This window comes from Salvelinus namaycush, chromosome 2 (assembly GCF_016432855.1).
Source record: "Salvelinus namaycush isolate Seneca chromosome 2, SaNama_1.0, whole genome shotgun sequence".
Taxonomy (NCBI): domain Eukaryota; kingdom Metazoa; phylum Chordata; class Actinopteri; order Salmoniformes; family Salmonidae; genus Salvelinus; species Salvelinus namaycush.
The window spans coordinates 44,939,044-45,011,132 of NC_052308.1; the positions used below are offsets into that span (position 1 = coordinate 44,939,044).

Below are 72,089 nucleotides of genomic sequence, written 5' to 3' on the forward strand. Positions count from 1 at the left end.
GGAGAAGAGCCTTGGTCAGGGAGGTGACCAAGAATCAGATGGTCACTGATGGAGCTCCAGAGTTCCTCTGGGGAGATGGGAGAACCTTCTAGAAGGACAACCATCTCTGCAGTACTCCACCAGACGGAAGCCACTCCTCAGTAAAAGGCACATGACAGCCATCTTGAAGTTTGCCAAAAGGCACCTAATGACTCTCAGACCATGAGAAACAAGATCCTCTGTTCTGATGAAACCAAGATTGAACTCTTTGGCCTGAATATAATGTGTCACATCTAGAGAACCTGCCAACATCCCTGCTGTGAAGCATGGTGGTGGCAGCATCATGGTGTGAGGATGTTTTTCAGTGGCAGGGACTGGGAGACTAATCAGGGTCGAGGGAAAGATGAACGGAGCAAAGTACAGAGAGATCCTTGATGAAAACCTCTTCCAGAGCACTCAGGACCTCAGACTGGGGCGAAAGTTCACCTTCCAACAAGACAACGACCCTAAGCACACAGCCAAGATAACGCAAGAGTGGCTTCGAGACAAGTCTGTGAATGTCCTTGAGTGGCCCAGCCAGAGCCCGGACTTGAACCCAATTGAACATATCTGGATCTTCAGAGAAGAATGGGTGAAACTCCCCAAATAGAGGTGTGCCAAGCTTGTAGCGTCATACCCAAGAAAACTCGAGGCTGTAATCGCTGCCGAAGGTGCTTCAACAAAGTACTGAGTTAAATCTCTGACCACTTCTGTAAATGTAATGTTTCAGGTTATATTTTTTATATATTTGCAAAAATGTCCTTATCTGGCAGAACCAATGGCATAGTCCCGAAAGTGCAAACTCCGGCCACTGTGCACAGTTACAAAAAACTAAATTGGAACTTCACCTTAGTTTAGACTAGCTTAAATGTCTTAATATTTAAATTAATTTCTTTTGACCTTTAATAAAGACACAGAGTCTATAAATCATTAGGAACACCTGGCGAATATTGAGTTGTACCCCCTTTATCCCTCAGAACAGCCTCAATTCGTCAGGGCATGGACTCTACAAGGTGTCGAAAGCGTTCCACAGGGATGCTGGCCCACGTTTACTCCAATGCTTCTCACAGTTGGCTGGATGTCCTTTGGTTGGTAAACCATTCTTGATACACACAGGAATCTGTTGAGTGTGAAAAACCCAGCAGCTTTGCACTCAAACCGGTGCGGCTGGCACTTACTACCATACCCTGTTCAAAGGCACTTAAATATTTTGTCTTTCCCATTCACCCTCTGAGTGGCACACATACACAATCCATTTCTCCATTGTCTCAAGAAGGTTTAAAAATCCTTCTTTAATCTGTCTCCTCCCCTTTATCTACACTGATTGAACTGGATTTAACAAGTGACAATATGGGATCCTACCTTTCACCTGTAAAGTTTGTGTTCCTAATGTTTTGTACACTCAGTGTATGTATAGTGTGCAACGTATGTACAAACTTTGTACTACTGCAACAAATGTAGGTAAAAACACAAAGCAGGTACAGGGCTTAAAGGTATTGAGAGGCTGTAAAATATTTGTCCTTTATCTTCCTCAGCCAAATGACAGAAGACCACCGGAGACATCAAAGCTGCCAATCTACTATAATTGACCAGTTTGCTTCAATTATATGAGAAAAGGAATATTATAATTTCAATAGAGCTTTGCTTGGTCTTGTGAAACAGCTGTTTATCCATACATGTGTCACACTTCCATACCTCATCCTCTAGATGGCAGTGTCTATGTAATGTGAAGAAACAACCACTCATCACCTCTTCACACACAGCTATGCATTCACACACACACCTCATAGTTAGGGCCCTGTCTTTTGGTTAATCACATCACATGACCTGAATTGTAACCATTTATATTTAATTGTATTTAACTAGACAAGTCAGTTAAGAACAACATCTTATTTACAATGATGGCCTACCAAAAGGCCTCCTGCAGGGGCTGTAGTGTGCCGCTATTCTGTAGTGTGCCGCTGTTGTGTTGGGTCCCCACCAGACCAGGGCAGAAAATAATTGTGTTTTGTAGTTTATTTGAAAATACTAACTTTTCAAATACTCAAGGTAGTGGAATATAGCTTATATAGAGTGTTACGCACGCCTCTGAGAAGGAGGAACGCAACACCCTGCTGCAACTCAACTCCCCGTGAAGCAAAAGAGGTATGAACTGTAGGTGCGAGAAAGGACGACAAAGGCAGAATTTACCATTTACTAGGATTTATTTCCTACACGGTAATGTGGGGAAAAGGGGCTGGATGGAACCAAAGCAAAGAAAGTATATATCAAAGCCCCCCCCCTCTCCTATTTAATCTGCCTACTCACTTAACTTACCTATCTTAACTCCACCTGGTGCCCTAACCAAAATACAGGGGGTGGTCCGCCCAGGTCTTACCTAGTGTGCCTAGACATTGAATATACTACGGGTATATGTATGCCTGCGGGCCTCTTGCCTAAGCACTCCCAAAGTGCCTTCTCCTTCCCCCCTGGGAACAAATGAAACAGAACAACAAACAATTTCAATAATCAAAACAGTGCGTCCTATAACACATAACAGACATAACCAATCAGCTCCCTCAGCAACAACTTACATAGTACATACCAAAATTCTTTTTGAGAAACAACCAACACTTTATCACAATCAAATTCTCCAGAAAAAATCTCTCTCTCTCTAATCTCTCCAAAATATTCAATCTTCTCTCCTCCTGAACAGAACACTGGCTTTTATATAGCTTCAGGAGTCTAATTGGATACAGCTGCATCTTGACGAGGGGGCGGGGTCAGCTCTCTAATCATCCATTAGCCATTGAGTCGACCAATCAGCTGGTTGGGGAGGCTTCCAGGAAGCCATCTCCTGAAACACACACAGTCAAATACAACACAGAACCTGGGGAACGTAACATAGAGTTTCAACTAAAAGGCAACTATTTTCTTTGATATTCAAATACAGGTCTCAGAAAAACAAATAATATTTGAAAGTATTTAAAATACTTCTCAGAAAACCAAATTATATTAAGGCATTTATTATTTTCTTTGTAGAAATGTAAAAAAAAAAATGTTTTATTCACACCAGATACAAACATACAGTTGAAGTCGGAAGTTTATATACACTTAGATTGGAGTCATTAAAACACGTTTTTCAACCACTCCACAAATTTCTTGTTAACAAACTATAGTTTTGGCAAGGTTAGGACATCTACTTTGTGCGTGACACAAGTCATTTTTCCAACAATTGTTTACAGACAGATTATTTCACTTATAATTCACTGTATCACAATTCCAGTGGGTCAGAAGTTTACATACACTAAATTGACTGTGCCTTTAAACAGCTTGGAAAATTCCAGAAAATGATGTCATGGCTTTAGAAGCTTCTGATAGGCTAATTGACATAATTGAGTCAATTGGAGGTGTACTTGTGGATGTATTTCAAGGCCTACCTTCAAACTCAGTGCCTCTTTGCTTGACATCAAGGGAAAATCAAAAGAAATCAGAAAAAAATTGAAGACCTCCACAAGTCTGGTTCATCCTTGGGAGCAATTTCCAAACGCCTAAAGGTACCAAGTTCATCTATACAAACAATAGTACGCAAGTATAAACACCATGGGACCATGCAATCGTCATACCGCTCAGGAAGGAGACACGTTCTGTCTCCTAGAGATGAACGTACTTTGGTGCGAAAAGTGTAAATCAATCCCAGAACAACAGCAAAGGACCTTGTGAAGATGCTGGAGGAAACGGGTACAAAAGTATCTATATCCACAGTAAATCGAGTCCTACATCGACATAACCTGACAGGCCACTCAGCAAGGAAGAAGCCACTGCTCCAAAACCGTCATAAAAAAGCCAGACTACGGTTTGCAACTGCACATGGGGACAAAGATCATACTTTTTGGAAAAATGTCCTCTGGTCTGATGAAACAAAAATAGAACTGTTAGGCCATAATGACCATCGTTATGTTTGAAGGAAAAAGGGGGAGGCTTGCAAGCCGAAGAACACCATCCCAACCATGAAGCACGGGGGTGGCAGCATCATGTTGTGGGGGTGCTTTGCTGCAGGAGGGACTAGCGTACTTCACAAAATAGATGGCATCATGAGGGAGGAAAATGATGTGGATATATTGAAGCAACATCTCAAAACATCAGTCGGGAAGTTAAAGCTTGGTCGCAAATGGGTCTTCCAAATGGACAATGACTTCAAGCATACTTACAAAGTTGTGGCAAAATGGCTTAAGGACAACAAAGTCAAGGTATTGGAGTGGCCATCACAAAGCCCTGACCACAATCCCATAGAAAATTTGTGGGCAGAAAGCGTGTGCGAGCAAGGAGGCCTACAAACCTGACTCAGTTTCACCGGCTCTGTCAGGAGGAATAGGCCAAAATTCACCCAACTTATTGTGGGAAGATTGTGGAAGGTGACCCAAAACATTTGACCCAAGTTAATACATCTTAAAGGCAATGCTACCAAATACTAATTGAGTGTATGTAAGCTTCTGACCCACTGGGAATGTGATGAAAGAAATAAAAGCTGAAATAAATCACTCTCTCTGCTATTATTCTGACACTTCACATTCTTAAAATAAAGTGGTGATCCTAACTGACCTAAAACAGGGAATTTTTACTACGATTAAATGTCAGGAATATACATTTACTGAGTTTAAATGTATTTGGCTAAGGTGTATGTAAACTTCTGAATTCAACTGTATGTTAACATTGCCAAAGCAAGTGGAATAAACAATCCCAAATTAAGTTAACTCTCTCCCTCTCTCGACAATCCTCACAGTTCACTCACAGATGGTATGTACAGTTGATGGCACCTGCAGGCCTGTTTGAGGGACAACCGGACAGAATATATCAGAATTCTTGGACTTCAGTTGAGACCTTCCTCTCCTTCCCCATCCTTCAAGGAAAGCCTCATCTTTATACTTCCTGTTAGGCATGATGCTCACAAGTTGTGTCTCTCCATTTCTCTCATGGCGTGTAGTATGATCTCGCTCTCGCTTTCTCTCCAGCATACATTAGGGGAAGTTGTTATGCTGTTGGTCAACTACTTTATCCCCTTCATACTGAATTTTGCTCACACTTGTTCAACTGCCCTTTGATTAAATCGGTTTAATTCAATGTTTACATTGGCTTCAAGTGTGGTTTTTACTGAAAGTTGACAGATTGGACTTGTATGGAGGGATGTGGGTGTGTGGGGAGAGAGAGAGTGGATAGATGGGTGTAGATGGGTTTGGTTGAAGAAACTTCCTCTCCCCCTGCCTCCCTCTCTTCTCTTGATAAGTAATGAAAGTGACTGTGACCATCCACTTCAGCTAGCATTTCCTGTTTTAAGGCTTGTTTACATTTTTTAAGGTAAAGCTTTGGATGAGGTGTCAAAAATGTGACACAGGCTGCATGCTTATGTATGTGTTGGTACTGTCTGTTCAATAAGGTATTGAATATTCTTAAATATGACATGGGTTGAAGTTACCAATATTAATCCTGCGGCAAGTCTCATATGGCTGAATTGTAGTGTATTTACAGAATAACCCGTGTTGTACGATTTTCTATCCACTAGATTGTACCAATGTGCTGTCACCTTCAAAGAGGTCTAATGTGAGTTTTTCTATTCACCCTTCAAGTACTGAGCAAATGTGCAAATGAATGAAATTCCCTGAACGTTGCATTTATGGATACTAGATATGACTGGTTGTGATCCAGTCACATGTGACATGCAAAGTTCAAGTGTCATACAAAGTGGATCATGTTGAGACCCCAACTCCTGTCTGTCACTCACACCATTTAATAGCTTAAACATATACAGTTGAAGGTGTGGCCCACTAACAAATGACCAACCAGGACACCACACACACCTGCATTACACTCCTCACCCCGCCCCTACTTACTTGCACGCATACAATTCAAGGACAATCTAAGTCTGTATTCACAAAGTGTCTCAGGGTAGCATTGCTGAGCAGTTGCAGCTACTGTTTCAGCACTGAGGACCGGACCCCTGATCAACTTCCCATTCTAGGAAAAGTCACATCTAATAAGTCATTGTGGAGATGACACAATTGTCTTAATATTGAATTGTGTCTTGATTACATTTTATTATAGGGAATATCATTCTGATTCGGACTCCTCGCACCTGTTTCTTGTGCCACAGTGTACAAAATGATTCATGCCTATGCAGAACTAAAAGTCATCAGCATTGACAACCAAAGGAATGTGTGCTTTCATGTATATAAATAAAGAGTTTTGGCATTCTTTTCAACATTTCAGAAAAATACTGATTTATTAAAGCTAAATTGCATGTATTAGCAAGGAGTTAATCCTGGAGTCCATTTGAGACTTCAATGTAGAACCTTGAAATGACAGATGACAAGTGTATTAAACACAAACATGCCGCATTAAAAACAGAGGCAGTTAGACTTTTGTATCACCATTTTTTACATTGCTTGAAAAAGATGATCAGAAAACAGTGTATTATATAAATATTAAATGGTACAGCTTGTTTGATTAACACAGGTTAGTATAATAAGGAAATAATTAAAGTTTTTTACAGAAACATGATACATGGTACTCATGGTCATCAGTTGAAGTCAGGTGTAATGAGTGTTGACAGTATGGTTCATAGTTATGTTATTAGTAGCTTTTAGTAAGCACTCTAATTAAGTGATAATGCCAGAGAAGCCGGTGTTTAGAGGATACACTATATTGGCATGGGTGTTCGGCCCGAGACGAAGTGGATTCATTTATTCATACTATTTCATCCTTCCACAAGATATAGTCCCGACACAAATCTAGGGTTGCTAGAGACTCGACCCAGTCGTTCAGTCTTTTTGTTCTGTATATATGGACGCGACCCAGTCGTTCATTCGAAATGTTCAATTGCCGTACTGGCTAGCAACGTTCGTATCCCTTGCTTGCTAGCTAGCCAACTACGGCTAATTTACAGTCAGGTCAAAAAGTGCAGCCAGAATAACAGCAAAGTAGCTGCATTTGCATTTGTTTAAGCTGTTTTCTAGTGACATTTATTTGGATACATCCATAACAATGTACTAATGAGGCGCAATTTCGCCTGGCATAGAACATGTGCTCACTCATTAGGACATTGTTGTTCTGAGGAGCTAGCCAACACAGCTACAGTAACATAATAACTTCAAGCTGAAGCTGGAAAGATGGCAAATTAGCTTTGTTTCAATCTACCTTTTTTGAATTGTAAATAAGGTATCTGTTTTTATTTTTAATACACTTGCAAATAATTCTAAAAACCAGTTTTCGCTTTGTTATTATGGAGTATTGTGTATAAATTGATGGAAAAACAATATTTAATCAATTTTAGAATCAATGATGTATACAGAGAAGAGAGTCGGCCTGAGAATTTAACCCTGTGGCACCCCCATAGACTGCCAGATGTCCAGAAAACAGGCCCTCCGATTTGACATGCTGAACTCTGTCTGAGAAGTAGTTGGTGAACCAGGCGAGGCAGTCATTTGAGAAACCAAGGCTGTTGAGTCTGCCGATAAGAATGTGGTGATTGACAGAGTCGAAAGCCTTGGCCAGGTCGATGAATAAGGCTGCACAGTATTGTCTCTTATCGATGGCAGTTATGATATCGTTTAGGACTGAAACCAGATTGCATAGCGGAGAAGGTACGGTGGGATTCGAAATGGTCTGTGATCTGTTTGTTAACTTGGCTTCTGAAGACCTTAGAAAGGCAGGGTAGGATAGATATAGGTCTGTAACAGTTTGGGTCTAGAGTGTCTCCCCCTTTGAAGAGGGGGATGACCGCGGCAGCTTTCCAATCTTTGGGGATCTCAGACGATACAAAAGAGATTGAACAGGCTAGTAATAGGGGTTGCAACAATTTCGGCAGATCATCTTAGAAAGAGAGGGTCCAGATTGCCTAGTACAGCTGATTTGTAGGGGTCCAGATTTTGCAGCTCTTTCAGAACATCAGCTATATGGATTTGGGTGAAGGAGAAATGGGAGAGGCTTGGGCGAGTTGCTGTGGGGGGTGCAGGGCTGTTGACTGGGGTAGGAGTAGCCAGGTGGAAAGCATGGCCAGCCGTAGAAAAATGCTTTTTGAAATTCTCAATTATAGTGCATTTATTGGTGGTGACATTGTTTCCTAGCCTCAGTGCAGTGGGCAGCTGGGAGGAGGTGCTCTTATTCTCCATGGACTTTACAGTGTCCCAGAACTTTTTGGAGTTTGTGCTGCAGGATGCAAATATCTGTTTGAAAAAGCTAGCCTTTGCTTTCCTAACTGCCTGTGTATATTGGTTCTAACTTCCCTGAAAAGTTGCATATCGCGGGGGCTTTTCGATTCTAATGCAATACACCACAGGATGTTTTTGTGCTGGTTAAGGGCAGTCAGGTCTGGAGTGAACCACGGGCTATATCTATTCCTGGTTCTAAATCTTTTGAATGGGGCATGGTTATTTAAGATTGTGAGGAAAGCACTTTTAAAGAATAACCAGGCACCTTCTACTGACGGAATGAGTTCAATATCCTTCCAGGATACCCGTTCCAGGTCGATTAGAAATGCCTGCTCGCTGAAGTGTTTTAGGGACGGTGATGAGGGGTGGTCGTTTGACCGCAGACCCATTACGGATGCAAGCAATGAGGCGGTGATTGCTGAGATCCTGGTTGAAGACAGCAGAGGTGTATTTGGAGGGCAGGTTGGTTAGGATGATATCTATGAGGGTGCCTGTGTTTACGGATTTGGGGTTGTACCTGGTAGGTTCATTGATAATTTGTGTGAGATTGAGGGTATCAAGCTTAGATTGTAGGATGGCCGGGGTGTTAAGCATGTCCCAGTTTAGATCACCTAACAGCACGAGCTCTGAAGATAGATGGGGGGCAATCAATTCACATATAGTGTCCAGGGCACAGCTGGGGGCAAAAGGTGGTCTATAGTAAGCTGCAACTGTGAACGACTTGTTTCTGGAAAGGTGGATTTTTAAAAGTAGAAGCTCGAACTGTTTTGGCACAGACCTGGATAGCATGACAGAACTCTGCAGGCTATCTCTGCAGTAGATTGCAACTCCGCCCCCTTTGGCAGTTCTATCTTGTTGGACAATTTTATAGTTAGGGATGGAAATTTCAGGGTTTTTGGTGGCCTTCCTGAGCCAGGATTCAGACACAACTAGGACATCCGGTTTGGCAGAGTGTGCTAAAGCAGTGAATAAAACAAACTTAGGGAGGAGGCTTCTAATGTTAACATGCATGAAACCAAGGCTTTTACGGTTACAGAAGTCAACAAATGAGAGTGCCTTGCATTCAGAAATGCAAGCTGCCTCACTTTCGAGGGGCTGGTGCGGTTTCTTCTCTCAGTAATTATATGTCCCGTTTTCAAGACCCTCTCGGAGGGAACGGATGTGGCCACTATGCAGAGTCTCCCTGTCATGACTTTAGTACGCTGTGGGTAGACAGAGGCCTTGTTCTTCCACCAGTTCAGAGGATCTGCAGATTGGAGGGGCTCCTCCAAATAGGATCGGACCTCCATTATGGCATCGGCTGATGGATTCCTTTGTGCTGCATCCCCAGTTGCTCTCTCGTCAAACAGCATCCAAACAGCAGACGTTTGTGGCACTACTGCTGGTGCTTCTGCTCCATCTGCTCCATCTTCTTCCTGTTGTCCTGGTGTCTGAGCCAGCTGACTGCTAGGGCTGTCCCTCCCTGCTGCTGAGGTTATTCTTTGAAGAGCCTCATCAATCGCTTTGGCATCACTGAAGGCTAACTTCTTAAACCTGGGGTCAAGTGCAGCGGTTTCTCATAGCACGTGATTATTTTCCATTGTGTGGAACTTTCTGTCCATTGATGAACATAGGGTGTCCATCAACTCTGTCACATGTCCTGTGGTTACATTTGCTTCTCTCTGGTGGGTGGCTGTGATTCGCTGCAGACCCTTAAATAATGAGTATCATTTTTTGAGGCTGTCGCATAGCTGAAAAGAGAGAACAGTAACTTATTAGTTCAGGTTCGGGTTTTGTCTACTGATACTACATTCTCATCTACTGCTCATATACATACATAATACTGGATTAAATAATGATGTAGTAATAACTGCTTACTGTACCTCTCTCCACTGATCTCCACAGTGACCTGCTCAAAGGGTTCCAGGACTCTGCACACCTCCTCCACCACCTCCCATTCCTCTTGGGTCAGAGCATCAACAGGTGCATTGACAATGGCCAGGGTAGTGTTGATGGCATCCTTCCACTCAAGAAAACGCTTCAATTTATAAAATGTTGAATTCCACCTTGTAGTGCAGTCTTGTTTAGGCCTCAGCTCAGGCATCCCCATCTGGCGTTGTGTAGACTTTAGTTTTTCAGCACCTACTGTGCTCCTGTGGAAGTATTCCACAGCTGCTTTCACTTTGTCCACAGTGGGCTTCATCACCTTCAGAGCATCTCTTACAATCAGGTTGATTGTGTGGGCAAGATATGGATGATGGGTCCATTTAAAAATGTTCATGGCTTTGGTTATGTTAGCTGCATTGTCGAGTTATTTTGAGGGGACAGCAAATTTACACTTTTATACAAGCTGTACACTCACTACTTTACAGTGTAGCAAAGTGTCATTTCTTCAGTGTTATCACATGAAAAGATATACTCAAATATTTACAAAAATGTGAGGGGTGTACTCACTTTTGTGATATACTGTACTTGCCATTCTCTGGCCACTCTCAACAGTTCCTCTGCCATGTTCTCTGAGGCGTTTCTGTCGCTGAACTCAAAGCAGTCCAGAAGTCAGCTAGACATCGAAAAATCTTCAATGAAGTGACATGTAACCGACATGTAAGAAGTGGTTACCCTTGATGTCCAGCAGTCAGTGGTAAGTCAAACTGCAGTAGCTTTTTGGACTCTTTCCCGCACGGAAGCCTGTGTGCTCTCGTACTGTTGTGGAATAAGTGATTTTGGAAGGGTTGTCCTGCTTGGAATTGTGTACATTGGATTTAGACTATTGTTATAATTTCTAAAACCTCTGTCCTCCATGATCGAAAATGGCTGGAAATCGGCTAAATCATTTTAGCCAGTGCAATATCAATTTGGCCTTGTTTTGCTATAGACATAGACTTATGCATAAACTGGTCCATAGAAGACTGCGTTGCTGTGGGTCGCGGAGTAGGCCTACTTGACTGAGTGGATACATCTCCACGTGTGGAGGTGCTGGCTCCACCACTACCACTAGGAGGCACGCTAGTTTCTCGAAGCTCTGCTACAGCTAGCTTCACAGTTGGGTGCACAGTTCGCACATGCCATTGTAGGTTGTGCGTAGAACCGGCTTTATATGAGATTTTGTTTTGGCAAATTCTACACTGTGCTCTAACGTTGTCTACATAATTAAAATGCATCCAAATGTTACTGTGCTTCTGACTCATTTTCCAGCTGTTGTTTTCACAGCTGTTCTTCCTCTCTCTCCTCGGCTGCTAAGTGTGTGACTGTGAGTGAGTTGGCTCGGCCCTCCCTCACACATCTTTGCTTCATTGGTTGACACTGTGTGTCTGATTGACAGGAACAACAGGTGAGGTTGTTAGTCTGAGCAGACAGTCTGTGTGCGCTTCAGCATTTAGGCCTGTATTATTTTATTTATTTATTAGTTCTTTGAATTAGTTAATTCTATTCATTTAAATCTTTTGATTACTCATATCTTCATTTTTTTATAAATAGATTCGGCTCTACTGATATGCAAGCCGGCTCCCAACGTTCACCTACAGGAGCCTACAAGAGACTTGTTCGCGAATGACCCATCACTACACCCCAGCCGCCCAAACCCTCCCCGCTGGGCCAATTGTGCGCTGCCCCATGGGTCTCCCGGTCGTGGCTGGCTGCAAAAGCGCCTGGACTCGAACCCAGAATCTCTAGTGGCACAGCTAGCACTGCGATGCAGTGCCTTAGACCACTGCGCCTGTCGGGGGGCCCATCAATACATTTTCTGACTGAATTTGTTGTTCTGAGGTTTCTTATTACCTATTTTAACATAATAAATGTGTTAACTTAGCAATTTAATATTTACTATCAAATATTTATACAATTAAAATATAAACGGTCAGAATGACCATCATGGCCATTCAAGTAGTTATGGAATTCCGGCACTCTGAGTGTTAAATTAAAAAAAATGTCACTGGCCTACACACAATACCCCATCATTTTTTATATTTACAATTTCATTTAAAATAAAAAGCTGAAATGTCTTGAGTCAATTGTTATGGCAAGGCTAAATTAGTTCAGGAGCGAAAATGTGCTTAATAAGTCACATAATAAGTTATATGGACAATAATAGTGTTTTACATGATTTTTTAATGACTACCTCATCTCTGTACCCCACACATACAATTATCTGTAAGGTCCCTCGGTCGAGCAGTGAATTTCACACACAGATTCAACCACAAAGACCAGGGAGCTTTTCCAATGCTTCACAAAGGAGTGCACCTATTGATAGATGGGTAAACATTTTAAAGCAGAGATTGAATATCTCTTTGAGTATGTTCACGTTATTATTTACACTTTGGATGGTGTATCAATACACCCAGTCACTACAAAGATACAGGCGTCCTTCCTAAATCAGTTGCCGGAGAGGAAGGAAACCGCTCAGGGATTTCACCATGAGACCAATGGTGACTTTAACCTGTTGAGGACAGAGGGCGCTGTTTTCACTTTGGGGGAAAATCGTGCCCAATTTAAACGGCCTCGTACTAAATTCTTGCTCATACAATATGCATATTATTATTACTATTGGATAGAAAACACTCTCTAGTTTCTAAAACCGTTTGAATTATATCTGTGAGTAAAACAGAACTCCTTTTGCAGCAAACTTCCTGACAGGAAGTGGAAAATCTGAAATCGATGCACAGTTCTAGGGCCTGCCTATTAATGTCCTTGATATTTATTAGAATACATGCACTTCATACGTCTTCCACTAGATGTCGACAGGCAGTGAGAGAAGAAATTGAGTGTGTAACTTGATCTGGGGTCGAATAATAGCTCTCGGCATGACGTGTCACCAGTTTCCTGTTTTCTGGAGAGCGCGTGAAGGGACCTGGATTTGCCTTCTGATAAGCTGTCGTTATGGACGACTAATATCTCCGGCTTTGATTTTATTTGATACATGTGACAATATCATCGTAAAGTATGTTTTTTCAATATAGTTTTATTAGATTATTGAAATTTATTCGGGACGTTAGGACTGTTGCATTGTGTGCCTTTGTTCAGGAAGGAGAGCTTAGCGCCACTTTGCTAGCTTTCCGTGCTAATTGACTGGAGAAGAGGACATTCTAAATCCAAACAACGATTGTTCCCGACAAAGGACCCCTTGTACAACATTCTGATGAAAGATCATCAAAAGTAGGACCCATTTTATGATGCTATTTCATATATCTGTCGAACATGTGAAATAGTCGTTTGCGCCCAGAGTTTGGGCACTCTCTCGCTATACCTAAGCTGGATGTCGTAATGAAGTTATTTTTAGAATTCTAACACGGCGATTGCATTAAGAACTAGTGTATCTATCATTTCCTATACAACATGTATTTTCTAGTAACGTTTATGAATAGTTATTTGGTCAGAATAGTTGGAGTGTCATAAAAATATCTGCACATTCTGGGAAAAAGATGCTACGTTAGCACAATGTATAACCACTGATTTCAGCTCTAAATATGCACATTTTCGAACAAAACATAAGTGTATGTATAACCTGATGTTATAGGACTGTCATCTGATGAAGGTTTATGAAGGTTAGTGAAAATTAATATCTTTTGCTGGTTTATTCCCTATCGCTAACGTGCCTATTGCTATCGCTAACGTGCCTTGATGAATGAATGCGGTAGTGTGGTAGGCTATTGTAGTAAGCTAATATAATGCTATATTGTGTTTTCGCTGTAAAACACTTAAAAAATCGGAAATATTGGCTGGATTCACAAGATGTTTGTCTTTCATTTGCTGTACACCATCAATTTTTCAGAAATGTTTTATGATGAGTATTTAGGTATTTGACGTTGGTGTCTGTAATTACTCTGGCTGCTTCGGTTCTATTTCTGACGGTAGCTGTGATGGTAGCTGCAATGTAAAACTGATTTATACCTCAAATATGCACATTTTTCTAACAAAACAGATTTATTGTATAACATGTTATAAGACTGTCATCTGATGAAGTTGTTTCTTGGTTAGTTTGGTTGGTTCTTGGTTAGTTAGGTTGGCTTTGTGCATGCTACCTGTGCTGTGAAAAATGTCTGTCCTTTTTTGTATTTGGTGGTGAGCTAACATAAATATATGTGGTGTTTTTGCTGTAAAACATTTTAAAAATCGGACATGTTGACTGGATTCACAAGATGTGTATCTTTCATTTGCTGTATTGGACTTGTTAATGTGTGAAAGTTAAATATTTCTAAAAAATATCTTTTGAATTTAGCGCTCTGCCTTTTCAGTGGAATGTGGGAGGAGTTCCGCTAGCGGAACGCCGGAGCCAGACAGGTTAAAACAGTTAGAGTTTAATGGCTGTGAAATGAGAAAACTGAGGAAGGATCAACAACATTGTAGTTACTCGACAGAGTGAAAAGAAAGAACCTACAGTATAAACATATTCCAAAACATGCATCCTGTTTGTTACAAAGCACTAAAGTAATACTGCAACAAATGTGGTAAAGCAATTAACTTTTTGTCCTGAAAAAAAAGTGTTATGTTTGGGGCAAATGCAATACCACTGTCCATATTTTCAAGCATAGCGGTGGCTGTATCATGTTACGGGTATGCTTGTAATCGTTAAGGAATGGGGAGTTTTTCAGGATAATAAAGAAACTAAATGGAACTAAGCACAGGCAAAATCCTAGAGGAAAACCTGGTTCAGTCTGCATTCCACCAGACACTGGGAGATTAATTCACCTTTCAGCAGGATAATAACCTAAAACACAAGGCCAAATCTTCACTGCAGTTGCTTACCAAGAAGACAGTGAAGTGTGCGAGTTACAGTTTTGACCTAAATCTGCTTGAAAATCTATGGCAAGATTTTAAAATGGTTGTCTAGCAATGATGAACATCCAATTTGACAGAGCTTGATGAATTTTGAAAAGAATAATGGACAAATATTGTACAATCCAGGTGTGCAAAGCTCTTGAGACATACCCAGATAGACTCATAGCTGTAATCGCTGCCAAATGTGATTCTAACATGTATTGACTCACATGCTGACCACACTGCTCGTGTTACGTGTGCAAGCGTAGCAAAATAAATGTACACATACATGTTATTCAATAATTTCAACAAGAACTTGGTTCTATTTTTTACACTTGACCCGCCTCTCCCATCTCCTCATTAGTTTTTAGGAGCATATACTCACGTGGGTGATTGAAAGATGAATTGAGGTCCACACTCCAGTCCAGTTGGTGGTAATGCACCTTAAAGTTGGTTGCCGACCCCCATATAAAGTCCACAGAAGAAGAAGACTGAAGAAGAGAGATTACTAGAAACTAACTAGGTTTCCCCTTTCATCCCACGATTTAGTGTGACTCAACATGGGTCAAAATTCTACAAAGATCCAGAAAATAAGGACCTTGTGCATTACAGGTAAAATAACAACCCAATGTTTATACCCCAGGACAAATTAGCTAGCAACAGCAAGATAGCTAGCTAAATGGCCATGAATGTTTAATGTGTTTCGACCTGTCCCCAAATGAATATAGTTGGTTCAGAGTTCGTTTTGATATTTCAACCTGTGTGTCCTATCGTGTCTGGTGTGGATGGACAAAATCAGCATGCGCGCGATGGCGCACTTATGTTAGAGTCATTAAAACTAGTTTTTCAACCACTCCACACATTTCTTGTTAACAAGCTATAGTTTTGGCAAGTCGTTTAAGACATCTACTTTGTGCATGACACAAGTAATTTTTCCAACAATTGTTTACAGACAGATTATTTCACTTATAATTCACTGTATCACAATTCCAGTGGGTCAGAAGTTTACATACACTAAGTTGACTGTGCCTTTAAACAGCTTGGAAAATTCCAAATTCCATTGAGGTCAGTAGGTCACATGACCAAGGAGGTATTGACATTTTTTATATCGAAAATTTCATGTAAAATCTTGTGAGATGAAAATGGACAAACTAAAGGGTGTGCAATGTGTAGGCCCACTGAGTGGACATTCTGAACCTTGTTTGACGTCAGTAGGTCACATGACCAAGGAGCTATTGACATTTTAAATTTTGAAAAATTCATGTAAAAACATGTGAAATGAAAATGGACAAACCAAAGGGTGTGCAATATAGAAGGGTAGTCAGTAGACATTCTGAACCTTGTTTGAGTCAAGTAGGTCACATGACCAAGGAGCAATTGAAATTCGTTTACACTCGCTAACTAATTCAACTAGGAATACAAAATGCTGCTCACATTTCCACATGTTTATTAGCTTTGGAAAGCGAATGAATGTCCAAATCGTGAAAATAAGACCTGTGCAATGTTGTGCCCAATTTTTCCAACATCATGAGACTTATTTGGAGTCTGTGGCTCAAGTGGTTTGAAAGCTATTGAAGTTTGAAAGCGCGGATATCCGTTGAATATCCAACTTGAAACTGTCTACTTCGGTCCTCAAACAAGGGAAATAGAAAACTGTTTCCAGTGTGCGTGAGATATTTCTCTGTGTCTGATGGAGTGCAGTGCAAGTTACTTGACGTTTATGAAGACAGTGATTAAACTGAAAATGGCATACATCAAGCTCTGATGAACTGTCTGGAAAAGCGTGAACTGGATATTAGACACATCACAGCCTATGCCGCAGATAATGCCAATGTCAACTTCGGAAAACACCACTCCGTTTACCAGTTATTGAGCAGTGCCAACGATCACATTCTGAAAGCTATTTGCCCAGCTCACATAGCTCATAATGCCTGTAAGCACGCCTGCGATCAGCTGTCAGTGGATATTGAGACACTTGTTTTAAAGATCTACAGCCACTTCTCAGTTTCTGCTTCCCGAAGAGAGGAACTGCGTGCATTTTTTGCCTCTGTTGACATTGAGTGGTGTGAAATTCTGCAACATGTTTGCACACGATGGCCCTCTCTTCATCCAGCTGTCGATCGTCTCCTGCAAAGCTGGCCAGCTCTTACGTCATACCTCAGGTCCCTTGGGGAAACCTGTCCTGTGACACTGAAGAGTATTTTTGAGTATTTAGAATTAACGGAAGCTGCTGAGATTTCTCTGTGCTTTTTCCACAACGTGGGGTGTGTTTTTGACCAACTCATAAAAAGCTGGAGGAAACAACACTCTGCATCACAGATGTTTACGAGGAAGTCCAAAAATTTAAAATGAGCGGAAACAGGAAAGCTTTTTTGGATACCAGACCAAGCAGCTGATGGACAAACAATTATCAGCACAAAGATCCACACAGCAACAGGACTTTGAAGTTCTGTGACACTGTTACTACAAACATTGACAAGTGGTTTGATTTCTCACCAGAAAATGTAACGTTGAAACTGAAACCGATCGGCCTCTATGAGGAGCTCTCCTTCACTGGCCTGGAGCAGGTGGTGGTTTCCCTCAAAATGACAGAGACAGTCAGTATGGACCAACTCTATGAAGAGTTTTGTGCTAGCTGGGAGGAAATACACAAAGCCAGACAGGATACCACAAAATCCACCAGTGAGCAGTGGGTGGCAGTTTTCCAAAACCTAGGGAAAGCCAACTTGATGATTGTCTCATTTGTCAACATGTTCAGGATTGTCTCATTTGTCCTCAGTGTGCCAGTCTCAATGCCTTTGTAGAGAGGATGTTCTCTCTGATGACCATTAAATGGTCAGACTCAAGAAACAGATGCAGCACAGAGCTGATCAAAAGTGAACTTCAAATATCTGTGAACTGTGACTTGTCATGTAAGGACTTCTCTCTGGCTATGCAAAAGTACAAATGACTGCTTGAAACATTCAAGAGTAGCAAAAAATATCAATGGAAAAAGTAGACTTGGTGAGTGACTCATGCCCCTCTTTTCCTCTTTTGCATTTGAAATGTATATATATTCTTTTGCTGTAAAGGTCAAAATTGTGATTTCTTTGATAATTTATTTTGAGGTTTATTCGCAGAAGTTTACATGATGATACAGTTTTAGTAAAGCTATAGACTAAATGGAATATATAAATGTTTTGCCTTTCCAATTGAATAAGAATATACACTGTATATTCATTCACACAACACCATACCCACACCGCCGTGACACCGTGCACTGGCACGCCACCTTTTGTCCCTTATTTGGTAGTGAGAAAGTTGGAAACCCTACTGGTGACAGCCTATTTCTCTCAAAAAATACTGAACCAATTAAAAGTGCAATGTCAAATCAAATTCAAACATTATTTAAATTGTATTTAAATATGTATTCGCTACTATACTCTTGCATGTTCTGATGGGACAGGAAGCTTGTTACTTTTAAGTGAGGTTACTGGTTAGTTTTAGTCACAATTTTTACTTTGGGTAGAGAGTGCAGTGTGCACTCAAACCAGCGGCGGCAGCAATACGCCAAGTTGGCGTCCATCTGCCAGAAAGACGGAGACAAAGGAATTACCAGAGACGTCATCGGTGGGGCTTTTTGAATCGAGATTCCCTAAAAACGAGCCACTTCGATAAGGATACGACTTACGCAGCAGGTTAAGAGGATTAACATTGTAGGTTAGGATAATTAGGTTTAGGTTAGGAAAAGGGTCATCGCTGACCGGACTGTCCTTCAATTTGTGGTGAACGGTACATCTCAGGCACACAAACTGCATATCGCTGCTAAGCTGAGAGTCTACTGCAGCGACAGGAAGTCTCATCATTCTATATCAAATTTCATTTTAAAAACACAATTTGAAGATGTGATACAAAACCACTTTGTGTTCTTCACAGGAGGATAGAGACATCAATGAATGAGAGCAGTGCACCAGGAAATTTGTCCGATTTTCCGACCACTAGTTTTATACCAAATTATTACAGAAAATTAGGCAGCTGAAATCTCATAGCATATCAATTGTAATTTTTCATGAATTGGTTGTTCATAGCGAATTAAATTAGAATATTAAATCTAAAATGTTTATTTTTTCATACTATTTACTATAGCAGTGCGTGCTAGTGCAAAAAGTTAATACAAATAATAAATACCCCAAAAAAGCAACAGCACCGCTTTCTAACAGTATAAGGCATTACTAGGTACTGTTCATGGCCCTCTCATGAAGATATGTTTTATACAGCCATCCACTTCACATTAACATTCAACAGGTTAACTAGCATAAATTCACCATAATTTACGGTATTTAATCTGCCTATAAACTCTGCATGCTTTTACACGTCATGGTGGTTGTACAACATAACATACCATCCATCGCGTGACTCCAAGTGTACTTCGATATGATGGTTATTATAGCAATATTTGCGCTTTAACCTCTACTTCCTCAGAATCCCGGGTCCGGGAGCACCCCCACCAGTAAAAAAGCTGACTAGCATAGGCTAGCATAGCGTCACAAGTAAATAGTAGCATCTAAATATCATTAAATCACAAGTCCAAGACACCAGATGAAAGATAAACATCTTGGTAATCAAGCCATCATTTCTGATTTTTAAAATGTTTTACAGGGAAGACACAATATGTAAATCTATTAGCTAACCACGTTAGCAAAAGACTCCACTTTTATTACTCCATCAGTTTTTGACTCCATCAGTAGCTATCACAAATTCGGCCAAATAAAGATATAAATAGCCACTAACCAAGAAACAACCTCATCAGATGACAGTCTGATAACATATTTATTGTATAGCATATGTTTTGTTAGAAAAATGTGCATATTTCAGGTATAAATCATAGTTTACCATTGCAGCCACCATCACAAATCGACTAGAATAACTACAGAGAGCAACGTGTATTACCTAATTACTCATCATAAAACATTTCTTAAAAATACACAGCGTACAGCAATGGAAAGACACAGATCTTGTGAATCCAGACAATATTTCAGATTTTCTAAGTGTTTTACAGCGAAAACACAATATAGCGTTATATTAGCTTAGCACAGTAGCAAACCAAACAACAGCATTGATTCCAGCCAAACATAGCGATAACGTATTCACCACCAAAATATATGAATTTTCACTAACCTTCTCAGAATTCTTCAGATGACAGTCCTGTAACATCATATTACACAATGCATATAGAGTTTGTTCGAAAATGTGCATATTTAGCGGCACAAATCGTGCTTATACAATGAGAAAAGTTACCAAGCTCCCCAGAAAATTTCGGGCGCCGTCTTGGAGAGTCACCTAGTCTAATCAATAAATAATCATAAACTTGACTAAAAAATACAGGGTGGACAGCAATTGAAAGACAAATTAGTTCTTAATGCAATCGCTGAATTACATTTTTAAAATTAACCTTACTGCGCAATACTGGGTGCAATACAGGGTGCGATAGCGCAAGGCTACACGGAAAATAATGGCGTCTTATGCATTTTAGTTTTTCAACAGAACAACGAATTATCAGCATAAATAGTACTTACTATTAGCTGAACTCCCATCAGAATCTTGGGAAAGGTGTCCGTTGGCCAAAAGAATCGTTGCTGGGTTGGAGAATGTTTCCTTCGACGTTGCAATTAGCAGTACACAATGGCATTCGAGAGAGAGATACCCAACTCAATACAACGTCAGAAAATGAAATGCCCGAAAATCGCAATATACTGACATAAACTGATATAAATCGGTTTAAAATAACAAGATTATGATGTCTTTAAAGCCTATATCGAATAAAAACAGAGCCGGATATATCTAGTTTCTAAAACCAGAGCTTCTAAAAAGACATTCTAAGACCCTTTCTGCGCCAGCGCGAAGATCCAAAAGGGTGGACACCTCGATTCCAATCAATTTATCAACTTTCTGAACTGCGTAGAGACTCCATTTCAACTCTCCCTATTCGCTAACAACCAGGGGAAGGCGTATGCAGTGCATCTCAACCAATAGAAGACAGTCAGGGTTATCCACAGGTCTGGGAACAGCAAGCAGATTTCACCATTTTCAAATCCTCATAGGAGAATTGCTCTAAGTCTAGTTCTGTTTCACTTACAGACATAATTCAAACGGTTTTAGAAACTAGAGAGTGTTTTCTATCCAATAGTAATAATAATATGCATATTGTACGAGCAAGAATTGAGTACGAGGCAGTTTAATTTGGATACGAATTTGTGCTATGTCGAAATGGCACCCCCTAGTGGCAAGAAGTTTTTAATGCGTTTCCACTACAATTGTCGCATAATCTATTTCACAGACCCCCAAAATTATCCACCCTTATGTAGTGTATTTTGTTTTGTCGGCATTGGGAAATTTTACAGCCAAATTTGCCATTTCCATCAGGCCTATCATGAGTTTCTTTATGTGTCAGGTAATTCATCCCCATGAAATGGTTGGATGGAAACCTGGATATAGAGAGAAAGATGGCAATGTCATCAATAGCCATCATTTTTTTAAATTATTTATTTAACTTAAAATGTACCTGGAAATGAAGTCAACTTAAGCAGAAAAGCTACAAAAAAAAGATACAACAATGTCACATCAAATTAATGTTATATCATTAAAACAAAGTATCGTTTAAAATCAGTTTTAGTCATCTAAAGAATTCGGTGAAGGATGCTAGTTTATCTAACACAATTGTACACTGTTGGGTGTTAATGTTAAAAAGTAGCATATATGCACAGCAAAGCTTAGTTTATTTTAAAGATTTTCTTGACACACGAAATGCATACTCAATCAAAATACCTTTCTCCCAGAGCCGCAGATAACATATTTAGGCCTCTACATGGACATTAAATTATATGACAACAATGTCAAAAATATAGAAATTAGGAACTTTATTCCAATCTTAAACTGCAGGGCTCACTAACTCATCTCTTAATACTCATTCTATTTTTGAATTGCATGTTGTTGGAGTTGCCAGAGGTAGTCGTTGGCGAAGTTCATAATCTGAGTCATGGCGTTCAGTATCAGGATATCCATGTTGTTATCCAGCATCCCCTCCTCGTGGTAGTTCTTCACCGGCAGGATGCAGTTCATGGGAAGGCCTAGCTCATTACTGCAGAGCTCCATCTGAAAAACGGAGACAAAAAGGGCACGATCAGTTTTTCTTGAGTGATGATCATTTAATCATGTCAGCACACCCAAGATTTAATGGCTGACTACATCGCAGACATTGCATTGCGTCAACCGATGGTTGCGTGCCACGTCATCAACTGTGCAGTTGGGCATCAGATTGCCTCATCATATTATATGGTTAGCTGACATGTTAAAACACTTGTCCAGGCAATGTGAAATTTGATCAGGTCTGAGGTCATGTGATTTACCTTCTCTTTGATCGCCTTGCTGTAGAAGATTCTCTTCACATCCTTGTTCACCAGTACACAAGCCTTGTCTGGCATGGTCATGACAACAACTTGAGGAATTTCTGCCATAGAAATTAATATTTAATGAATAGAAGGACTAGCATAAGTAACACTGTATAATGTAATAGTGAAAAGTCAAGCGCTACAGCTGAAAGGTGACAACTGATACCCAGCCGTAGTTGTAGTTACCATTGAGAAACAGAGTTTAAAGAGCGTACTTACTCAGTCTGCTGGCTTCTGCCCTGATGTTCTTCATCTTGTCTATGACATCCTTTGACATGATAGTGAGTTTGTCCGCTGACACAATACTCACCAGGCAGTGAGTTTTGTCACTTAAGCTGGGATTCTGAATGAATTCCTTTTTTTTGTCCGATAATGGGTGGAAAGGATTGAACTGGCCAAGAAAATAAAAGATTTGTTAGTGTGTGTGTGTGTGTGTGTGTGTGTGTGCATGCGTGCGTGCGTGTGTGCGTGTTTGAATTCTGCTTTACCTCATAGCCCTCTGGTAGATGGCCCTTCAGAGCATTGATGATGTCATTAGGGTGCAACCCATTTTGTTGTGTTTCCAGACCCATGACATCATTGAATGCAAAGGGAAGACGTTTTTCTCCTGAACGGCCCTGAATGTAGTGTGTGTCATACTGAAAATAAACATTTTATTTAATAACATTCATATGGAAAGGATCGATACCCTCACACTCAGAAACATGAAAAGCATCCCAAACTGAGGCTCAGAGTCAACAAATACACTGCTCAAAAAAATAAAGGGAACACTTAAACAACACAATGTAACTCCAAGTCAATCACACTTCTGTGAAATCAAACTGTCCACTTAGGAAGCAACACTGATTGACAATAAATTTCACATGCTGTTGTGCAAATGGAATAGACAAAAGGTGGAAATTATAGGCAATTAGCAAGACACCCCCAATAAAGGAGTGATTCTGCAGGTGGTGACCACAGACCATTTCTCAGTTCCTATGCTTCCTGGCTGATGTTTTGGTCACTTTTGAATGCTGGCGGTGCTCTCACTCTAGTGGTAGCATGAGACGGAGTCTACAACCTACACAAGTGGCTCAGGTAGTGCAGCTCATCCAGGATGGCACATCAATGCGAGCTGTGGCAAGAAGGTTTGCTGTGTCTGTCAGCGTAGTGTCCAGAGCATGGAGGCGCTACCAGGAGACAGGCCAGTACATCAGGAGACGTGGAGGAGGCCGTAGGAGGGCAACAACCCAGCAGCAGGACCGCTACCTCCGCCTTTGTGCAAGGAGGAGCACTACCAGAGCCCTGCAAAATGACCTCCAGCAGGCCACAAATGTGCATGTGTCTGCTCAAATGGTCAGAAACAGACTCCATGAGGGTGGTATGAGGGCCCGACGTCCACAGGTGGGGGTTGTGCTTACAGCCCAACACCGTGCAGGACGTTTGGTGACCAAAACATCAGCCAGGAAGCATAGGAACTGAGAAGTGGTTTGTGGTCACCACCTGCAGAATCACTCCTTTATTGGGGGTGTCTTGCTAATTGCCTATAATTTCCACCTTTTGTCTATTCCATTTGCACAACAGCATGTGACATTTATTGTCAATCAGTGTTGCTTCCTAAGTGGACAGTTTGATTTCACAGAAGTGTGATTGACTTGGAGTTACATTGTGTTGTTTAAGTGTTCCCTTTATTTTTTTGAGCAGTGTATATACACGGAGTGTACAAAAAATTTCCACGACAGAATGACCAGGTGAATCCAGTTTAAGTCGTACGTTTACATACACCTTAGCCAAATACATTTAAACTCAGTTTTTCACAATTCCTGACATTTAATCATAGTAAAAATTCCCTGTCTTAGGTCAGTTAGGATAGCCACTTTATCTTAAGAATGTGAAATGTCAGAATAATAGTAGAGAGAACTATTTATTTAAGCTTTTATTTCTTTCATCACATTCCCAGTGGGTCAGAAGTTTACATACACTCAATAAGTATTTGGTAGCATTGCCTTCAAATTGTTTAACTTGGGTCAAATGTTTCGGGTAGCCTTCCACAAGCTTCCCACAATAAGTTGGGTGAATTTCGGCCCATTCCTCCTGACAGAGCTGGTGTAATTGAGTCAGGTTTGTAGGACTCATTGCTCGCAAACACTTTTTCAGTTCTGCGCACACATTTTCTATAGGATTGAGGTCAGGGCTTTGTGATGGCCACTCCAATACCTTGACTTTGTTGACCTTAAGACATTTTGCCACAACTTTGGAAGTATGCTTGGGGTCATTGTCCATTTGGAAGACCCATTTCCAACCAAGCTTTAACTTCCTGACTGATGTCTTGAGATGTTGCTTCAATATATCCACATAATTTTCCTCCCTCATGATGCCATCTATTTTGTGAAGTGCACCAGTCTCAATAGTAGAAAGCTGTTCCTAGTGTGTGTGTGTGTGTGTGTGTGTGTGTGTGTGTGTGTGTGTGTGTGTGTGTGTGTGTGTGTGTGTGTGTGTGTGTGTGTGTGTGTGTGTGTGTGTGTGTACATACAGTACCAGTCAAAAGTTTGGACACTCATTGAAGGGTTTTTCTTTATTATTCCAATTTTCTACATTGTAGAATAATAGTGAAGACATCAACACTATGAAATAACACATATGGAATCATGTAGTAACCAAAGAAGTGTTAAACAAGTCCAAATATATTTTATATTTTAGACTCTTTAAGTAGCCACCCTTTGCCTTGATGACAGCTTTGCACACTCTTGGCATTCTCTCAACCAGCTTCACTTGGAATGCTTTCCAACAGTCTTGAAGGAGTTCCCACAAATTCTGAGCACTTGTTGGCTGCTTTTCCTTCACTCTCTTGTCCAAATCATCTCAAAGCATCTCAATTGGGTTGAGGTTGGTTGATTGTGGAGGCCAGCTCATCTGATGCAGCACTCCATCACTCTCCTTGGTCAAATAGCCCTTACACAGCCTGGAGATGTGTTGAGTCATTGTCCTGATGAAAAACAAATGATAGTCCCACTAAGCGCAAACCAGATGGGATGGCGTATTGCTGCAGAATGCTGTGGTAGTGTGCCTTGAATTCTAAATAAATCAAACAGTGTCACCAGCAAAACACCCCACACCATCATACCTCCTCCTCCATGTTTCACGGTGGAAACCACCCATGCGGAGATCATCCGTTCACCTACTCTGCGTCTCACAAAGACACAGTGGTTGGAACCAAAAATTGCAAATTTGGACTCTTCAGACCAAAGGACAAATTTCCACTGGTCTAATGTCCATTGCTCATGTTTCTTGCCCAAGCAAGTCTCTTCTTCTTATTGGTGTCCTTTAGTAGTGTTTTCTTTGTAGTAATTCAACCATGAAGGCCTGATTCACACAGTCTCCTCTGAACAGTTGATGTTGAGATATCTGTTACTTGAACCCTGTGAAGCATTTATTTGGGCTGCAATTTCTGAGTCTGGTAACTCTAATGAACTTATCCTCTGCAGCAGAGGTAACTCTGGGTCTTCCTTTCCTGTGGCGGTCCTCATGAAAGCCATTTTCTTCTTAGCGCTTGATGGTTTTTGCGACTGCACTTGAAGAAACTTTCAAAGTTCTTTAAATGACTGACCTTCATGTCGTTTCTCTTTGCTTATTTGAGCTGTTCTTGCCATAATATGGACTTGATCTTTTACCAAACAGGGATGTCTTCTGTATACCACCCCTACCTTGTCACAACACAACTGATTGGCTCAAACACATTAAGAAGGAAAGAAATTCCACAAATTAACAAGGCACACCTGTTAATTGAAATGTATTCCAGGTTACTACCTCATGAAGCTGGTTGAGAGAATGCCAAGAGTGTGAAAAGCTGTCATCAAGGCAAAGAAAGGGTGGCTACTATGACGACTCTCAAATATAAAATATATTTTGATTTGTTTCACACTTTTTTTGGTTACTACATGATTCCATATGTGTTATTTCATAGTTTTGATGTCTTCACTAGTATTCTACATTGTAGAAAATAGTACAAATTAAGAAAAACCCTTGAATGAGTAGGTGTATCCAAACCTTTGACTGGTACTGAATATATCATTTATCTTGGGCACAATGCCCCAACGTGCAAAAAGGTGCATAAAGTAAAAATGCAAGACCAACGTTTCGGTTTTTAAGTCAAAGGATATAACTAAGCAGTAGAATACATAATATAACATTTCTACTGTGTTCATTTCTACTTTGTATTCTACTGTGTAGTTACATCCTTTGTATTAATCTAGGCTTTATTATGTCATGTAATCAACTCATTTATGTTTTCTTGATAGCCAGATTTGTGTGCTTTCTTTTGTCTTGTCCATATTCTTTATGCACCTTTTCATATGAAAATATATAAATTATATATATTTGTGCATTTGAGTCTCCAACAGTCCTTTCTATGGTCCTACTTTTACAAAACCTACGCCCCTGTGATTGACTACGTTTTGCATTTAAAAGAGCGCAGACGACCTCTCTTTGTTTCTACAAGTCCCTCATGTCTCTGTTCTGCCTGTTTGTAGCTCATTAAATACTGTATGTCTAAATGTACCAGGATATATTAGGGAGCCATATCCCATGCCATTGTGTCTGTTAAATGTATTAGACACTGCAGCTTACTGTCATGGTGAAGCTTGTGCCAGAGGTAGAAGCTACCAGGGCACTACTTGTTATCCGATTTTGGAAGACATTGTTGACTGAGTTGATGAAGCTGGACTTTCCTGCACCGACTGGTCCATATAGCAGGCATCTGAGCTGACCCACGTCAGGATCACTCAGTTTAAAGCCCCTCAGTGCATCCACCATGTGGTCTCTCTCTCCTTTACTGTCAGAGACAATGAAGAGTACCTGTTACTTCTTGTTTTGTTTACCTGGCCACTGTTTCCAAATGCTAACCTTTTAGCATTTGTGGCACAGATTCAATGCAAAACAGTGGCCATAGACTGCTTATAATTATATACAGAGAAATTGCAAGATAACACCAGGACTTAATTGATTTAAGATGGTGGGAAACTGATATCAGCAATTTAGCATAGCACACTATTCACACAACACAACCCTTGATAGGGATTGTAATGATAGTGGCGCAGCGGTCTAAGCCACTGCATCTTAGTGCTAGAGGCGTCACTACAGACCCTGGTTTGATTCCAGGCTGTATCACAACCGCCTGTGATTGGGAGTCCCATAGGGCGGCGCACAATTGACCCAGGGTCGCCCGGGTCAGTGTTTGGCTGGGGTAGGCCGTCATTGTAAATAAGAATTTGTTCTTAACTGAAAAAATGTAAGGTTAAATAAAATGTAAAAAATAACCAAAACTTTTGTTTTACTTTCTCTCTTTCTCCTTCGTCTTCCATATTTGGTCAGTCGGTACAGTACTTACCTCCAATATGTTTCCCTCCATTGTTTGTCAAATTCTGTGTGACACACATAGAACACATTTAGATTAAATTCACTTAATTATTGTTTTCCACATTCCAATACCCACCATCTCTTACTTTCACATTTTTAATACAATTACACATAATTAATGAGAGTAGGTTTACATTTTATCTAACTCGGCAAGTCAGTTAAGAACAAATTCTTATTTACAATAGCCCACTGTTCCCCAGTAGACCGTCAAGTGCCTTGTTCAGTGGCAGAATGACAGATTTTGACCTTGTCAGCTCGGGGGTTCGATCCAGCAACCTTTCGGTTACCCAACGCTCTAACCACTAGTCTACCTGCCGCCCCTACAGGGTATGTACTATATAAGTAAAGCCTTGGGGCTGTGGTCAATGCATGCGCTAAAACGGTGTAAGCAGGTTCCCAGAACAAGTAAAAAGAATTGGGACTGATGCACTGTGCTTGAACAGAATTTGCACTCACACCTGATATTCACTATCAGTGGTTGACTGTATTTTACAGATATGTCATCTCTCTTACCCTTCTTTGGTGGGGTTGATGGTGGTGCTGGCGTTGATTCTCCTCCACCCATGTTTGCTTTTCTGAGAGGGAATGTAACAGGGTTGGGGTCAATTCCAATTTAATTAGAATTTCAATCTTTCAAGTTATTCAATTGTAATTAGAATGTTTGGACTTCTAATGTTTTCCAATTAATCTGTGGAATTTAATTGGAATTCAGTAATTTTACATTTCCCAGTAAATGGAATGTATCAAACATTGACTGCCGGATTTGTTTTAAATACTTTCAACGTGTATTTCTATAGTTCCAGTATAGGTAGGCTGTTTGACCTAGAGGTCGACCGATTAATCGGAATGGCCGATTAATTAGGGCCGATTTCAAGTTTTCATAACAATCGGTAATCGTCATTTTTGGACACTGATCATGGCCGATTACATTGCACTCCACGAGGAGACTGCGTGGCAGGCTGACTACCTGTTATGCGAGTGCAGCAAGGAGCCAAGGTAAGGTGCTAGCTAGCATTAAACGTATCTTCTAAAAAGCAATCAATCTTAACACAATCACTAGTTAACTACACCTGGTTGATGATATTACTAGTTTATCTAGCTTGTCCTGCGTTGCATATAATCGATGCGGTGCCTGTTAATTTATCTATGAATCACAGCCTACTTTGCCAAACGGGTGGTGATTTAACAAGCGCATTCGCGAAAAAAGCACTGTCGTTGCACCAATGTACCTAACCATAAACATCAACGCCTTTCTTAAAATCAATACACAAGTATATATTTTTAAACCTGCATATTTAGTTAATATTGCCTGCTAACATGAATTTATTTTAACTAGGGAAATTGTGTCACTTCTCTTGCGTTCTGTGCAACAGAGTCAGGGTATATGCAGCAGTTTGGGCTGCCTGGCTCATTGCGAACTGTGTGAAGACCATTTCTTCCTAACAAAGACAGCCAACTTCACCAAACGGGGGATGATTTAACAAAAGCGCATTTGCGAAAAAAGCACAATCGTTGCACAAATGTACCTAACCATAAACATCAATGCCTTTCTTAAAATCAATACACAGAAGTATATATTTTTAAACCTGCATATTTAGTTAAAAGAAATTCATGTTAGCAGGCAATATTAAAGTAGGGAAATTGTGTCACTTCTCTTGCATTCATTGCACGCAGAGTCAGGGTATATGCAACAGTTTGGGCCGCCTGGCCTGTTGCAAACTAATTTGCCAGAATTGTACGTATTATGACATAACATTGAAGGTTGTGCAATGTAACAGCAATATTTAGACTTATGAATGCCACCCGTTAGATAAAATACGGAACGGTTGTAACGGCTGTCGACGTCGTTCTCCTCCTCAGACGAGGAGGAGCATGGATCGGACCAACACGCAGCGAGGTATGTAGACATGATGATTTTAATAATAATAACGAAGACGAAAATACACTAGAACAAACTACAAAACAACAAACGACGTTAAACAGACCTGAACATGAGAACTTACATAACACGAAGAACGCACGAACAGGAACAGACTAAACAAACGAAACAGTCCCGTGTGGTGACGAACACAAACACGGAAGACAATCACCCACAAACAAACAGTGAGAACAGCCTACCTTAATATGGTTCTCAATCAGAGGAAACGTCAAACACCTGCCTCTAATTGAGAACCATATCAGGCAACACATTTAACCCAACATAGAAACACATAACATAGAATGCCCACCCCAACTCACGCCCTGACCAACTAAACACATACAAAAACAATGGAAAACAGGTCAGGAATGTGACAACGGTTCCGTATTTCACTGAAGAATAAACGTTTTGTTTTTGAAATTATAGTTTCTGGATTTGGCCATGTTAATGGCCTAAGGCCCATATTTCTGTGTGTTATTATATTATAATTAAGTCTACGATTTGCTAGAGCAGTCTGACTGAGCGGTGGTAGGCAGCAGCTGGCTCGTAAGCATTCCTTCATCAGCACTTTACTGCGTTTGCCAGCAGCTCTTCGCAATGTTTCATTGCGCTGCCTATCAACTCCCAAGATTAGGCTGGCAATACTAAAGTGCCTATTAGAACATCCAATAGTAAAACGTATATGAAATACAAATGGTATTGAGAGAAATAGTCCTATAATAACTACAACCTAAAAATTCTTACCTGGGAATATTGAAGACTCATGTTAAAAGGAACAACCAGCTTTCATATGTTCTCATGTTCTGAGCAAGGAACTTAAACGTTATCTTTTTTACATGGCACATATTTCACTTTTACTTTCTTCTCCAAAACTTTGTTTTTGCATTATTTAAACCAAATTGAACATGTTTCATTATTTATTTGAGACTAAATTGATTTTATTGATGTATTATATTAAGTTAAAATAAGTGTTCATTGTTCATTCAGTATTGTTGAATGGAGAGGAATTTAATTATTTCTGAATTTAAAGACTGACCTGGAATTTGAATTGAATTAAATAGAATGTACAGAGAGAAATTATTTAATTTGTGGAATTAGAGGCTTATTTTCCTGTGTTTATATATGTATATATATATCCACACTATGAGGTTGGAATAATACGGTGAATTGTGAAAATTACGATAATGTCCTTTTAGTGTAAGGCCGCTTGAGATTTCAGCCTGTTTTGGTTGGATGGAGTGTTGGCCTGCCTGGTGACATCCCCAGGTGGTAAATTAGTTAGTAGACCAATAAGACAAAGCGTTCCGAACCTCTCTGCCAATAACAGCTAGTTTTCAACTCCCCACTCAGACCACTCCCAGACAGTCCTATCACAATTCTTGCTTGAGAAATTGCTTTGCTAAGAAGCTATTTTTTTGTGTTTTAAACCATTTTAATTGATAACAATCACAGAATGGTACTTAATTGTTACCATGAAATGATTTGTTGGTGAGATAAAAACGGATGCATTGGACCTTTAACTCAACCCTAAAACGTAAAAATATTATTTGGGTTGAATAGTATGTCATGTCTGCACTGCAGCTATTAGGGCTGGGTGGATACCAGTATTACAATATTCTTTCCATGGCAAAAAGGAAAATACGAAGCAGACCAAACTCTTTGGTCCTTTAAATACCTGCTGTATGTAAGATGGTGTGCTATAGCTTGGAAAATAAATGCATGTGACTCTGGATGGCAACATAATGATGTTTGTTTCCAACATTAAGGCTGTTTTCCTAAAGAAGTTTAATCTGCTTCATGTTTTGTTTCCTTGCCACGATACTACGGAATATTTTTTTTTTATTATTTCACCCTTATTTAACCATTTAGGCCAGTTGAGAACAAGTTCTCATTTACAACTGCGACCTGGCCAAGATAAAGCAAAGCAGTGCGACAAAAACAACAACACAGAGTTACACATGAACAAACGTACAGTCAATAACACAATAGAAAAATCTATGTGCAGTGTGCGCAAATGTAGAAGATTATGGAGGTAAGGCAATAAATAGGCCGTAGTGGCAAAAAAAGTACAATTTTGTATTAACACAGGAGTGATAGATGTGCAGATGATGATGTGCAAGTAGAGATACTGGGGTGCAAAAGAACAAGAAGATAAATACCAAAATGGGGATGAGGTAGTTGGGTGTGCTGTTTACAGATTGACTGTGTACAGGTACAGTGATCGGTAAACTGCTCTGACAGCTGATGCTTAAAGTTAGAGAGGGAGATATAAGTCTCCACCTTCAGTGATTTTTGCAATTCGTTCCAGTCATTGGCAGCAGAGAACACACCAAAGGAAATGTTGGCTTTGGGAATGACCAGTGAAATATACCTGCTGGAGCGCGTGCTGCTATGGTGACCAGTGAGCTGAGATAAGGCGGGGCTTTACCTAGCAAAGACTTATAGATGACCTGGAGCCAGTGGGTTTGGCGACAAATATGTAGAGGGCCAGCCAACAAGAGCATACAGGTCGCATAGTATTTATTTTACCTTTATTTAACTAGGCAAGTCAGTTAAGAACAAATTCTTATTTTCAATGATAGCCTAGGAACAGTGGGTTAACTGCCTTGTTCAGGGGCAGAATGACAGATTTGTACCTTGTCACCTCAGGGACTTGATATTGCAACTTTTCTGTTACTAGTCCAACGCTCTAACCACTAGGCTACCCTGCCGCCCCAACAAAGTATATGGGGCTTTGGTGACAAAACGGATGGCACTGTGATAGACTACATCCAGTTTGCTGAGCAGAGTGTTGGAAGCTAATTTGTAAATGACATCGCAGAAGTCAAGGATAGGTAGGATAGTCAGATTTACAAGGGTATGTTTGGCAGCATGGGTGAAGGAGGCTTTATTGCGAAATAGGAAGCCAATTCTAGATTTAATTTTGGATTGAAAATGCTTAATGTGAGTCTGGAAGGAGAGTTTACAGTAACCAGACACCTAGGTATTTGTAGTTGTCCACATATTCTAAGTCTGAACCGTCCAGAGTAGTGATGCTAGTTGGGCGGGCGGGTGGTAATCGGTTGAAGAGCATGCATTCGGATTTTACTAGCATTTAAAAGCAGTTGGAGGCCACAGAAGGAGTGTTGTATGGCATTGAAGCTCGTTTGGAGGTTTGTTAACACAGTGTCCAAAGAAGGGCAAGATGTATACAGAATGGTGTCGTCTACGTGGAGGTGGATCAGAGAATCACCAGCATCAAGAGCGACGACATTGATATATACAGAGAAAAGAGTCGGCCTGAGAATTGAACCCTGTGGCTCCCCCATAGAGACTGCCAGAGGACCGGACAACAGGCCCTCCGATTTGACACACTGAACTCTATCTGAGAAGTAGTTGGTGAACCAAGTGAGGCAGAGAAACCAAGGCTATTGAGTCTGCCGATAAGAATGCGGTGATTGACAGAGTCGAAAGCCTTGGCCAGGTCGATGAAGACGGCTGCACAGTACTATCTTTTATCAATGGCGGTTATGATATTGTTTAGGACCTTGAGCGTGGCTAAGGTGCACCCATGACCAGCTCGGAAACCAGATTGCATAGTGGAGAAGGTATGGTGGGATTCAAAATGGTCGGTGATCTGTTTGTTAACTTGGCTTCAGAAGATTTTGGAAAGGCAGGGCAGGATGGATATAGGTCTATAACAGTTTTGGTTGAGAGTGTCTCTCCCTTTGAAGAGGGGGATGACCGTGGCAGCTTTCCAATCTTTGGGGGTCTCAGACGATTTGAAAGAGAGGTTGAACAGGCTAGTAATAGAGGTTGCAACAATTGCGGTGGATAATTTTAGAAAGAGAGTGTCCAGATTGTCTTGCCCAGCTGATTTGTAGGGATCCAGATTTTGCAGCTCTTTCAGAACATCAGCTGTCTGGATTTGGGTGAAGGAGAAGCGGGGGGGCTTGGGCAAGTTGCTGCAGGGGGTGCAGAGCTGTTTGCCGGGGTAGGGGTAACCAGGTGGAAAGCATGGCCAGCCGTAGAAAAATGCTTATTGAAATTATATCGGTGGTGACAGTGTTTCCTAGCCTCAGTGCAGTGGGCAGCTGGGAGAAGGTGCTCTCATAGACTTTACAGTGTCCCAATTGTTGGGGGAATTAGTGCTTTAGTGCATCCTCTAGGATGCAAATTTCTGTTTGAGAAAGCTAGCCTTAGCTTTCCTAACTGACTGTGTATATTGGTTCCTGACTTCCTTGAAAAGTTGCATATCGCGGGGGCTATTTGATGCTAATTTTTATTTAACTATGCAAGTCAGTTAAGATCAAATTCTAATTTTCAATAAAGGCCTAGGAACAGTGGGTTAACCGCCTTGTTCAGGGCCAGAGCGACATTTTTGTTTTACCTTGTCAGCTCAGGGATTCGATCTTGCAACGTTGCAACCTTTCGTTGCAACCTTTCGGTTGCAAGTCCAATGCTCTAACCACTAGGCTACCTGCCGCCCCCACAGTGTGCTAATGCAGAACGCCACGGGATGTTTTTGTGCTGGTCAAGGGAAGTCAAGTCTGGGGTGAAGCAAGGGCTATATCTGTTCTTAGTTCTATATTTTTTGAATGGGGCATGCTTATTTAAGATGGTGAGGAAAGTACTTTTAAAGAGCAACCAGGCATCCTCTACTGACGGGATGAGGTCAATATCCTTCCAGGATACGCTCCTTAAAACACTTCAGCCTGCACGCTGAAGTGTTTTAGGGAGCGTTTGACAGTGATGAGGGGTAGTCGTTTGACTCCGGATCCATTACGGATGCAGGCAATGAGGCAGTGATCGCTAAGATCCTGGTTGAATACAGCAGAGGTTTATTTAGAGGGCAAGTCGGTCAGGATGATATCTAAGAGGGTGCCCATGGTTATCGATTTTGGGTTGTACCTGGTAGGTTCCTTGACAATTTGGGTGAGATTGAGGGCATCTAGCTTAGATTGCAGGACGGCCGGGGTGTTAAGCATATCCCAGTTTAGGTCACCTAACAGTACGAACTCTTAAGATAGATGGGGGCAATCAATTCACATATGGTGTCCAGGGCACAGCTGGGGGCTGAGCGGGGGTCTATAACAAGCGGCAACGGTGAGAGACTTGTTTCTGGAAAGGTGGATTTTTAAAAGTAGAAGCTCGAATTGTCTGGGCACAGACCTAGATAGTATGACAGAACTTTGCAGGCTATCTCTGCAGTAGATTGCAACTCCGCCCCCTTTGGCAGTTCTATCTTGTCAAAAATGTTGTAGTTGGGGATGTAAATTTCAGGGTTTTTGGTGGCCTTCCTAAGCCAGGATTCAGACACGGCTAGGACATCAGGGTTAGTGGAGTGTGCTAAAGCAGTGAATAAAACAAACTGAGGGAGGAGGCTTCTGATGTTAACATGCATGAAGTCAACAAATGAGTGCGCCTGGGGAATGGGAGTGGTGCTGGGGGCTGCAGGGCCTGGGTTAACCTCTACATCACCAGAGGAACAGAGGAGGAGTAGGATAAGGGTACGGCTAAAGGCTAAAGGCTATAAGAACTGGTCGTTTAGTGCTTCGGAACAGAGAGTAAAAGAAGCAGATTTCTGGGCGTGGAAGAATAGTTTCAAGGCATAATGTACAGACAAGTGCATGGTAGGATGTGAGTACAGTGAAGGTAAACCTAGGCACTGAGTGACGATGAGAGAGGTTTTGTTTCTAGAGGCACCAGTTAAGCCAGGTGAGATCACCGCATGTGTGGGGGTGGAACAAAAAGGCTATCTAAGGCATATTGGGTAGGGCTGGGGGCTCTACAGTGAAATAAGACAATAATCACTAACCAAAACAGCAATAGACAAGGCATATTGACATCAGGTAGAGGCATGTGTAGCCGAGTGATCATAGAGTCCAATGAGTAGCAATAGGTGAGTCAGGGAGCCGATTCAGTAGTCGCCACTACGCTAGGTGAGCTGGAGATACGGCGATTCAGACAGCTAGCGGGCTGGGGCTAGCAGATGGACCTTCGGCGACGTCGCACTGAAGAGCCTGTTGAAACCACCTCGGATGATTACGTCGGCAGACCAGTCGTGGTGGATCGGCGGGGCTCCATGTTGGCAGTAAACTGTCCAGGCCAATTGGCAAAAGAGGTATTCTAGCCCAAGAATTAGCTGGTGGACCTCTTCGGCTGGCCGGGAGATGGGCCTAGCTCGAGGCTAGCTCAAGGCTAACTGGTGCTTGCTTCGGGACAGAGACGTTAGCCCAGGCGTAGCCACTCGGATTGCAGCTAGCTAGCTGCGATGATCCGGTGTAAAGGTTCAGAGCTTGCGGTAGCAATCTGGAGATGTGGTAGAGAAAAAGCAGTCCGGTATGCTCTGGGTTGATATCGCACTGTGTAGACTGGCAGGTCTTGACCGAACTGAGGCTGGCTGGTGTCCGAGTTAACAGTGAAGACCGCTAGCAGTGGCTAACTGACTACTAGCTAGTAGCTAGTTGGCTGGCTAGCTTCTGATGGGAGTTCCGGTTCTAAAGTATAAAAATAGCAGATCCATACCACATTGGGTAAGGCGGGTTGCTGGAGAGTATATTCAGTCCGTAGATGGAATGTGAGATAAAAATATATACGAAATATATACGAAAATAAAACTATATTTACACGGGACGGGACAAGATGAAAAAAATGTCCGACTGCTACGCCATCTTGGAATATTGTGATATTAATAGCGTCCCGGCCCTAGTAGCTACACTACATGGCCAGAAGTATGTGGACACCCCTTCAGATTAGTGGATTCAGCTATTTCAGCCATACCCATTGCTGACAGGTGAATAAAATTGAGCACACTGCCATGCAATCTCCATAGGAAACATTGGCAGTAGAATGGCCCATACTGAAGAGATCAGTGACTTTCAACGTGGCACCGTCATAGGATTAAACCTTTCCAACAAGTCAGTTCGTAACATGTCTGCCCTGCTAGAGCTGCCCTGGGCAACTGTAAGTGCTGTTATTGGGAAGTGGACACATCTAGAAGCAACAACGACTCAGCCGCGAAGTGGTAGGTTACACAAGCTCACAGAACGGGACCACGAGTGCTGAAGCGTATAAAAATCATCTGTCCTCGGTTGCAACACTGACTACTGAGTTCCAAACTGCCTCTGGGAGCAACATCAGCACAAAACCTGTTCATCGGTGAGCTTCATGAAATGGGTTTCCATGGCTATGCAGCCGCGCACAAGAATAAGATCACCATGCGCAATGCCAAGCGTCGGCTGGAGCAGTGGAAACACATTCTCTTGAGTGATCATTCACGCTTCACCATCTGGCAGTCTGACTGAAAAATCTGGGTTTGGCGGATGCCAGGAGAAAGCTACCTGCCCCAATGCATAGTGCCAACTGTAAAGTTTGGTGTGGGAGGAATAATGGTCTGGGGCTGTTTTTCATAATTTGGGCTAGGCCCCTTAGTTCCACTGAAGGGAAATCTTACTGCTACAGCATAAAATGACATATTAGACGATTCTGTGCTTCCAGCTTTGAGGCAACAGTTTGAGGAAGGCCCTTTCCTGCGAGGAAAGCGAGGAAAGCGAGGTCCATACAGAAATGGGTTATTGAGATCGGTGTAGAAGAACTTGACTTGCCTGCACAGAGCCCTGACCTCAACCCCATCGAATCCCTTTGAGATGAATTGGAACGCTAACTGCAAGCCAGGCCTAATCGCCCAACATCAATGCCCGACCTCACTAATACTCTTGTGGCTGAATTGAAGCAAGTCCCCGCAGCAATGTTCCAACATCTAGTGGAAAACCTTCCCAGAAGAGTGGAGGCTGTTATTGCAGCAAAGGGGTACGCCATATTAAAAACCTCTTTGGGATATGGGGGCGCTGTTTTCACATTGTAAAAAATCGTTCCCAAATTAAACTGCCTCGTACTCAATTCTTGCTCGTACAATATGCATATTATTATTACTATTGGATCGAAAACACTCTCAAGTCTCTAAAACCGTTTGAATTATATCTGTGAGTAAAACAGAACTCATTTTGCAGCAAACTTCCCGTCAGGAAGTGAAAAATCTGAAATCGAGGCTCTGTTCCAGGGCCTTCCTATTCATTTGCTTGAAATCTATGGATATACATGCACTTCATACGCCTTCCACTAGATGTCAACAGGCAGTGAGAGGTGAAATGGGGTGTATAGCTTGATCTGAGGTCAAACGAGAGCTCTTGGAATGACATGACCCCAAATTTCCTTGTTCAGCATCAGGAGACGTGGAGGAGGCCGTAGGAGGGCAACAACCCAGCAGCAGGACCGCTACCTCCGCCTTTGTGCAAGGAGGTGCACTGCCAGAGCCCTGCAATATGACCTCCAGCAGGCCACAAATCCTCCACGTCTCCTGATGTACTGGCCTGTCTCCTGGTAGCGCCTCCATGCTCTGGACACTACGCTGACAGACACAGCAAACCTTCTTGCCACAGCTCGCATTGATGTGCCATCCTGGATGAGCTGCACTACCTGAGCCACTTGTGTGGGTTGTAGACTCCGTCTCATGCTACCACTAGAGTGAGAGCACCGCCAGCATTCAAAAGTGACCAAAACATCACCCAGGAAGCATAGGAACTGAGAAGTGGTCTGTGGTCACCACCTGCAGAAACATTCCTTTATTGGGGGTGTCTTGCTAATTGCCTATAATTTCCACCTGTTGTCTATTCCATTTGCACAACAGCATGTGACATTTATTGTCAATCAGTGTTGCTTCCTAAGTGGACAGTTTGATTTCACAGAAGTGTGATTGACTTGGAGTTACATTGTGTTGTTTAAGTGTTCCCTTTATTTTTTTGAGCAGTGTATATCCGGACATTCTGGGAAAAAGTTGCTACGTTTTCACAATGTATAACCACGGATTCCAGCTCTAAATATGCACATTTTCGAACAAACCATATATGTATTGTGTAATATGATGTTATAGGACTGTCATCTGATGAAGCTGTGAAGGTTAGTGAATACATTTATATCTTTTGCTGTTTTTTTCGCTATCGCTACCTTTGCGTTGAATGAATGCGGTTGTGTGGTTGGCTATTGTAGTAAGCTAATATAATGCTATATTGTGTTTTCGCTGTAAAACACTTAAAAAATCTGAAATATTGTCTGGATTCACAAGATGTTTGTCTTTCATTTGCTGTACACCATGTATTTTTCATAAATGTTTTATGATGAGTATTTAGGTATTTCACGTTGGTCTCTGTAATTGTTCTAGCTGCTTCGGTGCTATTTGTGATTGTAGCTGCAATGTAAAACTATGATTTATACCTGAAATATGCAAATTTTTCAAACAAAACATAGATTTATTGTATAACATGTTATAAGACTGTCATCTGATGAAGTTGTTTCTTGGTTAGTGACTAATTCTATCTCTATTTGGTCGGTTTTGTGCAAGCTACCTGTGGTGTGAAAGAAATGTCTGTGCTTTTTTGTATTTGGTGGTGAGCTAACATAAATATACGTGGTGTTTTCGCTGTAAAACATTTAAAAAATCGGACATGTTGGCTGGATTCACAAGATGTTTATCTTTCATTTGCTGTATTGGACTTGTTAATGTGTGAAAGTTAAATATTTCTGAAAAATATTTTTTGAATTTCGCGCGCTGCCTTTTCAGTGGAATGTGGGCGGGGTTCCGCTAGCGGAACGTGTGTCCTAGACAGGTTAATCCCCATGATTTTGGAATTAAATGTTCGACAAGTAGGGGTCCACATACTCAAGGATTGGAAACTGTTGCAAATTATGTTAAATGCAGTAATACAACCAGTACAACATACTGTATGTGGAACTATCATTTAACTGCACTCAAATTGATGTCTGTTTTCTTACTCTTTCTGCAGATCTACAATGAGAAAAGAAGGCAGTTCAGCCTGGTAAAGAATTCTCCTTATGAGATGGTGGAGAAGGTAGCGTCAGACATCGAGATGCTACTTGCCAAGAAACGCAAAGCACTTGATGTAAGTACGCAATTTGACTTCTATTTATTTCACAAAAACACTACATTTAGTGGCAGTTTGACACAGATTTAGCTCAGTCCTGGGCTAAAAAGCAAGTTCAATAGTGAACCTCCATTGAAAGTGCTTCTTAAAAACTTCTTATGGCTGAAATCCCGTTAACGGGATCGATTTGACAACAGCCAGTGAAAGTGCAAGGCACTAAATTCAAACAACAGAAATCTCATAATTAATATTCCTCAAACATACAAGTATTATACACCATTTTAAAGATAAACTTGTTTTTAATCCCACCACAGTATCCGATTTCAAAAAGGCTTTACGACGAAAGCATACCATGCTATTATGTTAGGTCAGCGTCTAGTCACAAAAAACACAGCCATTTTCCAGCCATGGAGAGGAGTCACAAAAAGCAGAAATAGAGATAAAATTCATCACTAACCTTTGATGATCTTCATCAGATGGCACTCATAGGACTTCATGTTACACAATACATGTATGTTTTGTTCGATAAAGTTCATATTTATATCCAAAAATCTCAGTTTACATTGGCGCGTTATGTTCAGTAATTGTTTTGCCTCAAAAAAATCTGGTGATTTTGCAGAGAGCCACATCAATTTACAGGAATACTCATCATAAACGTTTAAGAAAGATACAAGTGTTATGCAGAGAATTAAAGATATATGTCACGATCGTCTTCTTGAGAGAGAGAGGACCAAGGCGCAGCGCGTGAAAAATACATCTTCTTTAATGAAGGAAAAAACAAACACTTACAAAATGAACAAAACAAACGATCGTGAAGCTAAACAGAACTAAGTGCACACATGCAACATAGAACATAGACAACACCCCACAAAAGCCTACTGCCTATGGCTGCCTTAAATATGGCTCCCAATCAGAGACAATGAATGACAGCTGTCTCTAATTGAGAACCAATCTAGGCAGCCATAGACATAACTAGACAACATTACTCTACTCTGCCCCATACACATACAACACCCCTAGACACTACAAACACATACATTCCCCATGTCACACCCTGACCTAACTAAAAAACATAAAGAAAACAAAGATTACTAAGGCCAGGGCGTGACAGTACCCCCCCCCCCCCCCCCAAAGGTGCGGACTCCGACCGCACAACCTGAAATAGAAAGGGGAGGGTACGGGGTGGGCCCCATCATGGCGGCGGCTCGGGTGCGGGACGTGGCCCCCACTCCACCATTGTCAATACCCGCTTTGGTAGTCTCCTCCAAATGGCCACCCTCCAAATTAACCCCACCGGACTAAGGGGCAGCACCGGACTGAGGGGCAGCACCGGACTGAGGGGCAGCACCGGACTGAGGGGCAGCACCGGACTGAGGGGCAGCACCGGACTGAGGGGCAGCTCCGGACTGAGGGGCAGCTCCGGACTGAGGGGCAGCTCCGGACTGAGGGGCGGATCCTGGCTGGCGGATCCTGGCTGGCGGATCCTGGCTGGCTGGCGGATCCTGGCTGGCTGGCTCTGGCGGATCCTGGCTGGCTGGCTCTGGCGGATCCTGGCTGGCTGGCTCTGGCGGATCCTGGCTGGCTGGCTCTGGCGGATCCTGGCTGGATGACGGCTCAATGCTGGATGACGGCTCTGGCTGGTCATGGCTGGATGACGGCTCTGGCTGGTCATGGCTCGCTGACGGCTCTGGCTGGTCATGGCTCCCTGACGGCTCTGGCTGGTCATGGCTCGCTGACGGCTCTGGCTGGTCATGGCTCGCTGACGGCTCTGGCTGGTCATGGCTCGCGGACGGCTCTGGCTGGTCATGGCTGGCGGAAGGCTCTGGCTGGTCATGGCTGGCGGAAGGCTCTGGCTGATCCTGTCTGGCGGAAGGCTCTGGCTGATCCTGTCTGGCGGAAGGCTCTGGCTGATCCTGTCTGGCGGAAGGCTCTGGCTGATCCTGTCTGGCGGAAGGCTCTGGCTGATCCTGTCTGGCGGAAGGCTCTGGCTGATCCTGTCTGGTGGAAGGCTTTGGCTGCTCCTGTCTGGCGGAAGGCTCTAGCGGCTCCTGTCTGGCGGAAGGCTCTGAAGGCTCATGGCAGACGGGCGGCTTTGCAGGCTCATGGCAGACGGGCGGCTTTGAAGGCTCAGTACAGATGGGCAGTTCATGCGGCGCTTGGCAGACGGACAGTTCAGACGGCATTGGGCAGACGGCCAGTTCAGGCGCCGTTGGGCAGACGGGCAGTTCAGGCGCCGTTTTGCAGACGGGCAGTTCAGGCGCCGTTGGGCAGACGGGCCGTTCAGGCGCCGCTGGGCAGACGGCAGATTCTGGCCGGCTGAGACGCACTGTAGGCCTGGTGCGTGGTACCGGAACTGGAGGTACCGGGCTAAAGATACGCACCTTCAGGCTAGTGCGGGGAACAACAACAGGGCACACTGGACTCTCAAAGCGTACTATAGGCCTGGTGCGTGGTACCGGCACTGGTGGTACCGGGCTGAGGGCACGCACATCAGGGCGAGTACGGGGAGAAGGATCAGTGCGTACAGGGCTCTGGAGACGCACATGAGGCTTGGTGCGTGGTGCCGGAACTGGAGGCACTGGGCTGGATACACGCACCACAGGGAGAGTGCGTGGAGGAGGAACAGGGCTCTGGAGACGCACTGGAAGCCTGGTGCGTGGTGTAGGGACTGGTGGTACTGGGCTGGAGCGGGGAGGTGGCTCAGGAAATACCGGACCGTGCAGGCGTACTGGCTCCCTTGAGCACTGAGCCTGCCCAACCTTACCTGGTTGTATACTCCCCGTCGCCCGACCAGTGCGGGGAGGTGGAATAACCCGCACCGGGCTATGTAGGCGAACCGGGGACACCATGCGTAAGGCTGGTGCCATGTAAGCCGGCCCGAGGAGACGCACTGGTGGCCAGATGCGTTGGGCCGGCTTCATGACATCCGGCTCAACGCTCAATCTAGCCCGGCCGATACGAGGAGCTGGTATGTACCGCACCGGGCTATGCACACGTACAGGAGACACCCTGCGCTCTACTGCGTAACACGGTGTCTGCCCGTACTCTCGCTCTCCACGGTAAGTACAGGGAGTAGGCGCAGGTCTCCTACCTGACTTCGCCACTCTCCCTTCTAGCCCCCCCCCCCCCCCCCCCCCAAGAAATTTTTGGGGTTTACTCACAGGCTTCCTTGCTAGTCCCGTACCCTCATAACTCCGGTTCCTCTCTCCGGTTGCCTCTGCTCTCCTAATCGCCTCCAGCTGTTCCCATGGGAGGCGATCTCTTCCAGCCAGGATCTCCTCCCATGTATAGCAACCCTTGCCTTCCAAAACATCCTCCCATGTCCACGAGTCCTGTTTTTTTTTCCTTTGTTGTTGGTTCCTCACACGCTGCTTGATCCATGGTTGGTGGGGTGTTCTGTCACGATCGTCTTCTTGAGAGAGAGAGGACCAAGGCGCAGCGCGTGAAAAATACATCTTCTTTAATGAAGGAAAAAACAAACACTTACAAAATGAACAAAACAAACGATCGTGAAGCTAAACAGAACTAAGTGCACACATGCAACATAGAACATAGACAACACCCCACAAAAGCCTACTGCCTATGGCTGCCTTAAATATGGCTCCCAATCAGAGACAATGAATGACAGCTGTCTCTAATTGAGAACCAATCTAGGCAGCCATAGACATAACTAGACAACATTACTCTACTCTGCCCCATACACATACAACACCCCTAGACACTACAAACACATACATTCCCCATGTCACACCCTGACCTAACTAAAAAACATTAAGAAAACAAAGAATACTAAGGCCAGGGCGTGACAATATACTTCTCCTTAATGCAACCGCTGTGTCAGATTTCAAAAAAGCTTTACGGCAAAAGCACACCATGCAATAATCTGAGTACAGCGCTCAGCCGCCATACAGATGATACAGCCGCCATGATGTGGAGTCAACAAAAGTCAGAAATAGCATTATAAATATTCACTTACCTTTGATGATCTTCATCGGAATGCACTCCCAGGAATCCCAGTTCAACTATTTTTTTCTTTATTTTGTCCGATAGTCCATAATTTATGTCCAAATACCTCCTTTTTGTTTGCGCGTTTAGTCCAGTAATCCAAATCCACTAAGTCCAGACGAAAAGTCAAAAAAGTTATATTACAGTTCGTTGAAACATGTCAAACGATGTATAGAATCAATCTTTAGGATGTTTTTATCATAAATCTTCAATAATGTTCCAACCGGACAATTCCTTTGTCTTTAGAAATGTAAGGGAAGTCCCCCCCCAATTGTACAAAATAACATGGCAACTTATTGGCACCGAGCGCAGCATATACACGATGGACAAGTACACTACTTCTGGCGGTGTTTCATCCAAAGTTGATGGCAAATGCCATATTGCAAATGAGCTGTGTAACACTCCAAAATTCCTATAGTGGGCGAGTTTGTTCTATCTAAATTTTTCATAGGCCTTTTGTAACGCAAGTCAAGACCCAAGATTAAAATTTTGAGATTTTGAAAGTTTTGGCAAAAACTTATCACCCCCTTAAAAAAGTGCTTTCTGGACCGTTTTTCGAAATTCTTTCGAGTTTTATGTCAATTACACATGTGTAAGAACTGTATGAAAATACTTTTGTCAAATTTTATTAACATAATTTTTTTGAAATTTTTATTTGTACTTAAGAAATATGTTTTGTGCATTTGGAATGTGATTTCATAGGAAGTCAAAAGTCAAAAGTCAAAAATGTCAAAAATTTGGAAAAAACGTATCACCCCCTTTAAAAAAGTGCTTTCTGGACCGTTTTTCGAAATTCTTTCGAGTTTTATGTCAATTACACATGTGTAAGAACTGTATGAAAATACTTTAGTCACATTTATTATCATAATTTTTTATAAATGTTTACTTGTACTTAAGGAATATGTTTTGTGCATTTGGAATGTGATTTCATAGGAAGTCAAAAGTCAAAAATGTCAAAAATTTGGAAAAAACGTATCACCCCTTCATAGTCGAAAATAACATTTTTTTTTTAAAAGGCCAAAATGAAGCATTTAAAACTGTATTGAAAATCGTGCGTGGTAACCCAAAACATGAAACAGAATATTTTTTGACTTTTTTTGAAAACCTCCATAAATCACTCAGGCCAGCACCCATTGATTTTTGCCCGTAGTATAGTGCTCCCAGAGCGGGTATGGAAGTCTGGATCCCCCCTAAAAGCATTTAAGGCTCTGTGTGTCTTTAAGCACCATACTTTTTCATTCCATCCTTGCTGTGTGTGTCTGTGTGTGTGTATGTGAGCTTTTCTTTGACATCTGTTTAGAGAAATGACTGATTTACAGTGCATGAAGGTTGCCTAATCACACACTTAAAGTTTTGGAGAGATCTGACTTTTTTAACCCTTTGAAACAGCACCTATGACCCCATTTTAAGGCACTTCCGGTTGGCACAGGAAGCTATAAGTAAAGACCTATCCTGATCGGGGTATGCTTTTACAGAATCCTGAGTTTTAAGTCTATACGTTAAGAACTGACTGATTTACACAGGGTTGAATGCACTATATATCACAAACTGCTGGTTGGGTAAAACACTTTTAGGGTGATTTTATCACTTCCGGTTGCTCCAGGAAGCTTAGAATCAACACAGGTAGACCTCATAGTGGCTTGATGGATTGTCATTGAAGACAGGTTCATAAGACATTCATAACCCACATAGGGTTTATTTAAAGAATGCACGTTACATTTGCATATGATTCAACAGTGAAAAACATCACATCATATTGCAAACATAACACACTGTTGAATCATATTGCAAACACACACTGTTACATTTGCAATATGATGTGTTGAATCATATTGCAAACATAACACACAGTGTTACATTTGTAATATGATGTGTTGAATCATATTGCAAACATAACACACAGTGTTACATTTGCAATATGATGTGTTGAATCATATTGCAAACATAACACACAGTGTTACATTTGTAATATGATGTGTTGAATCATATTGCAAACATAACACACAGTGTTACATTTGCAATATGATGTGTTGAATCATATTGCAAACATAACACACAGTGTTACATTTGTAATATGATGTGTTGAATCATATTGCAAACATAACACACAGTGTTACATTTGCAATATGATGTGTTGAATCATATTGCAAATGTAACGTGCATTCTTTAAATACTTTAGAAATACAAAATTGAACGTCCTGATGACCTCAGGATGGCCGGGCAGTGTTAGTGGTTCCTCTCCATCGCTCGTTGCGTGGTAATTTCATCATGTCGATTTTGGTGATGGTACCCCCCCGTTGAAACATATTGCAAATGCACAAAAGTCAACTAGCAAGTCAGTGTCCATCAGTCAATTGGATATTGTCAGACACCAAACTGATACCATCTGACACTAAACTCACTTTTTCCAACTCCTTTAGAAGCCAACTATAACATATTTCAGAGCAGGCCCAAAATTCACAGCGCCTTCCATTTAAACCATAATAAAACAAATAATACGTAGTTATGTTCTAGCTGCGGGTCCAGTTCTCACATTATGTTTAGCCCTATGTGAGGCGACCTCGAATCCCAAGTTTCGGCTCGATAGGTCATTCGGTGTCCGAGCAAAACGCTAATTGGTGCTGAAAATCCACTTTTTTCATTGCCTTGCTACGAGGTCCTTGAATGAGCAATCAAACAGGCTCGTTGGGGTCTGTCTCTATGGGCCGAGCCGGTTTCAATGCACCTAGTCTTGAGACTCTGGGACTTTTCTAAATGTCGTCAGTTTCGTTGAGCTGAAAATGAATTGAAAACACTGCAAATACACGAGGCTGTTTATCGGTCTGAGAACCTTCTAGAGCCACATAACTCACCGTGCACAATCAACCTGAGGTCTAGAACAGGTTTCCAAAGTTTCAGAACTCTAGGTCTGACGGTTCTTTAAAAGTGGGAACAAAAGTAACTACCACAGGCACTGTCTGCCTCTTAGCCCCTCAGTGTGTCCCTCCATCATTTCTGTGTGGGTGTGTATTTTTTTTTTTAAATCTGATGGGATGAATGACTGATTTACAGTTCAGGAGGGTTGTCTATTCACATATATGAAGTTTTGGAAAGATTTGACATTTTTAACCCTTCAAAACAGCCCATTTGACACCAATTATGGCACTTCCGGTTGGCACAGGAAGCTGAAAATAAACACATATACTCACTGGAGTATGCTGTTAGAGAATCCTGAGTTTTAAGTCTATATGTTAAAATTTGACTGATTTACATAGGGCTGAATGCACTATTTCTCTCAAACTGCAGGTTGGGTATTGCAAACACTTTTAGGGTGATTTTAACCACTTCCGGTTGCTCCAGGAAGCTTAGAATCGACACAGGTAGACCTCATGGTGGCCTGATGGACTGTCATCAAAGACAGGTTCATAAGACATTCATAACCCACATAGGCTTCAGGTTGAATTTAGAGGTGCACTCAATGCATTCCAATGGGGAGACATGTCATTGTAAACTGTTTTATGTAAACACCTTCTTTTAACTGTCAAGGGTTAATGCCACAAGGTCCAGGTTAGGCTTGCACAGATCGGGAGGACCTTAGGATTGTTCCTGAGGTGAAATTGTGTTTCTAACCTTAACGGTTCTCTCTCTGTCTCCCAAAAGCAAATAAAATTGACATTGAGGTCAAAGGGTCATTTGGGTCCGTTCTCTTGTAACGGTCGCTGCTCTCAGACCGAGCGAGCTACGGTCAAGCGGGGCATCTCGTTGAACTCGGCACGGCCTGGAGATAATAGTCATGCCATTGCAGGCTTTGTGTGTCTTTAAGCACCGTACTTTTTCACTCCATCATTGCTTTTTGTGTGTGTTTGTGTGTGAGAGAGAGCTTTCCTTTGACATCTGCTTAGAGAAGTGACTGATTTACAGTTCATGAGGGTTGTCTAATCACACAAATGAAGTTTTGAAAAGTTCTGACCTTTTTAACCCTTCGAAACAGCACCATGACACCATTTTAAGGCACTTCCGGTTGGCACAGGAAGCTATAGGTAAACACATATCTTGACTGGGGTATGCTGTTACAGAATCCTGAGTTTTAAGTCTATACGTTAAGAATTGACTGATCTACATAGGGTTGAATGCAGTGATTTTCAAAATTGCAAGTCATGTATATCTGGACACTTTTTAGGGTGATTTTAACCACTTCCGGTTGCTCCAGGTAGCTTAAAATCAACACAGGTAGACCTCATAGTAGCCTGATGGATTGTTATCAAAGACAGGTTCATAAGACATTCATAACCCACATAGGCTTCAGGTTGAATTTAGAGGAGCAGTCAATGTATTCCTATGGGGCGAAATGTCATTGTAAAATGTTTGATGTAAACGCCTTCTTTTAACTGTGAAGGGTTAATGCCACAAGGTCAAGGTTAGGCTTGCACAGATCGGGAGGACCTTAGGATTGTTCCTGAGGTGAAATTGTGCTTCTAACCTTAACGGTTCTCTCTCTGTCTCCCAAAAGCAAATGAAATTGACATTGAGGTCAAAAGGTCATTTGTGTCCGTTCTCTTGTAACGGTCGCTGCGCTCAGACCGAGCGAGCTACGGTCAAGCGGGGCATCCCGTTGAACTCGGCACGGCCTGGAGAATATGGCGATGTCATTTTAGTGGTGATTTCAGAATGCTATTTTGGTGCATTCATGGAAGGCGCTGTGAATTTTGGGCCTGCTCTGAAATATGTGATAGTTGGCTTCTAAAGGAGTTGTAAAAAGTGAGTTTGGAGTCAGATGGTATCAGTTTGGTGTCTGAAAATATCCAATTGACTGATGGACACTTGCTAGATGACTTTTGTTGACACTTGCTAGTTGACTTGCTAGTCGACTTTTGTACATTTGCAATATGTTTCAACGCGGGGGTACCATCACCAAAATCGACATGATGAAATTTCACGCAACGAGCGTTGGAGAGGAACCACTATCACTGCCCGGCGATCCTGAGGTCATCAGGACGTTGACTTTTGTATTTCTAAAGTATTTAAAGAATGCACGTTACATTTGCAATATGATTCAACATCACATCATATTGCAAATCTAACGTGCATTTGCAATATGATGTGATGTTGAATCATATTGCAAATGTAACGTACATTCTCTTAAATACTTTAGAAATGCAAAAGTCAACGGTCTGATGACCTCAGGATGGCCGGGCAGTGATAGTGGTTCCTCTCCATCGCTCGTTTCGTGAAATTTCATCATGTCGCTTTTTCCTCATGGTACCTCCCCGTTGAAACATATTGCAAATGTACAAAAGTCAACGAGCAAGTCAGTGTCCATCAGTCAAATAGATATTTTCAGACACCAAACTGATACCATCTGACTCCAAACTCACTTTTTCCAACTCCTTTAGATGCCAACTATAACATATTTCAGAGCAGGCCCAAAATTCACAGCGCCTTCCATTTAAACCATAATAAAACAAATAATACGTAGTTATGTTCTAGCTGCGGGTCCAGTTCACACATTATGTTTAGCCCTATGTGAAGCGACCTCGAATCCCAAGTTTCGGCACGATAGGTCATTCGGTGCCCGAGCAAAACCCTAATTGGTGCTGAAATTCCACTTTTTTCATTGCCTTGCTACGGGGTCCTTGAATGAGCAATCAAACAGGCTTGTTGGGGTCTGTCTCTATGGGCCGAGCCGGTTTCAACGCACCTAGTCTTGAGACTCTGGGACTTTTCTAAATGTCGTCCGTTTCGTTGAGGTCAAAATGAATTGAAAACACTGCAAATACACGATGCTTTTTAATCGATCGGAGAACCTTCTAGAGCCATATAATTCACCGTGCACAATCGACCTGAGGTCTAGAACAGGTTTGTAAATTTTCAGAACTCTAGGTCTGACGGTTCTTTAAAAGTTGGAACAAAAGTAACTACTGCAGGCACTGTCTGCCTCTTAGCCCCTCAGTGTGTCCCTCCATCATTTCTGTGTCGGTGTGTATTTTTTTTTTTTTTAATCTGATGGGATGAAGGACTGATTTACAGTTCATGAGGGTTGTCTATTCACATATATGAAGTTTTGGAAAGATTTGACATTTTTAACACTTCGAAACAGCCCATTTGACACCAGTTATGGCACTTCCGGTTGTCACAGGAAGCTATAAATAAACACATATCATCACTGGAGTAGGCTGTTACAGAATCCTGAGTTTTAAGTCTGTATGTTAAAAATTGACTGATTTACATAGGGCTGAATGCACTATTTCTCTCAAACTGCAGGTTGGCTATGGCAAACACTTTTAGGGTGATTTAACCACTTCCGGTTGCTCCAGGAAGCTTAGAATCGACACAGGTAGACCTCATGGTGGCCTGATGGACTGACATCAAAGACAGGTTCATAAGAAAATCATAACCCACATAGGCTTTAGGTTGAATTTAGAGGTGCAGTCAATGTATTCCAATGGGGAGACATTTCATTGTAAACTATTTGATGTAAACACCTTCTTTTAACTGTGAAGGGTTAATGCCACAAGGTCAGGGTTAGGCTTGCACAGATCGGGAGGACCTTAAGAACACTCCTGAGGTGAAATTGTGTTTCTAACCTTAACGGTTCTCTCTCTGTGTCCCAAAAGCAAATGAAATTGACATTGAGGTCAAAAGGTCATTTGTGTCCGTTCTCTTGTAACGGTCGCTGCGCTCAGACCGAGCGAGCTACGGTCAAGCGGGGCATCTCGTTGAACTCGGCACGGCCTAGAGATAATAGTAATGCCATTGTGGGCTTTGTGTGTCTTTAAGCACCGTACTTTTTCACTCCATCCTTCCTTTTTGTGTGTGTGTGTTTGTGTGAGAGAGCTTTTCTTTGACATCTGTTGGGATAAATGACTGATTACAGTTCATGAGGGTTGTCTAATCACACAAGTGAAGTTTTGAAAAGATCTGACCTTTATTACCCTTCAAACCTGACCCTGTGGCACCATTTTAAGGTACTTCCAGTTGACATAGGAAGCTGAAATTGAACACATACCCTCCTTGGCGTAGGCTCTTATATAATATTGAGTTTTAAGTCTTTATGTTAAGAACTGACTTATTTAAAGAGGGTTAAATGAGTGTGTGTTATTTCATAAAATCATATAAAATCACAGGATTCTCGCAGAGCTTCGAGACCCACTTTAAAAATGTACGTCTGAACACACTGCAACTGGATCTGTGAATTTTTTGGAAAAAAAATTCCTCTTTGTGAACATCACCAAACGGTCAATGTACGATTTCTCTTAAATTACGATAGATAAATGGCTGGTTCTTTTTTTCCTGACACCGTATGCTTATGTACTTTGACATGAAGCGGTCAAATTAGCACCCTACTTGCGTTTTAACCCTTTAATCCCAGAAAAATGGCCATAACTCAAAAAGCGCCGAGGTCTCGACGCCATCTTGTTCGGGGCCAACTGCCCATTACTCCAAACCTACGCTCGCCGAGTTTCGTCTTCTAAATATTTTCAGTTTAGGAGAAAAGGCCACGCTCGTTTGCCACGTGCTCGTGCGCCTGCAATATGATTTATTTTCCCTCTTGTGGGAATTTTCGAGAATGCAGAAAAAAGTCAAAAATTTGTCATTTTTATAAAACGGAAACCGAAAGTCCGAGACGTTTTTTTGAGTGACTTCCTGAAAGAGCTCTCCGACGCCCACGGCCCGACACCGTCCGCGATTTTCTGCGACGTCGTAAGACGTCAGGTAAGGGACCGTACATTTGCAATGGGACTTTCTTCACTAACCATACGGCTCCCGTCTCAGAGTTCCCTTAAGGTATGAAAAGGAACGGAGCTCGCGCTCACGGCTGCGCGCATGACTAAACTCAAGGCTTTCTGCCAGACCCCTGATTCAAACAGCTCTTATTCGCTCCCCTTTTACAATAGAAGCCTGAAACAACGTTCTAAAGACTGTTGACATCTAGTGGAAGCCTTGGGAAGTGCAATCGGACCAAATGTACACTGTATATTGGATAGGCAATCACTTGAAAACCTACAAACCTCAGATTTCCCACTTCCTGGTTGGATTTTTCTCAGGTTTTTGCCTGCCATATGAGTTCTGTTATACTCACAGACATCATTCAAACAGTTTTAGAAACTTCAGAGTGTTTTCTATCCAAATATATATATATCCTAATAATATGCATATCTTAGCTTCTGGGCCTGAGTAGCAGGCAGTTTACTTTGGGCACACTTTTCATCCGGACGTGAAAATAGCGCCCCCAAGCCATAAGAAGTTTAATCCAGGATTCCCTACTGGATATTTCACACAAAATGAACACATTGCGTTTGCAATATTAACATATTCCATGGCATATGAAATGACTTGATAACCTGTTTCCAAAACATTTTCCATCTATACTGAACAAAAATATAAATGCAACATGCAACAATTTCAAAGATTTTAATGAGTTACAGTTCATATAAGGAAATCAGTCATTTGAAATACATTTATTAGGGCCTAATCTATGTATTTCACATGACTGGGCAGGGGCGCACCTACTGGGGAGCCAGGCCCAGCCAATCAGAATGGGTCTTTCCACACGAAAGGGATTTTATTACAGACAGAAATACTCCTCAGGTTCATCAGCTGTCCGGGTGGCTGGTCTCAGACTCAGACAATCTCGCAGGTGAAGAAGCCGGATGTGGAGGTCCTGGGCTGGCATGGTTACACCTGTTCTGCGGTTGTAAGGCCGGTTGGATGCACTGACAAATTCTCTAAAACGACGTTGGAGGTGACTTACGGTAGAGAAATGAACATTCAATTCTCTGGCAACAGCTCTGGTGGACATTCTTGAAATCAGTATGTCAATTGCACGCTCCCTCAAAACTTATGCCATTGTGTTGTGTGACAAACTTCACATTTTAGAGTGGCATTTTGTTGTCCCCAGCACAAGGTGTACCTGTGTAATGACCATGCTGTTTAATCAGCTTTTTGATATGCCACGCCTGTCAGGTGGATGGGTTATCTTGGTAAAGGAGAAATGCTCACTAACAGGAATGTAAACAAATTTGTACACAACATTTGAGAGAAATAAGCTTTTTGTGTGTATGGAACATTTCTGTGATCTTTTATTTCAGCTCATGAAACATGAGACCAACCCTTTACATGTTGCGTTTTATATTTTTGTTCAGCATATTTAGGAACAAGAAATGCACCCCAAACCAGCTTTTCAGGTGATTGTGAAAGCAAAGACAGGTGGAATGCATTTTTAACAAGTTACTATTCAATTTGTGATACAGTAAACATTTGTTATTGTATAATTAGTGTATAGTTGTAATATATGTCCAGGAAACTGCCCCATAATGTAGAAGATGTATAGGAACAATTGAAGACAATGTTACAGATTTCCTTTGTGCACAAATTATAGGCAGCTTCTACAAACATTGCAGTATAGCAATTAGATTTTTCCTTTTGTAATGCAAATATTGTACTGTATATCGATCAGGTCCAATTTTTTCTTTCAGCAGAATAAATTGTTTTGTATTGTTAATAAAATATAAAATAAACTATGTATTAAAAATGTGAATAGACTTACCTTGTTGGTACTTGTTCCTCCTGAGGCTGAGATTCTGATATAGTTCTGAAAAAAGGATTTCACCGGCACCTATTTATACTTAGAAAGTGAAAGTCACACAATAGAAAGTGAAAGTCAAGTGATGGACGACTGTCTAGCTCTCCTATTTCTCTACCCATTTCTTGTAAATGGGGCCATTATAGTAATAGAGGGACCATAGTTTTACTTTCAATATAACTCTTTCACTTTTATTTTACAAATAAGAGCATCAGGTGTGGTTTACACAGAAAGACACTCAGCTCTTATAGTCTTCTAAACCCATTACATTTCTATGAAGTCAGGCCATTTATGAACACAATTGTTTATCTTTTATCAATGACATTACAAGTGAGAGAAGGTCAGTGGATAAAGGCCCCTAACAAAAGACAAAAAGGTGGCCAGTATGATGCAGATAGACTTTTGTGAACTATTAACATAAATATTTACAGTATTATATTATGCAAACTGCTGTCATAATATGCTTATGTTTCTCACAATACTTGTGTGGTTAATTTGTCCTGAAACTTCCAGTACGTATAGAGTTCATCCAGGCTACTTTAGAAATGGGCTTATGAGGTGAAATAGAACCAGAACCACCCTTGTCCTCCGTCCTCCGCGAGCGCTATGAGGTAAAATAGAGCTAGCAACCAGCATAGCAACTGTGGTAGTTATTGTTACATATAGGGACAGATATAATACTATAGAGCAAAGACATGTGTACATCAGACCACAGGAGGAGAAGGTGACACTTAAGTGCATTTGCTATTCTGGAAAGGGCAGCATACCAAAGATTAGATGGAGCGGAACAAACATAAGTATAATGGCCAAGGCCATAAGTGCATAGGACAGCTGGACACACCAAAGTCAGAGGGACACACAAAGGAGGGTGCCAGCCAAATGACGAACAGATGGACTATAGGCATAGTAAATATATCATTCTTAGGACATGAAAGGGTCCCGCCACAATTATAACCTAACCAAAAGCAGATTTGGACGTTAACAAGCAAGCTCTGAGATGAAAATAAAATAATGGAGAAAGATCAAGGAAGATCAAGAAAGATCTATTTTCATATAGAGGGAGGGGACTCTATACGTTATGCAAAGACACAATACTATAAAGGGAGGACTCTGTAATATGAGAATTTAGTCTTTTTCCATGGAGGGGCTTTGCCCTGTTACGTTTGTGATAGGGTCCTTCCATGGAAGGGCTCATTTTTGCTACTTTGTATTAAAGTCTATATTGAATTCACAAGTTCTTGTAAGAGTGTTATATTTCTGAGACAATTCTCCATGACACAACCAGCATAGCAACCAGCATAGCAACCAGCATAACAACAGACGCTTTGGTTCATTACGTAGGTCGGTCAGGATTTGACAGGTTCTAGCAACATCCCTAGCAACAGACGCTAACAGATTATTGAATCCCGTTGTGACCCAGGGGTGGAAACCATTTGGCAGTGGACACTATTTGACATGGCAGGCCCTGTTATAAATAATGTGAATATAATTTTTTAAATATCCCTCCCATTCAACTAGGCCTATTCAAAAATAAAGGGTAGGACCTTTTGTTTTCTCTGTTCTCTAACCTGAACTCTTGAACTTGCAGATGTTGGCCAGTGAAGCAGAACGTTTCCAGTGAGACCATCCCTGGCACGACAGCGTCAAGGTAACACTACTGAAACACACCCTACCAGCAGACTGTCTGCGTTTTTAATGTATAAAAGATTCAGCAGGGGGTCATGATACTAAGCACATCCCCTATTGATGTAATGATTATATCAACAGTAATCATTCACTCCTCAAAGTCATCAATGACCTCCTCACCACTGCTGGTACTGGTGCCCTCAACATCCTGATTCTCCTTGACCTTAGTGCCGCCTTTGACACTGTGAGCCATCATATCCTGCTCAGCAGGCTGGAGGGACTGGGTTTTGAGGGACCGGACCTCCTACATCTCCCTCAATGGCCACACTCAGACTCGCTGCAGTTACACTGGGTGTCCACCAAGGCTCTGTGCTGGGCCTCTTTACTCTTTACCATCTACAACCCCTTTGGTCAGATCCTCAGTCACTTCAACCTTAACTTTCACTGCTACGCTGATGACACCCAGATCTACCGAGGCACCAAATCCCTCCTCAACCCACCTCTGACCCACATTGAATCATGCCTCTGCAATAAAAACCTGAATGCAACAAAACTTCCTCAAGCTCAACAGTGCTAAAACGGAACTTCTCTTCATAGGCACCAAATCCATCCTCACCAAAGTTGGGACCCTCACCATTGACGACACCACTGTCTCTTCCTTCCCCCATTCATGCAACCTTGGCACCATCCTGTACTCCACCCTCTCCTTCGACCACCACATCCAGCAGACTGTCAAATCCTTATTCTTTAACCTCTGCAACATTGCCAAAGTCAGGTCTCCTCCCATCTCGACTACTTTACTCTCAGACATCAACTTAAGCTCCCTCCCTAAGCTCCAAATGGTTCAGAACTCTGCAGCCCGACTTCTCACTCATACTAAGTCCTGGCACCACATCACCCCTGTCCTCCATGAACTCCACTGGCTCCCTGTCTCCCAATGGATTGAATACAAGATCCTCTTCCTGACCTACAAAGCTCTCCACCACCTTTGCCCCCCCTCCCCTCCTTCTCCACCACCAACCCACATGTTCACTGTTCCACCACAGCTGGCCATCTTGTTGTCCCCAGGTCCAAGCTTCAGAGCTTCATGGACAGGACTTTTTCAAGGGTTTCTCCATGGCTCTGGGCCTGGTTGCATAAAACACCTTAACGTTAGCAGTCCTTCCAACTCTCACGCATTGGGAATGAGACACATGCAATTGACCCTCTTCTCACGATCACTTGCCACACCTCCTATTTCTCACACATTGAAAAAGTACTGCTTTTATCCAGTGTATCAATGCGCAACTTTTCATCTGTGCCTCCAAATCATTTTGAAACTGGAGCCTGATATTCTATATCACAAGCATTGTCACTACGGCAGCTTCACGACCGCTCATGCTGTTAAACACAGTCCATTTCAAAGTGAATGGCACACATCCATATATGGCAATGGTCTATTTGTATACAGTTGAAGTCGGAAGTTTACATACAGTTAGGTTGGCGCCATTAAAACTAGTTTTTCAACCACTCCGTAAATTTCTTGTAAACAAACTATAGTTTTGGCAAGTCGATTAGGACATCTACTTTGAGCATGACACAGTCATTTTCCCAACAATTGTTTACAGACATCATTTCACTTATAATTCACTGTATCACAATTCCAGTGGGTCAGAAGTTTACATACACTAAGTTGACTGTGCCTTTAAACAGCTTGGAAAATTCCAGAAAATGATGTCATGGCTTTAGAAGCTTCTGATAGGCTAATTGACATAAATTGAGTCAATTGGAGGTGTACCTGTGGATGTATTTCAAGGCCTACCTTCAAATTCAGTGCCACTTTGCTTGACATTATGGGAAAATCAAAAGAAATCAGTCAAGACCTCAGAAAAACATTTGTAGACCTCCACAAGTCTGGTTCATCCTTGGGAGCAATTTTCAAACACCTGAAGGTACCACGTTCATCTGTACAAACAATAGTACACAAGTATAAACACCATGGGACCACGCAGCCGTCATACCGCTCAGGAAGGAGACGTGTTCTGTCTCCTAGAGATGAACGTACTTTGTTGTGAAAAGTGCAAATCAATCCCAGAACAACAGCAAAGGACTTTGTGAAGATGCTGGAGGAAACAGGTACAAAAGTATCTAAATCCACAGTAGAACGAGTCCAATTTCGACATAACCTGAAAGGTCGCTCAGCAAGGAAGAAGCCACTGCTCCAAAACAGTCATAAAAAAGCCAGACTACAGTTTGCAACTGCACATGAGGACAAAGATTGTACTTTTTGGAGAAATGTCCTCTGGTCTGATGAAACAAAAAATAGAACTGTTTGGCCATAATGACCATTGTTATGTTTGGAGAAAAAAGGGGGGGGGCTTGCAGGCCGAAGAACACCATCCCAACCGTGAAGCACTGGGGGTGGCAGCATCATGTTGTGGGGGTGCATTGCAGCAGGAGGGACTGGTGCACTTCACAAAATAGATGGCATCATGAGGGAGGAAAATTATGTGGATATATTGAAGCAACATCTCAAGACATCGGTCAGGAAGTTAAAGCTTGGTTGCAAATGGGTCTACCAAATGGGCAATGACCCCAAGCATACTTCTGAAGTTGTGGGAAAATGGCTTAAGGACAACAAAGTCAAGGTATTGGAGTGGCCATCACAATGCTCTGACCTCAATCCCATAGAAGATTTGTGGGCAGAATTGAAAAAGCGTGTGTGAGCAAGGAGGCCTACAAACCTGACTCAGTTACACCAGCTCTGTCAGGAGGAATGGGCCAAAATTCACCCAACTTATTGTGGGAAGCTTGTGGAAGAATACCCGAAACATTTGACCCAAGTTAAACAATTTAAAGGCAACGCTACCAAATACACTCAATTAGTATGTAGACTTCTGACCCACTGGGAATGTGATGAAAGAAATAAAAGCTGAAATAAATCATTCGTTCTACTATTATTCTGACATTTCACATTCTTAAAATAAAGTGGTGGTCCTAACTGACCTAAGACAGGGAAATGTTTTACTTGGATTATATGTCAGGAATTGTGAAAAACTGAGTTTAAATGTATTTGGCTAAGGTGTATGTAAACTTCCGACTTCAACTGTATAGGACTACTGCATCTCTGATTGGTTATGCCTCCCCGCAGGGAGTCAGGAAGCAGGTGCAGAAGGTGAGTTTAATAATAATTAACATGATGATAATACAAAACAGGAGATGTGTACTAAATGTAACCAAAAACCAATACTGCCTGATGACAGAGGCTATTGAGGGCTATATGAAGGGAGAGTAATCAGGGTGGTGATGAAGTCCAGGTGTGCGTAATGATGGGGAGCAGATGTGCACAATGATGGTTGCCAGGTGTACACAATGTGGGTTGCCAGGACCGCTGAATAGTAGACCGGCGACGTTGGGCGCCGGAGGAAGGGAACAGGAGTAGTCGTAACAGCTGGCATTCGCAGATTCTGCTTTGACTATCCTGAAGTTACCGGTAGGTAATAGGCTACACCAGGGGTAGGCAACCTTTTCCATTTGGAGTGCCAATTTATCTTACCATTTCTACTGATCTGCGTGCCAGTTATGATTTTCATATGCACATTTTTGTGGAACAGTTTCATTTAATTTATAATAAAGTCTTCGTATCTCAAAATCATTATCATGTGGTAAATCTAAATTCTAAAAGTATCTTCTATTGCCATTGACAACTATGTAAAAATAGCCTACAGAGACAACGAATAAAAACCTTGCAGCCTGCAGGTAGAAAATATCCTGATTTAAAAAAAAAAATCCTATAAATCACATTTGGTTCGCATGGCTTGTCTGCAAGGAACTTGAGAGGATTTTGAGAAACTCCCCAAATTCAGGTGTGCAAAGCTTGTTGTAATGGGTCCTAGGTGTAGCTGGTGTAGAGAGTCAGGCGCAGGACAGCACATATGAGTATTCAAACGTACTTTACTCAAAATATAAAATATACAAAGTAATAAATACAAGCACACCATGACAGACCAAAAATACAAAATAAACAATCACTCACAAAAACCATGTGGGGAAAAGAGGGTTAAATAATGAACAAGTGATTGTGGGATTGTTAACAGGTATGTGAAACAAAGACAAAACAAATGGAAAATGAAAAGTGGATCGGCGGTAGCTAGAAAGCCAGTGACGTCGACCGCCGAACGAACAAGGAGACGGACCGACTTCAGCTGAAGTCGTGATAGTACCCCACCCCCCCTTGACCGACACCGACCTCGGGGACGACCCAGAGGACGAGGTGCAGGAGGATCCGGATGGTGACGGTGGAAATCACGCAGCAACGAAGGGTCCAGGATACAGACCCCCAAACGTTCCATGAACGCCCTCCAGACCCTCGACGTGAACTGGGGACCCCGATCAGACACTATATCCTCAGGCACCCCGTAGTGCCGGAAGACGGCACTACTCAGTCTGTAGGGCTGTAGGGAGACCGGGCAGAGGAAGGAGACGACAGGACTTAGAGAAACGATCCACAACAACCAGGATTGTGATGTTTCCCTGTGATGGGGGGCGATCGGTCAGGAAATCGATCGACAGGTGTGACCATGGCCGTTGTGGAACAGGTAAGGGGTGTAGCGTCCCTCTGGGCAGGTGCCTAGGAGCCTTACACTGGGTGCACACCGAGCAGGAGGAAACATAAACCCTCACATCCTTAGCTAAATTGGGCCACCAGTACTTCCCACTCAGACAGCGCACCGTCCGACCGATGCCTGGATGACCAGAGGAGGGTGACGTGTGGGCCCAATAGATCAGCTGGTCACGGACAGCAGACGGAACGTACAGACGCCCAGCGGGACACTGGAGGGGAGCGGGCTCTGCAAGCAACACCTGCTCAATGTCCGCGTCCAGCTCCCACACTACCGGTGCCACCAGGCAGGAGGCCGGAGGAATGGGGGTGGGATCCATGGGCATCTCTTCTGTGTCATACAGCCGGGACAGTGCGTCTGCCTTCACGTTCTGGGAACCTGGTCTGTAAGAACGGGTGAAAACAAAACGGATGAGGGTTCAGTCTCCTCGCTGCCCGGATGTACTCCAGATTGCGGTGGTCAGTTCAGATGATGAAAGGGTGTTTAGCCCCCTCAAGCCAATGTCTCCTCGCCTTAAAAGCCTTGACGACGGCCAAGAGCTCCCGGTCCCCCACGTCATAGTTTCGCTCCGCCAGGCTGAGCTTCCTCGAGAAGAAAGCACAGGGGCGGAGCTTCGGTGGCGTACCCGAGCGCTGAGAGAGTACGGCTCCTATCCCAGCCTCAGACGTGTCCACCTCCACTATGAATGCCAAAGAGGGATCCGGATGGGCCAGCACGGGAGCCGAGGTAAACAGAGCCTTCAGGTGACCAAAAGCCCTGTCTGCTTCAGCCGACCACTGCAAACGTACCGGTCTCCCCTTCAGCAGTGAGGTAATGGGAGCCGCTACCTGACCAAAACCCCGGATAATCCTCCGATAGTAATTGCCAAACCCCAAACCCAAACACCTCCTTTACCGTGGTGGGAGTCGTCCAATTACGCATGGCTGAAATGCGGTCACTCTCCATCTCCACCCCTGAGGTGGAAATGCGGTACCCTAGGAAGGAGACAGACTGTTGGAAGAACAGGCATTTCTCAGCCTTGACGTACAGGTCATGCTCCAACAGTCGACCAAGCACCCTGCGTCCTAGGGACACATGCTCGGCGCGTGTAGCGGAGTATATCAGAATGTCATCAATATACACCACTACACCCTGCCCGTGCAGGTCCTTGAAAATCTCGCATACAAAGGCTTGGAAGACTGATGGAGCATTCATCAACCCGTACGGCATGACGAGGTACTCATAATTCCCTGAGGTACTGAACGCCGTCTTCCACTCGTCTCCCTCTCGGATACACACCAGGTTGTACGCGCTCCTGAGATCTGGTTGGGTGAAGAAGCGCGCCCCTTGCATTGACTCAATCGCTGTGGCGATCAGAGGTAGCGGGTAACTGTACCTCACAGTGATCTGATTGAGGCCTCGATAGTCAATAGACGGGCGCAGACCTCCCTCCTTCTTCACAAAAAAGAAACTTGAGGAGGCGGGTGAAGTGGAAGACCGAATGTACCTCTGACGCAGGGATTCGGAGACATATGTTTCCATAGCCGCCGTCTCCGCCTGTGACAGGGGATACATGTGACTCCTGGGAAGTGCAGCGTCTACCAGGAGATTTATCGCACAATCCCCCCTGTCGATGGGGTGGTAATTAAGTTGCCTTCTTTTTGGAGAAGGCGAGAGCCAAATTGGCATATTCAGGGGGAATGCGCACGATGGAGACCTGGTCTGGACTTTCCACCGTAGTAGCACCACGGAAACCCCTAAACACCTCCCCGAGCACTCTCACGACCTCTCCGTGAGAGCCCTCCGTTGCCATGAAACAGTGTGGGGTCATGACAAGCTAACCAGGGTAGGCCTAGCACCACGGGAAACGCAGGAGAGTCAATAAGGAAGAGACTGATTCTCTCCTTGTGACCCCCCTGCGTCACCATGCCCAGAGGAGCGGTGGCCTCCCTAATCAACCCTGACCCTAATGGTCGACTGTCTAAGGCGTGAACTGGGAAGGGCATAGCCACTGGAACGATGGAGATCCCTAAACTATGGGCAAATGATCTGTCTATAAAATTCCCAGCCGCACCTGAATCGACGAGTGCCTTATGCTGGGAATGTAGGGAAAAGTAACAAACAAAAATGTGTGCAACAGAGGGCTCTGGGTGAGAATGGTGCCTTCTCACCTGGGGTGACGCCAGAGTGCCCTGCCTGCTGCCTCGACACCCAGAGGGACCAACCAAGCACCGACCGGCAGTGTGACCTCTGCGGCCACAGATGGTGCACGAGACGGAACCTCCTCCGGTCTCCCTGAGCGCAGCACCTCCCAACTCCATGGGCATCAGAGCGGTGGTGCTGGGGGATGGAATCGACAGACCCCGCTCTGGACGTCCGCGGGTAGCCAGCAGGTTATCCAGCCGAATGGACAGGTCCACCAGCTGGTCGAAGGTGAGGGTGGTGTCCCTGCAGGCCAACTCTCGACGGACGTCCTCGCGCAAACTGCAGCGATAGTAGTCGATCAGGGCCCTGTCGTTCCATCCCGGGCCGGCGGCCAGGGTCCGAAAGTCCATTGCGAACTCCTGGGCACTCCTCGTCCCCTGCCTCAGATGGAAAAGGCGTTCACCCGCCGCTCTACCCTCGGACGGGTGGTCAAAGACTGCCCGGAAGCGGCGGGTGAAATCCTCTAAATGGTCCAGCGCCGCATCTCCTTCTCCCCACACGGCGTTGGCCCACTCCAGGGCTTTCTTCTCATGGCCCGAAGGAGCCGGGTGGACAGTTGCCAGGTAGAGATCCAGCTGCAACAGGAAACCCTGGTAGCGTGCAGCCGTCCCATCGTACTCCCGGGGAAGGGCGAGACGAATACCACTAGGACCAGGTGAAGGGGAGGCGAGTAGTGGAGTCCCTGATGGTGTTGGTGGAGGCGCTGGAAGAACTCCCTGTCTCTCCCAGCGGTCCATGGTTTGGACAACGCGGTCCATGACGACGCCGAGATGGTGGAGCATCGCCGTGTGCTCCTGGACACGCTCCTCGACCCCTATACCAGGGGGATCTGCTCCTGCTGACTCCATATTGTGTGTGTGATATTCTGTGAGGGGTGCGTGACTGGTGGCAGTGAAGTCAAACGCAGGAGAGCAGAACTGGGTAATAACCGGAGCAGTTTAATTATCAAAACCAACGGCATCCAGAATAACAAAATATGGGTACAAAACCCGTTGCGCACCAGTCACATAGTGCACAAGCACTTACAACAAACAATTTCACACACAGACATGGGGGGAACAGAGGGTTAAATACATGACAAGTAATGAGGGAAATGTGAACCAGGTGTGTGGGAAAACAAGACAAAACAAATGGAAAATGAAAGGTGGATTGGCGATGGCTAGAAGACCGGTGACAGCGACCGCTGAACGCCGCCCGAACAAGGAGAGTAACCGACTTGGTCGGAAGTCGTGACATTTCCTGGATTTCTGCATAAATTGGTCATCAAATTTGATCTGATCTTCATCTGATCTATTACTTCATCACAGCAATAGACAAATATAGTGTGCTTAATTATGGCTGCAGCCCGAGGCCGCCCACAATATGACAACAGCCACTTCAAGTGCAGGGCGCGAAATTCAAAATATATATTTTTTAAATATTTAACTTTCACACATTAACAAGTCCAATACAGCAAATGAAAGGTACACATCTTCTGAATCCAGCCAACATGTCCGATTTTTAAAATGTTTTACAGCGAAAACAGCACGTATATTTATGTTAGCTCACCACCAAATACAAAAAAGGACAGACATTTTTCACAGCACAGGTAGCATGCACAAAGCCAACCTAACTAACCAAGAACCAACCAAACTAACCAACAAACAACTTCATCAGATGACAGTCTTATAACATGTTATTCAATAAATCTATGTTTTGTTCGAAAAATGTGCATATTTCAGGTATAAATCATAGTTTACATTGCAGCTACAATCAGAAATTGCACCGAAAGCAGACAGAATAATTACAGACACCAACGCCAAATACATAAATACTCATCATAAAACATTTCTGAAAAATACATAGTGTACAGCAAATGAAAGACAGGCATCTTGTGATTCCAAACAATATTTCCGATTTATTAAGTGTTTTACAGCGAAAACACAATATAGCGTTATATTAGCTTACCACAATAGCCAAAAACACAAGCCATTTCCCAGCAGTAAAAGTTAGCGATCGTAACAAACCAGTAAAAGATATATAATTTTTGACTAACCTTGATATTCTTCATCAGATGACAGTCCTATAACATCAGGTTATATATACACTTATGTTTTGTTCGAAAATGTGCACATTTAGAGCTGAAATCAATGGTTATACATTGTGCTAACTTAGCTACTTTTTCCCACAACGTCCGGATTTTTTTCTGACACTTTTTCTGACACACACATTCTGACCAAATAGCTATTCATAAACATAACTAAAAAATACATGTTGTATAGGAAATGATAGATCCACTAGTTCTTAATGCAATCGCCGTGTTAGAATTCTAAAAAACTTAATTTCGACATACAGCTTCGGTATAGCTAGAGTACCCAAAAGCTGGGCGCCGACGACTAGTTCACATGTACGACAGATATATGAAATAGCATCATAAAATGTTTCCTACTTTTGCTGATCTTCCATCAGAATGTTGTACAAGGTGTCCTTTGTCAAGAACAATCGTTGTTTGGATTTAGAACGGCCTCTTTCCCTCTCGATTTAGCAAGCACACTAGCCAAGTGGCACGAATCTCTCCATGTCAACAAACGGAAGAGAACAGAACACGGCAAAACTCACGAAAAAATGTCAATAATCTGATTAAACTATATTGAAAAAACATACTTTACGATGATATGGTCACATGTATCAAATAAAATCAAAGCCGGAGATAGTAGTCGCCTATAATGACAGCTTTTCAAAAGGCAAATCCAAAAGGCAAATCTCTTCGAGCCTTCCTGAAAACAGGAAATGGGGGACACGTCATTCCAAGAGCTGTAATTCGAGTCCAGATCAAGTTACACAGTCCATTTCTTCTCTCACTCCTTGTCGACATCTAGTGGAAGACGTATGAAGTGCATCTAAACTAATAAATAACAAAGACTTTAATAGGCAGCCCCTAGAACAGAGCCTCAATTTCAGACTTTCCACTTCCTGTCAGGAAGTTTGCTGCAAAATGAGTTCTGTTTTACTCACAGATATAATTCAAACGGTTTTAGAAACTAGAGAGTGTTTTCTATCCAATAGTAATAATAATATGCATATTGTACGAGCAAGAATTGAGTACGAGGCCGTTTGAAATGGGCACCTTTTATCTGGCTACTCAATACTGCCCCTGCAGCCCAAACAGGTTAAACTAATAACACACAAATGATTGTATTTTTCTTGTCTATATTGAATACATTATTTAAACATTCACAGTGTAGGTTGGAAAAAGTATGTAAACCCCTAGGCTAATGACTTCTCCAAAAGCTAATCGGAGTCAGGAGTCAGCTAACCTGGAGTCCAATCAATGAGATGAGATTGGAGCTGCCTTGTCCTATATAAAACACTCACAAAATTTGAGTTCGCTATTCACAAGAAGCATTGCCTGATGTGAACCATGCCTCGAACAAAAGAGATCTCAGAAGACCTAAGGTTAAGCATTGTTGACTTGCATGAAGCTGGAAATGGTTACAAAAGTATCTCTAAAAGCCTTGATGTACATCAGTCCACGGTAAGACAAATGATCTATAAATGGAGAAAGTTCAGCACCGTCCTGCAAAGATGACTGCAAGAGCACAGCGCAGAATGCTCAATGAGATTAAGAAGAATCCTAGTGTCAGCCTAAGATTTACAGAAATCTCTGGAACATGCTAACATCTATGTTGACGAGTCTACGATACGTAAAACACTAAACAAGAATGGTGTTCATGGGAGGACACCACAGAAGAAGCCAATGCTGTCAAAAAAAACATTGCTGCACATCTGAAGTTTGCAAAAGTGCACCTGGATATTCCACACCGCTACTGGCAAAATATTCTGTGGACAGATGAAATTACAGTTGAGTTGTTTGGAAGGGTCACGCAACATTATGTGTGGAGAAAAAAAGGCACACCACACCAACATCAAAACCACATCCCAACTGTAAAGTATGGTGTAGGGAGCATCATGGTGTGGGGCTGATTTTCTGCCTCAGGGCCTGGACAGCTTGCTAGCATCGACGGAAAAATGAATTCCCAAGTTTATCAAGACATTTTGCAGGAGAATGTTAGGCTATCTGTCCTCCAACTGAAGCTCAACAGAAGTTGAGTGATGCAACAGGACAACGACACAAAACACAGAAGTAAATCAACAACAGTATGGCTTCAATAGAAGAAAATACGTCTTCTGGAGTGGCCCAGTCAGAGTCCTGACCTCAACCCGAATGAAATGCTGTGGCAGGATCTCAAGAGAGCAGTTCACGCCAGACATCCCAAGAATATTGCTGAACTGAAAGAGGAATGATCCAAAATTCCTCCTGACTGTTGTGCAGGTCTGATTCGCATCTACAGAACATGTTTGGTGGAGTTTTTTGCTGCCAAAGGAGGGTCAACCAGTTATTAAATCCAAGGGTTTTTCCACCCCGCACTGTGAATGTTTACACGGTGTGTTCAATAAAGACATGAAAACATATCATTGTTTGTGTTATTACTTTAAGTAGACTGTGTTTGTCTATTGTTGTGACCTAGATGAAGATCAGATAACATTTTATGACCTATTTATGCAGAAATCCAGGTATTTCCAAAGGGTTCACATACTTTTTCTTGCCATTATATAGTTTAACGTCAATGTGCAAAACCGATGTCAAAGCTGACATGCATACCTGTGTAACGTAGGTAGATGACGTAATGACGCCACGAAAAATACAGCGCAACACGTGCAACCCAGCATTCCTAACCTAGCCCACAATGTCTGTTGTGTGGATCTATTTTGAAGTTTCAAAGGAAGATAACAAAAAGGCCATATGCAACGTTTGAGCTGCTATTATTGTAAGGATCCACGTTGGAGACGATAAGCAGGTACAGGGAGTGAACATTTAATAACCACAGACAGGAACCGAATACGGACAGCGTCTGGACAGGGGAAATGGAAACGACACTAATGCTGACATGGGGATGAAACACAGGAAGCAGACAGATATAGGGAAGGCAATCAAAACGTGAAGGAGTCCTGGTCCAATGAGCGCTGATGCGTGTAATGATGGTGACAGCTGTGAAGCAAGGCAGCCTGGCACCCTCGAGTGCCAGAGAGGGAGAGCGGGAGCAGGCATGACAATTATTTCCCGGGGAGGGGAGAAAGTGAAATCTTTCAATACCACAGACCTAATTACTCATTTGAAAGTGCATCACCCCCAGACGTTCAGCAACTACTTATAACAAAGCAGAAAAATATAAGCGCACACTTCCAACAACTAAATAAGTTCAAGTCAAGCAGTCATTTGAAAGAGTAAGAACATTTCAGCGAGACAATTCGAAGGCGAAATACATTAACGCCAAGACAATGGAATTCATTTCCCTTGACAATTAACCGTTCTCTGTCGTGGATGATGTGGACTTTTTCTGACTGGTCGAGGACCTTGAGCCCCGGTACACACTACCAAGTAGGCACTATTTTTCAGATGTTGCCCTACCGGAGTTACACAGTATTGTTGAAATGCACATCCATGAGCTACTTGCTATGGGCGTCTGCTGTTAGCTTCACGACTGACATTTGGACCAGCGATGTCAGCCCCATGAGCATGCTGAGTCTGACAGCACAGTGTGTCGACGAGGATTTCGTACTGATGAAAGCCGTATTGGAAGCTCAAGAATGTGCTGGTTCTCATACCGCTTCTGCCATTTCAATGGCATTTGAGAACATGTTTGAAACTTGGAAAATCCCCAAGAACAAAGTACACGCTGTGAAAATGCACGTAACATAACAAAGGCTTGGAAGAATGCAGAGTTTCCAGTTTGGCACAGTCTGGCAAACGCTGCAATTGGCTGTGAACGAAGGTGTTTTGTCCCAACGCAGCATATCTGACACAGTGGCAAAAGGTACGAAGATAGTGGGTCATTTAAACACTCACAGCTAGCATATAGCTATCTGCAAGCAATACAGGAGCAGCTTGGATAGAAAATGAAAAGGCTTATGCAAGACGTTTCCACCAGTTGGAACAGCACTTTTTACATGATGGAGATCCTGCTGGAACAAAAATGAGTGCTTGGCGTGTACGCAGCCAACTATGAGTTACCTGCAACAATCAGTACAAACCAGTGGACTCTCATTGAACACACTCCTAGCTCCATTCGAACAACTGACTCAAGAAATAAGCTCATCAATGGCGTCTGCAGCAGACGTGATACCCTCTGTCATGGCATTGAAACGCCTGCTCAACAAATCTGCTGACACAGACCGTGTGGTTAAAACTTGCAAAAGTACTCTACTAGAGGGTGTGAACAAGAGATTCGGTGGCATTCTCTCTGAGCCTCTTTACTGTGTCGCCACCATGCTCGATGCTAGGTACAAGGACCGCTACTTCGATGCAGACAAGAAAGATGGTTTTTATGTGAAATGTTAGACACAGCTGGACAAGGTAAAAACAGACACAGTAACAGAGGAAGAGTACCCACAACAGAAGAGACCACGGACAGACAAAGATTAAACTTAACTGCTTGACATGTATGATGAAATCCTGGTTGAGAATGAAACGACAAAAGAGAATGGAACGAAACCAGAAATACCCCCACACAAAAAACCTGCTGGTTCACTCATACACTGACACATCACACTCTTACCCTTCCTTGAGCTCTAACCCCCTTCTCTTTGTTTCATGATTTTTCTCCCTGCATTTTAGTCTGCCATTGTTTTCTTTGGTTATCTGTTTTTTGTTCTGTTTCTACAATTGTAAAGTGACTTTGGGTCCCTGATAAGCACTATAAGTCCCATGTATTCTTCCTCTTCTTCTTCTTCTCATCAGATTCCATGCCCCTTATTCACCATGAAACTCAAAGGTTTACCACCATGTCTGTCTACAGCTGCTGGAGTCCAATAGTACTATTTCCTAGTAATCTACTCAGATTTGCAAAGTTTAGAATGCGCTCATCCCGTGACACACTGCATCATCAATCATCCATTCTTGCGAGATCACCTGTCAGGGGCAGAGGACGGAGCCCAGGGATGAGCTGGTTCGACTGTGCTGGGCTGGTATAGCTGGAGCTGTAACTGGCGACGCGGACTAAATCAAATAAAATCAGATGTTACTGGTCACATACACATATTTAGTAGATGTTATTGCGGGTGTAGCGGGGGAGGAGGGGGAGGGACACGACTGCTGAGACCTACACACTTTGACATTCCACTTGGTTTGGTCCATTAACCCATTGAGGCAGGACAGGGCCTGTGGACTCATCCCCCATCCTCCCTCCCCTCCCCACAATCCCCAGATTGTGACAAACGTAGGCTTGCAAAGGGAGGGTATATTACTGGAAACTTTAGAAGTTTACCAGTAAACTACCAGAATTTTGGTAACTTTGAAGTTTTTATTTTATTTGATCAGATTACATCTAGGGGCCTTTTAAGAAACTCCAGATTATCACAGGTGTCTGTAATTATCTCTGGTCCTCTGTGTAGCCTTATCACATGTAAAATATATAATATGGGCCACATAAAATAAAATTACAAAGCTGTAAAACATTATCCTAAATATAAACCATCAACTTAGTGAATACCGTTGGTGTTTAATGTGAGGTGATATTTAAGGATGAAATATCCTTTATATACTTTTTTATTTTACTATCTCAATATGTCTTTGTTTTAAATGTTTTGGTGCCAAACTGGTGGCAGTTGTGAAAAAGTCAATAGTTGGAAGAGTTGCTTGGTTCATTGAAAATAATGCCATTGTTGACTAGATGCTTTTTTTCATTACAGTTTTTTACAATTGAAAGGACCCATTTCTCAATACTTGGGTCACTTTTTCAACACTCTTCACACAGTTCTCCTAACCAACTTTCAGCTTGGCACAACAGTAAATTTCACATCCAAAATGCACTAAAACTATCAAAACACTTCATACGTCTCAAATCAACTAATTCTTCCATAACACTAGCAAAGGTTGTCACCCAACAAGCACACTTTGTCACTCATAAAACAATGACCTAAAAACCACTAACATTACACAATGTTTTCTTTTGTAACATTTCTTTACATAACAGGAATGACACCTCTACTGTTTAGAATTCACTGCAGTATATGTTACAGGAATGAATCAGACATGATGCAATATGCTTCAATAAGTTTTATGTCATTTTTTGGCATTGAGTAATTCCAAAATACAATAATTTGTATATACACCATCTACCGATACAGATACAGTAGCAATGCTTGTCAACCCTGTATTCTGCATTTGGCCACAGGTTCTCATCCACATCACATCTTATGTCATCTTGGGCAACACTCATAGGAAATAATATTTTGGCATGCAATGTTCCATCCCTGGCAATCTTCTGCAGATATGTCCAGGCATCCAGCATTCATTGTGTCAAGGGGGGACATTTGATCATGTGGATGGTGGTCATAAACCTTCCACCTCCATGAGGAAAATAATTTCTCTATGGGGTTGAGGAATGGCGAGTAAGGTGGGAGGAAAAGTGACACCATCCTGGGACGGCCTGCAAACCACTCTGTGACTGCATGGGAGTGATGAAATGTCACATTGTCCCATACAATTACAAACGTTGGCCGATTTCGCCTCACTGCAACCCTTTCTTCACCTGGCACAACCCTTCCATAGAGGTCATCCAGGAATGAAATGAGACGCTCGGTGTTGTATGATCCAATTAGCGGTTTGTGTAACAGAAATCCATCAGAGGATATTGCTGCACACATGGTGATGTTGGCACCCCTCTGGCCTGGGACATCCAATGTGGCTTTTTTTCCAATCACATTCCTTCCACGCCGCTGTGTTTTGGCCAATTTGAAACCAGCCTCATCTACAAAGATGAATATGTGGGGTGTTTGCCTGGCTTCAATCTCCATGACTCTCTAAAATAAATCCACAAGGCAACATAAGTTAGGCTATTACGGTAGTTTAAATTATACCTAAAAACATGCCATTGTGTGCCTCTGCCCTGTTTGGTTTTGTTCAAAACCAGTTATGTATTTTATAGTCATCTTACCTGGACATATTGGTTCCTGAGTTGCTTGACTCATTCAGAGTTCTTCTCAAAGAGGACAGTGTACAACTGCTTCATCCTGACTTGATGTTGTTTCAGGACTCTAGAAAGAGTTATTATGCTTACATTGTGAATATTTCCAAATGTAATGTTGTCTGCCAACACTGTCCCGAATCTCGGAGTTTTATGCCATTGTTTCTGATGACCATATCAACGATTGCAGTTTCCTGCACAGCAGTGAAAATCCTACCTCTCCCGCCTGTGGGAGGTAACCGCTGGGTCCTAAGCAGAAATACAAAAACAATTACACACAAGTGGGTTTGGAGGCTTTGCTCAATTTACCTCTGTAATGTGCAGTTCAGTCAGATGCCCTTGCAGAATGGACATATTACCTGTTGTTTTGTTGGAAATTTCTCACAATAGATGCCACTGTTGAGTTTTGCAGATTTGGCTGCACTCTCAGACCAGCCTCTCTCTCATTGATGGACCATGATGTATTACATGATCAATTATAGTAGCCCTAATCTCATCTGAGACTACAGCTCTTGAGCTTCCTCTTAGTCTTCTTCCACCATGCATATGTACTCCTCTCCCTCTCCCTCTCTCAGCCACTCTTCTTCCTCTGTCAGCCACTTCTCTATCTCTGGCTGGGTCCATGTTTACATTACAGTACAGCATTATTCCTAAGATGTCCCCTTTTGTATAGATGATAATACAATTGAAAGACTAACACCTGGGTAGGCGTTCAGCTACAATGGGAATCAGCTGTGGTTGGTCTAATTGTTTTGATAGTATTTCATTTTTTAGATTTGGAATATATTTCAATACGGTATTACTGTAGAAATGTTGCAAATTGCTGTCTTATTCAATTTTGTGTTATATTAGGTTTTGAACTTAAGTTTAACAGTTATGAAAAGAGTATGTAAACATGTGCAAATTGGCCTGTAGGTACATAGAGTTTTGGTGGTGGTTGTGTCTGAGTGAGAAAATAATTCATGAAATTTGAAAGTTGCAGTCAATAAATGCATTTTGTGCCAAAGCAATGAAAAATGATCCACAGTTTAGCCCACAGACTGCTGTTGTGCTCACTGTGTGAAGAGTTTTAAAAAAGTGAACAAAGTATTGAGAATGGGTCCCAGCGATTGTAAATATAATATATCCACTAGAAACGCAAGGTCAATATGGACACATGCAAAAAATGTGTACTATATATGAATACATTTTTATAAATTACCAAAGTTACCATAGATTGCCATAGATTACCTGTTAATCACCAAAATGACTGAAGATTCCAGAACTTAGCTTTGCAACCCGAGACCAATTTGTCGTCATCCATGTTATATACGTTTTGTTTTTCTCTTTACAAGGAGTGGAACATGACGTATTACGATTCCAAGGCAGAGCTAGACTATGTGAGTAGAAAGTGAAAAGCTCATTTCTACACATTCTCTCTCATTTGTTGATTAAGCTTTTGAAATCTGCTGAAGAAAGAAGTGGTAGTAATATTGTGTGTGTGTGTGTGTGTGTGTGTGTGTGTGTGTGTGTGT

At 42.5% G+C, this 72,089-nt stretch overlaps 1 protein-coding gene across 1 annotated transcript; it reads right to left on the reverse strand.

Annotated features, from left to right (window-relative positions):
- Positions 1–21,480: 21,480 nt before the first annotated feature.
- LOC120026206 (interferon-induced protein 44-like) lies at positions 21,481–53,181 on the reverse strand. The gene is made up of 8 exons (XM_038971032.1): positions 53,124–53,181; positions 28,268–28,329; positions 27,726–27,759; positions 26,966–27,170; positions 22,849–22,998; positions 22,580–22,751; positions 22,319–22,419; positions 21,481–22,064 (listed from the first exon to the last, which is right to left on the reverse strand). The coding sequence occupies exons 2-8, from the start codon at positions 28,317–28,319 to the stop codon at positions 21,882–21,884; spliced, it is 897 nt and encodes a 298-aa protein (XP_038826960.1). The 5' UTR covers positions 28,320–28,329; positions 53,124–53,181; the 3' UTR covers positions 21,481–21,881.
- Between the last annotated feature and the right edge of the window lie 18,908 nt (positions 53,182–72,089).

Excerpts from the sequence above, each read along its gene's own strand:
- LOC120026206 (XM_038971032.1), bottom strand. The coding sequence starts at position 28,319 with ATGGGTGGAGGAGAATCAACGCCAGCACCACCATCAACCCCACCAAAG. Across the intron at positions 22,999-26,965 it reads GCACAAGCTTCACCATGACA|TATGACACACACTACATTCA; the intron begins GTAAGCTGCAGT and ends GTTTATTTTCAG. Across the intron at positions 22,752-22,848 it reads ATCTACCAGAGGGCTATGAG|TTCAATCCTTTCCACCCATT; the intron begins GTAAAGCAGAAT and ends TTTCTTGGCCAG.